The sequence below is a fragment of the Micromys minutus genome (assembly GCF_963924665.1).
Source record: "Micromys minutus genome assembly, chromosome: 3".
NCBI lineage: Eukaryota > Metazoa > Chordata > Mammalia > Rodentia > Muridae > Micromys > Micromys minutus.
The window spans coordinates 83,939,193-84,011,281 of NC_137972.1; the positions used below are offsets into that span (position 1 = coordinate 83,939,193).

The window sequence follows — 72,089 nt, forward strand, 5'->3', positions numbered from 1 at the left end:
TGATGGCAACATTGATCCTTGACTACAGAGCAAACAACCTGAATATAACCAATATATGCTAACCACAGACCTAAGTTTTGGGTTCTTTTCAATTAATTAAAAAACCATGGTGGTACATACCTGAGTCTCAACTGAGGTAGGAGGAACTGGTTGCCATTTTAAGGTCAGCCTGGTCTACTGGTCTCTCTGTCAAAAGAAAGAAAATGCATCCTTCTATACCTACTTTATTAAGATTTCAAGTAAGAAGTGAACTTGGAGTTATTGCTGGATCGGGATGTACATCAGCGGTAGAGCATTTGTCTAGTATGCTCAAAATCCTGGGCTTGATCCCCAAACCATTACTGTTTTGGAGATTTTGCTTTACTTATTAACAAGAATTTGCATTTTGTTCATGTAATCAGAATAAGCACAGCTTGATCATGCTGTGTTACCTGCAGAGAATGCCTAATGTCTCACTTTACACATTTGTTTCTGCGTGAGAATGCTACTCTGGTCTCTGTCTCTGCATGAATTCATTGTTCCCCTTAACAATGGGAAAGATTATGTGTGTGAACTGCTTGAGCCTTGGAGACAGTTCTCCCACTGTTACCACATTTTCTTCAGGAAGCTACATCTCAACTGAGGATCTTTGCTGTGAGAAGGCCTTTGTATCCCAGCCTGTTACAGGCTAGAAAAGCTGTTCTGGGTCTCTGAAACTGTCCTCAGGAGCAGACTAGCCTAGAGGCTTTCAAGTTGAACTTAATGCTTCTTCTGGCTTTGTTCCCTGACACAGCATACACCTGTGGTTCCTTCTCTGAAGGCTCAGAAGTTTGTGGACTCAGAACTCCCCTGCTAAACTCCAAGAGTTAGGGAACTGTACGTCAAGGGGGTATTGTGACAATTCATCAGCCCTTCCAAGCTTCAAATGGTTCTCACAGCCTATATTGCTTTAAGGATGATTTTATTTGGACATAAGAAACCTTTTCTGAGACAACCATCTTACTCTCCAGTTTACAAAGAATATAACAAAACAGTGTTTTGCGTTAGGATTTGAAGTTTTCTCTATGATGAAAACCACATTCATCCAATCTGTGTGGTTTAGATGAGAACAACACCCACAGGCTTGGTCCCCGGTTGGTGGAAATGCTTAGGGAAGACTATCAGAAGGCTCTGGAGGAATGCCACTGAAGGCGGGATCTGAGGCTTTAAAAGCCCACACCAGGCCCAGTTAACTTTCTTTTTGGTTGTTTGGTGTAAGCTCTCAGCTACAGTGCAGTGCCTGCCTGCTATCTTGTTCCCCACTATGATGGTCATACTAACTCTGTAAAACTGTAAGCCCCTAATTAAATGCTTTTTAACGTTTCCCTTGGTCATCACAGCAATAGAAAAGTAACTGGCTTCTTGACTTCAGGGATAATAATCATCAGAAAGAAAGAGAACTTGGTCACAGTTCCTTACTCTAAATGTGATTTCTAAGCCTGGGTTTTTTTGTTTTTTGTTTTTTTTTTTTAAAGTGGAAAGCACAAATTCTTATATTAGAAATAATTCACTCAATATCCAGTCTATAAAGAGATTTTTCATAGCCTCATGATTTCCTTTGTTAACCATAGAGTAAGACAATTTAAGTCTCCCAGAGAGAAAATTCTGCAGCTAGTGGGCGTCCCTCAGAGTAGTGGTTGTGAAAGCTCAGGAGGGAGTCTATAGTCATTGTGGCCAAATCTCAGGAGCTCAAGACTCCCCCGCCCCCAGAATTCCACTCCTTCAGGAGCCAGGCTCAGAGGGTGCTGCTCCAGTATCACATACCCGTTGGCTCTGAGAAAAGTGTGAGTTCATTGAATGAATATGAAGCAGTACTAAAGAAACAGGCCCTCAGTTTATACCTGCGCGTGTGTAATTTCCTATTTGTTAATAACAACTGCTGAAATGTAGATGATGGACTTGGTAACTTCACTCAACTGTGTGAGTGAAACAAGGGAGGAGAGAGTATTACAGACTCAAGCACTGTCAACAGACAGGACGGGAAGTCAGATGCTTAGCACACCGAAGTCAGCCTCTCTCCACCTAATGTGCTGTGCTGGGCACCACCATATCCTCTTAAAGTACGATTAGGAAAGGCTGTGCTAAGAGCTGAAAGCTGGGATCCTTTCTCTGGGAAGGTGATCGAAGGCCCAAAAGATCCCATGGCACTGCCATGACTCACCCTTGCCAGAGAACAGGTTCTTTGTTTTCTCCCAGCTGAGTGGCCGCAAAGAGTGCTCTGAGCTCTGTGCATCTGTGAACAGGCCTATTGCATGTCCCACTTAGGGACCATCTATGTTTACTGCTCTGTGTCTCAGCTTATGGAACTACCTCAGGCCTTTTGCTAACAGTGATACCCCAGGGACTCCCTCTTAAGTGAGATGAATGTGTGCTGTTTCTTTGATGGCGAGGAAGAAGGAGCACATAAGCCCATGTTCTGATCCATGCGTCCTTTATTCCGTTACCGACCACCGTGCCGCATCCAGGCAACAGCACACAAACTGGCAACCAGCGCAATCCAGTTGTACAACGATCTGAGGCTTACAGTACATTTAAGGCTTTTAAATTTAAAAAGGAAAGAAAACTAAAATAAGACCAAATGACCCCAAACCCAATCCCGCAACCAATACAAGTAGTGTAGTGATTTAAGCATCTCGTTTCTGATGTTCACCTGGCACAACTCCAGTGTCAAAACCCAAATAACTTCTAAACTAAGAGATCAGCTCAGGGTAATTTAATTACCTAAATTCTTCAAAGCAGAAACTTGGAATTTTTGTCTTGGAAATGTTATAAAAATTTTAATAGCAAAACATAGGAATAAAAACATATTAACAAAATGTATTCAATCATTTACAATACAAACAAGGAATCTGCAGTCTGTTGTAGCCTGACAAAAGAAATCTATCCGTTAAGAATCTGTGCACAATGTAATTGCAAATATGTACAGGACTTTAAGAAAGCCGACAAGGACTTTACAGAAGGGAAGTCGGCCAGGCTCTATTAGACCAGACAATCAAAATATTAAAACTCTTGGCCAGTAATAAATTTACACTTAAAAAAACCCCAGTTTCCTGTTGTTTAAGAATATTCCAGTTGTATTTAAATGGTAACAGTTGAAGCTGTTAGTAATAGTTCCAGTAAATCATTCTTCATGTGTGTGGGAAAGACTGGTGTGTTAACACAGGTTAATGGAGGATTTCTCACAACAGTTTTCCAGTTACACTACCATAGCTTCACAAATGAATCTCACCCATGGCACCAGGGCTGAAAGCGCCGCAGGTCAAACACCAGCACATGGGTGAGACGGTGATCCTGCACCGGTGGGTAGGGAATCAGAGGTGACAGCGAGGGAGACAGACTTGATCACACTTTAGTCTACGGCCCTGGAAAACAGTCCTCACGGTCAGCTCTCATTCCCACTCCTGCAAGCTCTTGCAGCTGAGAATCCAGCTGCTCAGCCTAGTGGAAGGTGGAGATTAGGTACAAAAGACAGACTGTGTTAGCTCTTTAAGGAGAACACCCAAAGGCTGGCCCTTCTCTGTGGTTATTAGGTATCACTGTTAAATCCAGTCAAAGCGTGTGCAAACAAGGATCCTCGCTTCACAGTAATGAGGTAAGGTTGGCCACCATCTTCAGGAGTTGGGAAGCTCGTGAGATATGAACTGTTTTAGTCGTTCTAGGTACTGTGCATAGAGCTCTATATCATTATGCCCAGCCCCCTCAACCCACAGGGGCTCCACAGCACGGGGACAGCGCTCATACATCGCCAAGCCATGGGAGAAATCGATGACCTCATCCTCGGTACCGTGAATGACCAACACAGGAGAGGTGACCTTAGATATCTTGTCAATGCTGTAAGACAGAAGTGGGAGAGGGAGAAAAGGCTCCTTTAGTTACAGTCACAGAAGTGCTGCCCCGACAAGCTCCTCAACATCACAGCTGGACATCACAGAGCTTTGCCATGCCCTCCTAACTAAGAGTGATGTCCAGGTACAAGCGATAAACGCACAGTGACACACTGTAATGACTCAGCTTTCTTCCCATTGTTTTTTTTAATGTTTTCCTTAACATTTTTTTTAAATTTGGAATCATTTAGAATTTATGGCAAAGAAAGCTATCAATTCTCAACTCACTTCCTCTCAGGCTAACAGCAGCCACTACCATATGTATTTGGCAAACCCATAAACCAACTTTAGTATATGCCTATTTGCTAAAACTTCTCAATTCTAACTGGGCTTCATTTGTTTTCCACAAATATCTCTTTCTATTCCACCATCACATTGAAAATACTGTATTGCATTTAGTAATTTTTTAAAAAGTAGAACTAATACCACCAGACTAGCAAAACAGTAACTAATATTTCTAAATTCATATTTTGAGACTTTAAAATACAAACAAGCAAGCACTTGATCTATCTGAATGAACAGCTCTGTGAAGTGGGACTGGATACTCCGCAAATTCTCACGACTCTTTCTTAAGAAGGACATCCAGGCCGAGCAGGTGGCTCAGTGGATTACTCTTGTAGGGGATCCAGGTTCAACTTCCAGTGCCCACATGGTGACTCACCATCAGTAACTCCAGTTCCAAGGGATCTGATGCCCTCTTCTACCTTTTTTGGGTATCAACCACGCATATGGTACACATATATGCAGACAAAACACTTGTACATATAAAATATCTTTTAAAAAACATATTTTTAAACAAGTCCCATTTCATTAAAAAAAAAAAAAAGCCAACAACACCATCAAAAGCTTAATGTGATTTTGCCAAAATCTAATAAAAAATTAGATTTTGCTCCAACTATTTATAAATACGAAATCCACTCTCACAAGATGAATTCTCACGGATCTGTGCTTCAGGTTATGAAAACACATCCCAGGAAGGAGCTGAAAGGGCCGTCAGCATATGTCAGGAGGTGAATGGGTGATGGGGTGATAGTCCTTTAAGCCACAGATACATCTTTTCCCTTCTGTCCTTCTGCCCAAGACCTCCTTGCTGTTGACTCCTTCTTACAGTTGGTCCTCATCAGGGTTGTGGCTGGACACAAATGGGTGCTATTTGTAGGAGTCTTTCTGAAGTGACAGCTAACATTCACCACAGCACAACACACTGCACAGTCCACGTGACGTCTCGTTTCATCCTTATGAAAAAGGACCCATGAGGAATTGCCTCAGAAGAGTTATAAATAACAGGCACCAGGCCAGGGAGATAATAAAGAGGGCTAACATCAGTTACACATTCCAAAGGTCTACAAGTGACTGTTACACCATCTTTATGAACAACTCAAGAAGCTGCCAATTGCTTAAAGGCACCCCAGAAAGACGCCAGAACCCCAGCAGCCACAGGACCTGTGAAGATCTGAGCCTCTGTGGCCATGTGCAGCTTTGCAGACCAGGAATGGTACCAGAAACTTACTCTTCCCCTGGATTTAATTTTCAAGTGCCTTCCTTTATAAGCCTTCAATTATACTCAATTAAAAATGTATTTACTCAACAGTTCTGACAGGCCTGAGACTATATTCAATGCTGCTATTTATGGAACTCTCTAACAGTCTGGCATCTAAGCTGAAAGCCACTGTCCGACCCTGTTTGCAAAGGCAGAGAATAACCAACACCGAAGCATGACCAGGACTCAATCTCTAACTCTTTAGCACAGGAAGGAACCATGAAAGCCAACTTCCCTTTGAGAAAAAACATTCTGCCATTTGACAGCAAGAAACACCATATAAGAAAATGTTGCCAAATCCAATTAATGATGAAAGCCAGTGTAGCCATTAATGGCTTAAAATCTATTCCATCAATAATTTAGGGAGCAGTGGCCCCTTTGTCTTCAACCTTACAAAGCCAGTGACGTCACTGCTTTTAGCCTGATCTGTAAAGAGTACAGTAACTGGATCAACTTTTCAAAGCTTCTGGGAAGGCTAACTAGATGGCTAGCCTTCAATGCCCGGTGAATCGGACAAACAGCACTTGTTGTTGATTTGTTATTAATTAATAAAGTACAATTAGTTACAGGGAATTAGTTTCAATAGCTGCACCTTAAGATATAAGCTAAGCTCATCGTTTTGTTGCCAGGGTAACTCCTGAAACTGCTTCCCACAAACATGCAAAACATGTCTTCAAACAAACTGCCTCTCATTACCAATTCAGCACAAATAACGCCACATTTGCCAAGCATGTCAACCCTACTTAGCATTCGCAGCCACGCCACCAAAAATGCAGTGTCCTGTTCCCAGGAAGTGGAGTTTCAGTAAAGCCTAGCACAAGCTACAAAGCAGCTAAGATACTAACAAAGGTCTCTTCCTGTGAAACGAGACACTGGAACTGTGTTCCAGTCATGCAGCCAAATGCTGTATTTTCTTCTCCAGTGAGAGCAAAACAGTGACAATTAATAGGTCAACCAAAATCTCAGACGATGCATTACTCCTGATGCTTTCCTGGAAAGTGCAAAGCTAGTTGGCTGGCTCTGCAATGCTCTGTGGGGTAAATACTTAAAAAAAAAAATACCTCTCACATTATCACTTAAAAATCAAAAACCAAAACAATTAGCCAAGAAGGAACTTGCAACATAAACACTTGACTCACAGCTCCTGTATCTACTGGTTCTCCCTTCCATTAGGAGGAGCTACAGAACAGCAGGGGTCAGTCAGCTAGCAGGAGGGCCTTAGGATGGCCAACACTCAGTTTTATGCTTCTCCCAGGGCAGGGTATCTCTGCGGGGACAAGTCTAAAAGTATGAGATCAGGAAGAAAAGGTGGCTGTTCCAATCATCCCCAGGGTTACCTTTCTATTCTTTTTACAAAGACTACAGGGTTACCTTAAGAGATTTCTTATGTGTGCTTGTTTTTAGTTCAGGGTCTATACCAGGGCTAATTGTTTCTTGACACCTCTTGTGTATAGCTTCAGTAATTGAGCAATACAGGCCCCTCTGAATAAATAAATACCAAATTGGAAGTTCCTTCTGGACATGCTGCACGTTACAGCTGAAGCAATTAGTCCTAGGTACTGGCACACTCAAGCAATTAGTCCTAGGTACTGGCCTTACCCACCATCTGGAGACTTCGTCATGCATAGCCAGCCATCTACAGTGATGCCCACGGGTCTGACAAGAGGGGTGTGCAACCAATATTTAGAAACTGATAGGGATGTGGACTCTGAACACTGGTCAACTTCTCACCTGTCCAATTGTAAGCTCACCTGGGAAAAGCATCAAAGCAGTATGTTTTCCTGGTATCCGGAAAAGCAACACGCAAACCCGACATCAGAGGGGAATGGAGAATGACGGCTGCACACTCATACCGCGAGGCCAGGTCAACAGTGGGGACAGTGCCAATGCTCTGTCCATAGAGGATAATGTTCTCTGGACTCACACCATACCTGGAGAAAGCAGAGGTTACACAACATTGGTAACAAGTGTGTGTAGGGAGCACAACAGTACTTTAAGCCCACAAAACTCTCACATGCATTAGTTTAAGACTGCTGCCATCCATCCTGCAGAGTTTAGCTTAAAATGAACCTGAGCTTTATAAAACCAGACAAAGGCTTTTCAAAATTAAATGACTACAAGTCTGACTTGCCCAACATATGTAAAACTATATCTGTAAAAATCTGTAAAAAGTGATTTTGCTCCTGGCTACTCACCTAAACAGATGCATTATTTCTTCAGTTAAGGTTTTTACTTGGTACTTACATGTCCTACTATTTCTTTTCATAATCATTTTTGCAAAGACAAAGTTTGGCAAACAACATTTCAAGTAAAGTTTTAATGATATGAGAAACACTGCTATTTATCATAGAACAGTTCAGTAAAAGATAACTAATTTAAAAGCAATCACATCTTTTTTAGCCTCTTCTTGGGGCTAAATATTTCCAAGATTTTCAACTCAGCAGTGGTCTCTTGATCTGCCTCTGTAAAGGTTCTGGTTGGGTGAATACCATATGTAGAACATGACTACACTTCCCAGCCTCCTGGCAGCTCCAGCCAAGAGCAAATGTGTGCTTTCCTTTTTTCCCCTCCCTTCATCTTGGTGAAAGAGATGTCAGGTGAAGGTGTGAAAGAATGCTACACTCTCCTATGAGGTAGAATAAATCAGGAGGCAGACCGAAAATACATCCCTTTATTAGCCTTCAAAAAGTATCAATGGACAGAGAGCTCAGTGAATAAAAATATTATTGCTAAGGCTGGAAGCCTAAGTTCTATCCCTAGAACTCACACAATGAAAGGTGAGAATCTATTCCTTTTTCTGACTTATACGTGCTCAACACGGCACAGACAGAGACAGACAAGCAACAGCACATAAAGACACTCTACAGTAAAGCAGTGGATCATTGTTTTATATCCCAAAGACTGAGGAAAATTAGATGGACAACTTCAAGGTATAGTGTGCCGTTTAATTTTCCCTGTCATCTTGGCTGAGCCAGGAATCCTCTAAAAAAAACCCTAGCATCTCTGAACATGTGCAAGTTCTGCAGAGGCTCTAGCTGAAGAGGGCACCATTCCATGGGTTAAGTCTTGGAAGAACAAAATTCCAGGTGAAAGAGTATCCTCATCCATCTCTCTTCTCCATTCTGACTGCAGAGCCCAACGCCTCCCGCTCTTGCTGCCATGCCTTGACCACAAGCCAGCATAGCCTACCCTTCCTCAAGGTCTCAAGTTGTTTTGCTACTTTTGTCACAGCAATGAGAAATGGACCACAGATGGCAAGATGTTAGACATCTAACAAGATTGTCCTGTTACAGTATCCATCTTGTTGGTCATTAAGCTGGACATTTGCCAGCTTATGATCCTCTGAAACTAGGATTTAGACAGTAGTCATATGGGGCTGGGAACTGTACCCAGGTCCTCTGGAACAGCAGCCAGTGTTTGGAAACACTGAGGCATCTCTCCAGCCTCTAAAGAGGTCACAATTTAACAAAACAGGAAGCCAACAAGTAGTAAGTATAGAAAAGCTAGTATCAGAATGTTCAATGCAAGCAGCCTACAAAAATAAGGCAGTGTTCCTTTCAAATTTAAATATAAGGAAAGGGACCTTGTGAGCGGTGATAATTAATTACTGTGTACTTTCGGGTTTTGGTAAAATTCAATGACTTCCTCCCTTTTCACACCTCATTCAGTCTACAGAATGGAATTCACAGTGCTTCTTTTGGGAAACAAAGACTCAGAGCCCTTTCTGTCTGAGGACAGGGAAATCAAGTTGCAGCTCCAGAAAAAGGACTTGTTTTGTTTTGTTGCAGGGAGACTCACAGAAGAACAGGGAAGGACTTCAGGGTAAACTGAGGCAACTGCTACACCTAGTACCACAGAGTCAACAGAGGAACCGGGAAGTGTGCATGTGTGGAGAGGAGAGGTCCAAAAAACAAACATAAGAAGCAAACCTAGGCATCAGGATGAGATGTTAGTATATCCAAAGGTTAGGCCACTTGGCATCTGCTGAGAAGTTATCTGGCACCATGAGTTTGAGAATGAGAAGGAAGAAAATGTCTGGTAAACCAACATTAAAGTTGTAATAGGGGAGAGGGGTGGACTGGTAATAGGTTGTACAAGTTCCCAGGACTCGAAGGAGCCAACAACTGAGAAACCCACTCTGTGAAGACCTAGGGTCTCACTGCAGCTGTGAGAGGGTGCTGAGTCAGCTGTTGGTTCCACATCTCTGTGAAAATGTTCTCCTGGGATGGGTTTCACACTATCTACATTTGTTTTTCCCTCTGGGTGTTCCTTCCACTTCCTTGCTCATGTCTCTTTCCTCTCAGGGATCCTACTGCCTCTATTCTCAGTCTTTTCTAGGATCTCTTCATAATTAATTCCATGTAGAACTCTCCAGTGTCGGCTTCCAACAGTAGCAGATGTGTTACAGCTGTGCAGCATCGATAAGCCTGACTTTTGGCCCCTCTTTCTGCTGCTATTTTCTTCTGAGCTTTCAGCACCTCACACTCAGCACCTCCCCAGGGGCTCTTCAGACCCATTTCCTCATCTTAGTATTTCTATTTCTCTCCAATCCCATACTTTGGATCCAGAATGAGTTTCTTACTTCTGTCTCCCCTTTCTGCTGCACACCCTCTTAAGTCACTAAGCCCAGCCCAGCCTGTCTCTGAGATGTTTTCTAAACTGACTGCCTTTATGAGCAGCGGAGCTGCTGCTCTGCTGGTGGGTACACATGGTGGTATCTTGTGGGCAACTAACCAGGAGTGTCCCGTTAAGACAAGTGTACTTCTAAGCACAGATGTACTTTCAAGGTAATGAGCATTTCTGTGGCAAGAATCCGGGGTCTGTTCACAGAGGTTATTCTGGAGATCTTACTGGCGTTGTCTCCATCATCCCCAGGGCACTTAGACTGCTGACTTCTAATCTGTCCCATTCTTTCTGTTTCTGTGAATCATTTCACGAGTATGGGGAAGCAGGCGTCCTAGTTTCAAGTCCCCTGCTTCACTGACTCATGCTAATGATATACTCTGCTAGCTTGCCAGCTTCCACCCTGGCCTTGCCCTCTGCCCAGGGCAGAAGTCAGTCATCACTTGTACCTGACAAGTGACTGTGTCAGACCTCTGTCCTTCTCCCAGTTCTATCTACTTGAACCTTCACACTGCTCATTCCAGCCTATGTCTCGTGTTCTTGTACACAATGTACCTGTGTGGAAATGAAGCACGGCAAAGCACCTTTGATCATGTTGCTTTCCAACCAAGCCCTTCTGCAAATCCCTGCGTTCAAGAATTCCCAAAGAGGAACCCACAACTGACCCAGATAACTATTCCAACATTTTCTCTCCAAGTGGTCCTTCTGCCATGAATTGCTGGCTTTCTTGTTGATAATAAACACCCTCTCCCTGAAAACCTTCACTGCTCTTCATCACTGTAAACCACTGGGCCCTGCAGACCCCTCCAAACTCCTCCCAGTTCCACCTGCAGTTTCGTTTTCCCGAGTGCTCAGGTGAGGGGCACGTGATGAGCCATTCTGCTGCAAGCCCTGCACAACCTTAAGCAGAGTCAGGGACGCCCATGACCAGGGATCAGTTGGAGTCATTTGCAGCTTTGAACTAAAAGTGATGATAACCAAAGGTGCTCTCGCTTGCGCGCTCTCCCTCCCTCCCCTCACTCACACACACACACACACACACACACACAAGGGAGTGAGGGTCGGCAATGAGACACTGCCTACCTTTTTTGTTTTAGGTAAGAGTATCTTTGGCCTGGAACTTGCCAAGTAGACCAAGCTCCAAGCTGTCTGGCTAGTAAGACCCAGGATTCTGCCTATCACACTATCTGTCCCCTACACTTTGGGATTGTATGTGTACACCAACATGCCTGTTTTCTTTTCACGTGGGGTCTAAAGATCAAACTCAAGTCCTACAAAGAAAGCCATTTCTTCATACCAAAGACTATTTTCCTAAAACTAAATTCCATGCATACTTAATATTCCTATGGCATAAGACTCACTCAAGAGTCTGACATCTCCTTGGACATGTTGGACAGGAGCAGAATCTCTGATTTACAAAGTGGACAGGAAAAATGAAAGTCACATTAATACCCAGTAAGCATATGAACTTTGATCTTACAGGTAAGTCCTAAGGTCTTCTTGAAATAATGCTCAAAGTCTCAGAGTCAAATGAGGAAGCCATGGCCTTGGGTACCACTCTCTGTAATCAACAGCTTAATGTGTAGACGCATCCTTGCACGTCACCCTCTCAGCCACTCCCAATGCCCACTGTAGTTTTGTAACCCAAGCTACACGAAGTCCAGGAGTGGTCTGGAGCCAGAGGCACCAACATGCTGGCCGGAAGACCTACTCCAGAGGCTAAGTGTCAAGTCCCTGTCCCATGGGAATTATTTCCTATAAGGTTAAAGTCATTTGTTTCTGTTTCAGTATAAGGCTTTCTTCTCTCAGTGCAGCAGAGCACAAGCCCAGTCTCCCTGAGACACCCCATCCTGTGAGAGTTAATGGGCCTTGACTTTGTCCTTTGTCAAAAGCTTCCTCGTTTATCTTCAGAAGTGTGCTTGGCACAGTTCTGCTGACTTTGAAGTCAACATTTTAAATATTTCACAGCTAGAATTCCTAGGGGAAATTTCTTAAGTCACGGGATGGAGATAAATAGACAAGGTAGCAGGGATGTTAATTGAAGAATGGGGTCTGGGAGCAAGGAGAAGCCTGTGTCTACTGTGGGCCAAAACTGCAGAACAGAACAGCCAAAGGAAGCAGGTGCGCACACAGGCCAGACACAGCTAGGGTGGGTCCTCTCCCTGGGGCTTTCTTGTGCAGAAAGCTTAACCAACACAAGCTTTATATTTTAAGGAAGAAGAAGAGGAGAAAAAACACCCACCACATAAAGCATGCTGATTTCCCCTTTCTCACAGAGCACTTCTGTATGTCTGGAGAAGTTTTTCAACAACAGACTAGCCAAAGCCTTGCACACTGGCTTCCCCAGGTGTTTATTGTAGTGATGATGAACAGAGAAACACATAGCTCATGGTAACACTTTAGAAAGTAAAAGATTTACAAGTTACTGCCATGAGCTATGTTTCTTTTCTTTCTAACTTTTAGTTAATTTAGTTGAAAGAGGCATTTACTTTTTGTAAACTGTCCCTGCTGGAATCTTTAAGAATGTGAGCAGAGCCAGGAATGGTAGGGCACACCTCTGATCCCAGCACTTGGGAGGCAGAAGCAGGCAGATCTCTGTGAGTTCAAGGGCATCCTGGTCTACAAATTGAATTCCAAGACAGCCAGGAGGTTACTCAGAAAAAGTGTCTAGAAAAACAAACCAAACAAACAAAAGGGAATGTGAGCACAGCCATGTTCCCTCCATACTGGTTATAAAATCAGACAGACCACATAAACTGTGAAAAGTAGCCTTGCTGGATCCATGTTAAAGTCACAAACTATGTGCTCTTGAGCCACATGTCTTTGGGGAAATAAAAGTAAACAGATTTCAAACTGAGAACAGATAAAAACCCAGGTACCAATGAAGGCAAAAATGAACAGTACAGCTGGTAGGCTTAGTCCAACACAGGGTAGAGAGGATGGGCACCGGCAGTTGGGGAAGCTCCAGGAAGAAGACAGAAGCCAAGGAGGTGAGGCAGGGTTCAAATGACCCCTCCCCGCAAGGTTGGTGGCCCCAGATGGAGAAGGCAACTCACACAGGGACCTAGGGGTGTAGAAAGGTGCAGCAGGGGAGGATTTGGCCAAGACCCAGAACATGGAGCTTGGTTGTAAGCTGTGGTCTGGAGAAGGCCATGGGTAGAAGACAGCTGCCTACATCGAAGTGTACATGACAGAAAGAACAAGGAAGGTTTAAAAAAAAAAAAAAAGGAAGTGTTCAAATTACACTAGAGGAAACGGCTCTTTAAAAAATGGCTAAATTGAGGAGTTGTAAGATCAGCTAGATCTAGTCAGAATTTCGTTTGCTTCAGGAGGAAGTTCCATTTGGGAATATACTGAATTTCAGGAAACTATGGAATACCCTAGCTGGGCACATAAAAGTCAACCTGTTGCATGACATCATCTTCCAAGTGATAAACTACTATAATCTCCATGAGTTCAACTGTCAGTGAGGCTGCTTCAAACCACCTAAGCCCCTACCTATACCCTCCCACCCCCCACTCTGTAACTAAGCCTAATAAACTCATTGGTTACTCAGAGTGAACTCTAGTAGGATCATAACCTGGTTTGTCCTGGAAACTCAGAAGGGTAGGTATTATTTAGTCCCAGCCCACACAAGGAATTTTAGTGATACAACTTCTCAGGATTAGCTAGTTATAAGGAACAGTCTTCTCCTTATATACTGTCTGATGTATATGCTAGAAAGACCATCCTTGAATGCAAAGTTGTCCTTATCCTATCTTCTGCTACAATGTAGAAGATGGCTGGCTGGAAAGGCAGACTGGCCCATGTGTATGTGAACACAAATTCACACCCTGTGTATCAGAAGATGTCTACAGAACCCTTGTTCTGTAGCCTCTCATAAAAAACAAAAATCAAAACAAAACAGCAACAACAACAGTGTAATACTTGTATATAGCCTATGCATACCCCCACACTTTAAACCATACCTGTACTGTTTATAATAACTATATTGTTTATGGTATAATGACAAGGGGAAAAAGCCTAGATGTTCAGTACAAGTATAGGCACAGGAGGACCAACTACAGTAACAGTGCTCAATGGGGGCTGGAGGAAGCAGTCCTGAGAAGCAGGAGGCCACATGCATGCATGCATATTACTCTGTCCACATGCATGCATATTACTCTGCCCACATGCATGCATATTACTCTGCCCACATGCATGCATGCATATTACTCTGTCCACATGCATATTACTCTGTCCACATGCATGCATACATATTATTCTGTCCATATGCATGCATACATATTAGTCTGCCCACATGCATGCATACATATTACTCTGCCACATGCATACATATTACTCTGCCCACATGCATGCATACATATTATTCTGTCCACATACATGCATGCATATTACTCTGTTCACATGCATGTACCCATATTACTGTGCTTATATGGACTTAGTATGTTACTCAACAAATATCAAATTCAAGCTTTGCTTCTGGAAACTTTCTAGAATCTAATTCTCTATCTCTCTCCCAGTGTTCCAATTTGTAGTTGGTGGAGTCCATCCATAGAGAACTCATGGGTAAGGAATGTTTTGTTCACAGTATTGCTAATGGCAGAGACTCTGGGAAGAATCAAGTGGCCCAGATTCCATCTGCAATGACAAAATGAAATGCACAGGACACAGAAGCCTCTAAAGAATATAACTTACAGGAAGGCTGGCACTGATGTACTTGCTTATCAATTCAGCTGTTCTCAGTGCTTATCTAAACACCATTAGGCCGTGCACCTTCCTTTCATAAAGCACTACCCCTGTTACAAAGAGTCTGAGCTTAGACGCTTGCAATTTCTTTCTAAATAGAGACTAAGGGGAGGGTTCTGTGACAACTCAATTTTTCTGACATTCAAAACTGTTCCCTACTCCAACTCTCTGTCAAAGCAAAAATAAATAAAGCCTGACATGACTTAATTTTAATATTTTAAAAACCATCTTTCAGAGGAAAAACTACAGTTCTAGAGAATATAGAATTAACTCTCATTGGATCTGTTACAATTAAAATAGAATTACTTACTTGAATTCATCTAAATATAATTGAGCATGAAATTATCCCAATGATAATCAGACTCTTGGCATTCTGTAATTATCTGACATGCTGGAAAAGCCAAAAAGAAAAAAAGAAAAGAAAAAACCACCACTTCCCCCACAGCTGCACAGACACCTTAAGCAGGTGAGAGCACTGCTGTCGTAGGTCCTCAGAGGCCTATGAAACCGGCTTATGCAAAATCCTAGCATGGGCACTTGACAAGAGACTGGTGGTTAAGTGTTACTTTGTCCACAGTAAACACAGTTAGACACAAATCCCACCTCTTAGAATCCCTAATGAATGTTAAGTTACAGAATTCATGAAAGCTCTCCCATGGGAAGACAAGTTTTAAAAACAAACAAAACACAACTTACTTCTCAGAACTAGGACATCTAAGTACTTGATCTGACTATGCAGTCTCAGAGCAGCTGTGGGAGACTTCAATGTCCAGAAGCTTTCCTGCATGGCACTGCCTTCACAAGATGGGACACTACATGTTCCGTCACACTAGGAGAAGAGACAGAGGCTACCTATGACTTACTCACTGGAGAGTATGATATCTGGGATGGCCAATGAGGACTGGGTCCATCTAGGTTAACGATGACTTCTCAGGGTAAAACACATGACTCAAGAATGGTTTATCCAGGTCTCAGGTGTCTACACTATTGTCTCAATCATGTCCTGGACTAAGGCAGGACACCTTTGTCACCACACAGCCTCCCTGGCAATTACTAAGAGGAAAGCCAAGTAAAGATCCAAGTCAAACTGCTTCTTAATGCCACTGCTTGAGGACCCGAACCCAGTCTTGTACTTTGACCACGACAGCTCCTGATGAAGCCGGTGAACATACCCTGGTGAGCAGTAGGTACATGTGGTCATGACTATGGTGGGATGTGCAGAACAGAGCAGGAGATACACATTTGGGAACTAGTAAGCCTAGGATCGTATCCTAGGACTCCACTGCAACACAACAGGACGACTCCACCACCCAGCTTCTCTGGCCACAAAGAGGTGTGAGTCTGGCCTTCTGGACGGCTGTGAGGGACAAATGAGGTGAGAGAATAGATGGGCAGGGCAGGCAACCAGATTCTTAGACTAACTCTTACACACCCAGAAGTAAACTAAGCTCTAAATTCTCTTTGTCACATTCCTATCTCCCTCCCATGTGCCTTCTATACTGCTGTCCTGTTTCCAATCTCAGGCCTTGCCTAGCTAGGATTTACTGTGGCCCCAGTTACCACAGGTCATTACCCAGGCTGAGGCTTAGCACACTTGCCCTGCTGTCCTGCCCTACTCTTCTCATCCTGATTATGCTCCAAACACCTGCAATTGCACCTCTGTGCAGACCTGACCAACTGGCCTCTCCTCGGTGTTATTTTCAGCTCCATTCCTCCTGAGTCAAATTTCCAAGTATGTTCCTTGTTCTTTGTCGCCTTGTGTTCTCCACTCTTCCTTCTGCTTCCAGAATCTTCCACTTCCTTCTTTCTTAAAAGCATACAATATATCCACATCATCAATTATAGAAATAAATCAAACCACAGGATAGCTTAGCAAGGTCCTTAGAGACTGCAGATGAAAGACTGTGTTTTACAGATAAGGAACACTAGCTCTAAGCAAGGGTACTGAGTTAACTGTGATTACCAAGACAGCTGTCTAAGTGAATCTGAGGTGGAACTAAGCCAGGGAAGAACCACAGATCCTGTGAATTACAACCTCCCTGGCAGGTGTAATAACTGAGCTGGTACCAACACAGCTTTGACAGGTCAACAACTGTTTTTATTCCACAACCACCACTGAGATGTTGAGGTGTGCTTTCCAACCCTGCTCTGGATTCTAGTTTCTAGTGTGCCAGTCTTCTCTACCAGAGGTGGTGGATGATTGCAACACTGTTCATTAGCACAAGCAGTCTATACCCAGGTGACAGTGCTGGATCCAACAGTAGAACCAGTCCATCCACTAGCAGAGTATTAGCTTTTATGGGGAGGAGAGGAGCTAGGAAGGGTCTTAGTGATATACAGGGGCAATGCTACACAACAATGCCAGAGTTCTTAGTGCCATGGGACCAGCTACCGAAAAAAAAAAAAAAAAAAAAAAAAGAAGGAAAAGGGGGAAAAAAGTTATCATGGTAAGCACCTAGAAGCTCAGCAATAAACACAGAGACAAGAGGATCATCTTTAATCTAAGGCCAGCTTAGCAAGATTCATGTCAACTAGGATAAACCAAGGATATACCCTATGTCTCAAACAAATTTTGTTGTTGTTGCTTTATTTTTTGGAAGCAAGGGTTCTCAGTGTAGTCCTGTCTTTCCTGGGACTCACTCTGTAGACCAGGCTAACTTTGAACTCAAGAGATCCACTTGCCTCTGCCTCCTAAGTGGAGGGATTAAAGGTGTGTGCTACTATATTTCTCCTCAAAAATGTTTTAAAAAGTGATAAATAATAAATTGTAAGGGCTGAGCATGCTTACACACACTTGTAATCCTAGCATTCAGAAAGTAGAGACAGGAGAATTGTTCTGAATGCAAGGCCAGCTTGGTTTACATTTTAAGACTGTCTTAAAAAACAAAATCAGATTACAATATATACACAACTTTTAAGAAGAAAACAGTGTGGCCATTCCTCTCAAATCTAACCAACACATCTTGTCTCATTATTCTAGATTCTACAATGGAAGACAAGTCCTTACCACAAAAGTAAAGATAGCAAACAGTGACTAAAACAGAAATGCAGCAAAAACTGTCTTTTTCTATTGTAAACCCAAGGGCACTAAAGTTTACTGGTACTATTTTTAAAAAAGAGAGAAAGGAGGGAAGGAAGGAAGGAAGGAAGGAAGGAAGGAAGGAAGGAAGGAAGGAAGGAAGGAAGGAAGGAGGGAGGGAGGGAGGGAGGGAGGGAGGGAGGGAGGAGGGAGGGGGGGAGGGAGGGAGGGAGGAGGGAGGGGGGAGGGAGGGAGGGAGGGAGGGAGGAAGGAAGGAAGGAAGGAAGGGAGGAAGGAAGGAAGGAAGGAAGGAAGGAAGGAAGGAAGAAAGGAAGGAAGGACTGACTTTATAACTTGTGATCCTTGTAATCTTTGGCTAGGGAAAACAAGGCAGGAAGATCACTGCAGCCCAGACTGGGCAAAACAGCAAGACTGTTTCAAAACCAAGAGAAAGAGAAGATTATAAAATATGTTCTTCTACCAATCTGGAAGACGGTTCCTCTCCTTGGATACTTAGAGGAGGAGACATAAAAGGCTCAGGGAAGTTGGGTGGTGATTCTACATACTGCTGCCCGAGTATCACTTTACCTTCTTTGCCAGGAAGGCATCAATCACCTCTCCTTGAGAATGTACATGTCCACCATGCCTATTCTTGGGAGATGAAAGGACTCCCTGTGCACTGAGGACAGAAGCATTCCTTTCAATGGTGTACTTCATTTGAATGAAACAGTAACAGAACTCCAACTTCTATATTTGAACACTCAAGGGCAGCTGTTACAGGGCTGGCTGCATTCTAATGTACCATCTCTACCGCCTGTCAAGGACTCTAGGAGTCTGTGTGCCAGATTCAATCTCTACACCCTGCAAATAGCAGATGAAACTCTGTGACTCTGAGGCTTAACTCACAGACCCTCCATTTCCTCTTCCTAGTCAGCCTCAAATGAAGTCTTGAAGTAACTTCAATGTTCTAGTTTAATTAAAATACTATGCCGTGTATAAACTTAATGAAGCAAATCCTACATTCTTACTTATCATAAACAGGAGGCTTTCCAGGCCACTAAGAACATTGAGTACCATGATCAATAATTCAAAATTTCCAAGTAACCACATTCCATTCCACACACTTCACCATAACCACTTATAACATCTTATAATGCACTCTTTGGGAGTAAATGCAAACCACCCAGAATCGTAGCGGGCTCTGGGGTGCTGCGGCAAGCAAGACAAGCATGGGGCATTGCATGCAAGAATGCAACACTCATCACCTGTCCTTGATTTGTTTTCAAGACAAGGTCTCACTACGTATGTAGCTCTGGCTGTCCTGAAACTTCCTATGTAGACCAGGCTAGCCTGAAGCTCAGAGACTCTCTACCTCCCTAGTGTTGGAAGTGAAGATGTATACCACTATGCTGACTAAATTCACAACCTTTTAGGCAACAGGACTGCTCCTGTGTCTGACATTGTTCTGTCGCAGTAATGATGGCTCTTCTTTGGCAGGACATTACCTACGTCCTGTTTACAGTTGTTTCAGAAATGGTGATGCCTCTACAAGCTACATGCTAACTCTGCTCAGACAGCTCCACGTGCAAACCCACATCCTACCCTGAAATGAAACTGTTCTGCCACTGTAACATCTGGATGCATTTATCACCCACATTCAGTTGCCTGGGAGGTGGGTAGGAGATGGCTCCCCACTCTGACAGTGCAGGAGATGACAGTGCAGACCAGCATAAATGGGTTTCGTGGATTATGAGAATAGGGGACACTCAGGCCAGTACCCCAGATGGAGAGGTTAAACAAAGGCAGGGGGTGAAGGTAGATAGCATAGTAGAGTTACGACAGAGAGACAAGAGCTCCTGGTCATTCCCTCTACTTTGAGCACAAAATTTACTGTCTCAGAGCAAGATGTATCTGTAACTACCATGTATCTGCTCTCGGGGAATTGGTAGCTTCCCCTGCTGGGTTCTTTCTTCTAAATCCACCTGACTTAAAATCCTGGTGAAATCCCCTCCAAGATGCCTGTGGGCATTTAAACATATTAAACTTTTAAATCTATCCTCAGCCTAGGAATGTTCTCCCATCATTATTTCTGACACACTGCTCCCCTTCACTAATTGACCAGGTTTTTAACTCCCATAAAAGCTATGCATTAGAAAGAATGTTCATGATATGGTCTTACAGATAGAAGTGGAGGGGGTGTCATGGAAATCGAAATAAAATCTACAAAGCAAGAACAAATGCTTTCCATAATATTTACTTATTTGCATGTTTATCTTGAAATAAGCATATTTTCTACAATGTATTAGAATTCCTCAGATTGAAAAAAAAGGAGGAAACATGGCTAAAGTATTTAGGAAAATTTATACTCCAGCACACGGTAAAGTTCATGAGCAAAGTAATGAATGGATGGATGGCAAGCATCTAGTTGTCCACCCTGGCCCCACTCCACCAGAACACTCAGAAACCTGACAGAAAGGCAGTTCCGACCCTCTATGAGAACTGTGTCACAAGTTAGGGAGACTGCCCCTAGAGGTCATAGGTCCAGAGAGCTGATCACAAGCACTAGGACAAAAGGCTGGCCAATTTGTCTCCCGGGGCTACCACTGAGGGGGCCTCAACCCAGGCTGGATGTACTTTGGGAAATCTGTGCTTTTTAGATAATTCCCCTTGATTACCTAGGAGATAAGGTTCTATCTTCTAAAATCAGTCTCAGTTTTCTTCACACCTTGGAAGGCCCTTGAACTTGCACAAGTAGCTTCACTGACTTAGATGTACCATTCAAGTGATGTCCAGGACCCTGTGCTCACAAGTCACTAACCCTAAATAATGGCCTAGGCACTAACTAGATCAGGACTGGATCCTGCCCATGCCTGCTCTTCTCAGCTACAATAGCTTGGCACTGCTCCTCTACTAGCTCAACCTGTACCAGGTCAGACCAAGTGGAACAGGCCAATGCCCAGGTACCACTACTACCTTTGGCTCAGGCCTCATGTGAACAGTCTGATTCTGCAAGAATCTCTGCACAGTAGGCCACTAGTATCTGTATGAAAGGAAGATATGTGCTCATGCAAGCAAAGTGTTACAGCAGTTGCTTGATCTTGCTGTCATTAGCAAATGTCATTAGCAAATGCCCAGCACACAGCAGAATCCATTCTATAAACCTGGTCTCTGGTCCTGGCAACTGGCATTGTCAGCTCCAGTATACAGACCAGGACACTCAACTCCCACCAGTCAGGTAAACAGTTGAGTCCAAGTCTAGTGCCTGCTTCCAAAACACCAAGCCTCTGTTCAGAGTGACAGGTCTCCACAAAAGAGCAGTAAAGGCTGTGGTGAGCAGCCTTGCTACACAGTGCTAGGTAATATGAAGTTAGGAATGCAAGCAGCCAAGGACATAAGGAAGTCAGCTGGGCCTCTGCCACAGCAGCACTCACGATGCTAAGGACGAAGTGCAAATCTTAGGAGACAGACGCAGACACAGAACAATTTAGTCAAAGCGTGTCCTGTGTAAGCAGCACGGTCACTAGGCTTCACGGATGACAGGAACACTCAGTGACAGCCACTCTCCTCTCACCCAGCATTCCCAGTTACTGCAAGGAAACTATTCTCAGAACCTGACCGTGCTCTAACTTTAAAAGAATGCAATGCTATGACAGCAATGGCTGGCTGAAGGACCAAGAGTGGCTCTAGAAATGTGGACTGTTCACAGCCGAGGGCTGGCAGGGCACAGAGAATGCACTTTATCACATGTGCAGTGGAGCTCGGAGGTGCCACCTGCCAAACAGATACATAGTTTGAATTTCTCAAGATCTCAAGTAGCCAGATAATTTCACACACCCACAGCTGCCCCAATCTCTGTGTAAATGCCCTGCACACCAGACCACACTCAGTGACTCAGAGTTCTGCTGTAGAAAGAAGAACTTCATGGAGGCAAGTCTCTTAAGAACTCATCATGCCCAATAGGGTGTTCATAAGTGAGCTAATAGATTTTCTTTCTACACTTCCAGCTTGACAGTTCTTTCTCTGCAAGACTGGAACAGAGCTACCTGCGAGCTCAGACTGAACTTACTTCAACTCCTAGCACCAGACAACTGTGGGGACATTGGAGCAGACTATATGAAATAAACCCCTCAGACATGTGCAAGAATCTATAAAATGCTGAAAGGGACTGAGGTCAAGAATCACAGTAAACAACAGAGCACCCTTTCTCACTGCAATGTGAATGCCCAGCACAAGAGTGAATAATTAGTTAACCAAGAATAGGAGAAATCCTTGGTATTTTAGGGAAATGCAGGATTTAAAAAACAAAACAAACAAACAAAAAAACCTTCTCTGGACAATCATGAATCAAAAGAAATCACAATGACAGCCAACATGCAAAATGGTAAGAGCACCAACTACTGAGGCAAAGTAACTTACCAAGATCCCCCTGACCATCCACATAACCAAAGTCACAGCAACACCGAACCAAACATGAAAGTCAGTACACAGAAGACTTTGGGGAGGATCCCAGCAACACCTGCCTGCAGCAGCCCAGCATCCTCAGGACATCAGAGAGTACATTAGGTCATCTCTATTAAAGGGTCTGCAATAGCTGAGAATTTAAAATATTCTGAATTATAAAAGGAACAAGTCTTGATGAGTTCAGTGGTATTCATCTTTAAATGGCTGCCATTTTGGAGCCCAGTACCCAGTTTTCTCTTGACACTTATAGACACTAGTATCTCTGAATGAAACTACGCCACCTTTCCCTGAGATTCTTGGATAAGTTGACTGGTTATTCTGCAAGGTTCCAGAGCAGAAGAACATAAGAATGGAGATTACATAACTAGTACAGAGCGGAAAACACTGGGTACAGACTGATGATGCAACTCATAATCAACACTTCCAGGCTAAAGGGTTTTACTTTGTTCCCATCCAGTTGAACTCACCATAAGGATCACTGAGAGATGAAAGCTCTACCTTCAAGAAAAGAGGCATAAGGCTGAGGAGGAAGTGGTGAAGAATAGGGAAACCAAGAGAACACCCCCAAGGCACTGTCATGTAGAAACACCCGTCAACCCAACAAACTTCAGGTCATTACAGACACACTTCTGGCTCCATTTTATTCTGTTTTCCCCCTTCCTGTCATTTATTTCCATGTATAATAGACCCCACTCGAGACAAGATATTGTGTTAGCAATCAATAAAAAACTACATAGTGAATACCAAGTTTCCTAGTGATAATCCATTGTCACTGATAAATGATTATGCCATCCATTTTTTACTTAGGATGAAAAGGAATCACATAAAGGTATTTTAGACCGATGTTATCACAAACTGTTGTTAATTTTTGAAGTTTAAAAGGACACACACCAGCTCGGAAGATCTGAGAGCTACATACAGCTGGACTGCAGCTCTCTCAGAAAGATCCAGTGCTCTTACCCATAAGTGTCTGCCCCCAGCACAGTCTTCTGGAACTAGACTCCTAGACTAGTCTAGTGCTCCTAGACTTTGAAACTCTACCCTTCAGCTCAACAGAAAGCCCAAATTACTCAAATATTTATCGGACTGGGCAAACCACATTCTAACAGCTGGCTACTGCTGCTGGGCACGGTTGACTTGGGTGGTCTGTCTGACTGTAGGAAAGGCTTTTCACCTCCCCTGCCTTTGATCATGCTTCGGAATCCAGGCCATGAAGGTCAGCTTTCCTGTTGTCTGCCTTCCTCCATGGTCAGCCAGGGTGCCATGTCTTTAGGATCCTGTTAGGAAGCAGACACATACAGGATGCCTGACTGGTGATGACGTAGCTCCTAACAGTACACACAAGAACCCGCATCTGAAGCTTACATTCTCCAAAAGTATCTATTTCACATTTCAAACATATGCTGCTGTGGTGGGAAATACAAAGGCTCATGCCATCCAGGGAAGGACCAGAGTAGACACCTCACTGGTTCTAGGTACAGCAATAGCTGAATTATCTGTGCACACTATGCACAAGGGAGCTTGTCCAATCTCAGAAAGCTGTGATCTGGGGGCTAGATGAGAAGAAAAAGTCAATAATGCAGTATGGGGAAAAAGAAAAAAAATAGCATGGAGAAAAATTATTTGAAGACTGAAAACATAGCTGTGCTGTTATGTTCCTATTAAGAGTATAGGTGATATATATACTATTCGAGGAAGATAAAGAAGTGACCTCACTGGAATAGTCCTAAAGCTCAGAAATCTCATCTATAAAAGACAGTCTTTCTCTTCCTTTCACTGTTACAGTCATTTGTGTATCATGTATGAATGTGTGTGTGTGAGTGTGTGTGTGTGTGTGTGTGTGTGTGTGTGTGTGTGTGTGTGTGTGTGTCTGAAGTTAAAGGACAACTTGTGGGACTTGGTTTTCTCCTTCCACCATATGGGCTCTGGACACTAAACTCAGGTCATCTGTCTGAGCAGCTAGCACTGTCAGCCACTGAGCCATATCAGCAGGCCCAAGATAAAGACATTTTCCTACACCTTTATGCCAATGGGAATGGTATTTGTTGAGTTTTGTAATGCAATTCAAATGACAAAAAGCCAAAAGAAGCCAGGCCAGATAGCTTTCTGCCAAGCATGATGACCTGAGTTCAAACCCTGGAATCCAGCAAGTTATCCTTTGACATCCACACATGTGCGCTCTCTCTCTCACTCCCCCACCCCCCCACCCCCCCCTCTCTCTCTCTCTCACACACACACACACACACACACACACACACACACACACACACACACACGTAAATTTTTTTTTAATACAAAGGAAACCCAAGAGAAGTCACTGGGTAATACTGGAAAGGATGTAAATGTTTATAATTAGATATGGTGAAAGTAAAAGCTGAATGGAAGCCAAGCAAGAGGTAGGGTGCAGGAGGATGTGTACTAGCATGTCTGGTCTTCAAGAACATATTTAATATCAGTATTTCAAAAATATTCAAAGCTGCTCTTAAAAACTTAGACACTGAGCTAGGGACCTGATCTAGTCAGAGTTCACACAGGGAAAACAGTTGGGATGGTCTTACCACAGGAGTGAGGTGCAATGACACTGCTGAACACACAGTCCCCAGGCTCCCACACCTGAGCTGCAGAACCGGCAGAACTAGTCTGCTACAGGCAGAACTAGTCTGCTACAGCCGTCCCAGACCTGGAGCAGCTGAGCTTCTAGGAACCCTAGGAGTCCTGCTAGGTGTAATGTTCACTGCCTGGAAAGAAGTATGCCAGGTGCCAAATAAGGCTTTCAGGGTCCCATGTGACCCAGGGTGGCCTGGGACTCACTATGTAGCTAAGGCTGTCCTTGAATTCCTTGAATAGCCTTTCTCCTAAGTGCTGGGATCACATATGTGTGCCACCGTGACTAGAATACATAGTACTACAAACTGAACCCAGGGCTTTGTTTTGTGCACAGTCCGCAAGCACTCCATCATCTGAGCTATAACCTTATCTCCAAATGAAAAAAATAAAAGTGCTAAAATTAATACGTGTAAGACACATGTGCTTGAAATTGACTACAGTAAGGATAAAAGGCCTCAGAATATACAGCTTTGAATCTCCCAACACACAGCTCACACAGTAAATGATCACTAGCCTCTGGATGAGAGTACACGTTCAATTATAAAGAGAAAAGGGGGACCTTAAGGAACATTTATAAGAAGCTACAACATCATCCTTAAAAGTCAAGACAAAACTTGAGACTTTTAAGACAGATTGCCCCTGTCTTCAGCACTCAATGAATGAAACCTCCCTGACGTTGTCTGCAGTTCTGCTTGACCCACACTGGGTTGGGAGGCAGGAGAGAAGAGCAGGATGGGAACCACACAGGAGATGAATGACCACCTCTACCTTTTGCCTATGGTAAACCTACTGCATTTTAAAACAAATACAAACATAACAGAGAGCTAGATGGGGTCATGCAAAGTGTCAGCAACTGAGAATTCAATCAACCAGATTCTGTGTTGGAGTGTGACTCAATCCTGGTGTACCTGCTAACATGAGCAAGGACACCAGCACCATGAAATGAAAAGTACCTCTGGACTTGGCATCAGAACTTTCTGAGAGGAATTAAGTCCTAGGTCAATATGAGTATATCCTAGATGTCTAGATTTTATACTTGCCCCTTTCTTCCCACCAATAAAGGAGTTAATAAGTTTGCAAATTTTAAACGGCAATCAATTATTGCAATAAAAATCAGAAAGGTAGTAATTTCTACATCTGGCTTTCCAGGAACTGGCAGGGGCCCTGTTTTTGCTTCCTGCTTTCCTGCTTTGCTGTGGAGTCAAAATGTCTTCTTGGCCCATTGGCATTAGGAATTTACTAGATCATTTCCATCCTCATGTGTGACTGTCACAATGGTACTCTCAATAATGCAAGGGCCAAAATCTTAAAACCTGTTGACAAGTACAGAACTTTACAGGGTACAGTCTGTTTGACCACAAGTCACCACGCCTCCAAATCTCTGGCTAATTTAGGACTCAACTTTAATGGGACCACAGGGGGCTCCATCCTGCCCAGCTGTCTGCAGGCTCTCCATTGCTTTAGGAGCAAACGAGGCCATCACTGTCTAAACTCTCAGACCAATGTACCAACTGCTAACAAGCTACGAATTACACCTCCAACTGGGTCACAGGACTTGTCTTACTTGTTCCTGTGATCTCCAAACAAGCCCACTGGGAGCCAAGTCCTCAGGTCAGTAAGTCATTCCAGAACTGCCCCGTGCTGGTCTTCTAAGCAACTGCTGCTGAAGACAAACATTCTACATCACGAGTTTACACAACTCCAGGAAGGAAGGGACTTGCAACGCTAATTTAAGCTCCATGAGGAAAATCAAACTGAAGTTTTAAATATTTCAACCCCCTCTCCAAAGAGATGGCAATTTAATAAGAAAAGCTGGTCCCTATTTAAATGGTATCGTTCCAGCAGTGGCTCTGTTACTGTTTTGAAGCCTGAGCTGCATTGGAGCATTTCAAAATAAACAAGTTAACTGAGTTAATCATTAATCATAACCAAGGGCAGGGATATCAGTAAGTGAGGTAGAACACTCAACTGCTCTAAATGGAGGGAAGGGTTCAACATGGAAGACACTACTTGGAAGTAACTACCAAGAGATTCACTGAGGCAGGTCACAGGAATGTTTAAACGTCAGGGGAAATAATGACAGCTCACACTCACTCAGCCCCTGGCTCGGCTAACCCACTGCCAGCTGGCTTCCTTCTGCTAACTCCCCCAAGTACGCAGCACCCCTCTTGTTCCCACAGAACTGTTCTCAAGATCAAAGGTCCAAGGAGCACTTTGAAGACTGCTACTCCCTTAGAAATACCAGGTTGCTATCTTTCCTATCTCTGAGGACTATCTATACACTGAACTTACTCATTTCTCTTCAGTTAAAAAAAAAAAACAAAAACACTTACCAAACTTTGCCAACACTGAGGAAAAGAACTACTCCTTAAAAAAAAATTTTTTTTTATAGAAGCACAAGGCTCAAAAACTACTCGGGAACCCAAGCAACCACTCACCAGGGAAGCTGCTTCCTTCTTCAGGTGATTTCCAGAGTCAGAAAGTAAATACTCTGTCTTCAGAATAGTTTCACAACCAACAGCTCTGAATTCCTAGGGAGTAGTGGGAGTATGTATGAAGGTATTCAAAGTCATTGTTTCAATGCAAATTAAATATTGTGTATGTGCAATATAAGCCCCTAGCTGGGATTTAGCCCTACATCTGTAATACACCAGGTACTCAATTTGTTCAAAGACTGAAATCTCTAAACATTTTATTGTTGTGTTCCAATCTTACAACTCAGAAAAAGAAATCTACGAATACTGGCCTTCGAACTTTGAATGACAGCAAGAGACGAAGCCTGTGCGTGACTTCAAACAAGCTACAACCGATGCACACCCAACGGCAAAGGGAAATGAAGTGGGCAGTGAGGATGGTAACCAGCACACACAACTCTAAATTCTGACCTTGCCGTTTACACTTAGGTTTGAGTGTCCCCCAGAACAAACTGGCTTGCTGTTTAATTTAGTGTGATATAAATCAAGTCATACATTTTTCTGTAGCCTTCAGTTTCTGTACCTGTGAAATGGGTCAGCTAAAATCCCTGTTTCATAGATGCAGTATGCTGAAAATATGTAATAGGTAAAATGGTTATTTTAAGCACAAAATAGTCAGCCCTTTGATAAATGCTGCCTCAGCAGAATGGGCACAAAACTATTATTACAACAAACAGAAGCACTGAGGCCCAAAGACAGGAGCTGACAGCTGCGTATTTCGGTTGTCACCCAAAAGTCACTGCTCCCTAGGGTTCTGACCAACTCTGTTACTGATCCGCCAACAATCTTTACATGACTAATGTAGAGAAGGAAAAAAAAAATCAGCCAATAACCTACAGCCTTCCCTCTAACTACGTGGTACTGCATGTACCAGCAAGCCCCTGTAGTCCATCACGCATGAAGCCCAGTCTCCAGCTGTCATATGTGCCTCCTGCATGTGAGGAAGGTGGGGTGCCACACCTGCTCTACCACCAGACCAGATGAGATCCTGCCAGCAATCAGACAGCCAGCGTTTCGATGCCTTTACATTCTTCCTTTGAAAAAGAACAGCCTACACAAAATACTAAGAACAGCCTGGTGCAGTGTGAGTGGAGAGGGAAGCTGTATGGCAGGACGTTAATAACTGCTCCAAGAAGAATACCATCATCTGGTTTATTCCCAAATTTCCTTACTCTGCTTATATTTTATTTTTTTCCAAATAAAGTGGCTTTCCATAAACAATATGATGTGGGAAAAGAGAGCATCAAACTATCAGAGACCAGAGGGGATAAAGTGACAGTCACATAGTTAGCGAGACTGCATTCCTGTCATTGTCAGCTGACAGTATTTGTAATAACCACAACCATTATCACATAAAACAAAATGAGAAGGCTATACACATACATATTAAGGATGGTAGTTAATTTCCTGATAGTAGCTACTTGCACCAGCACACACACACACACACACACACACACACACACACACACACACACACACACACACCCTGTCCCCTCTAAGCATCTCTCCTTTTGGAATGCACGTGAGAGGTAGGGTATTGATTTTTTGAAAGCTTCATCTTTCATCAGGACTGGTTTAAGAAACTGAACTGCAGGCTATAAAGAAGACCTCAATTTTCCGAGATCCTTGTACCTCCCAGAGCTGGGTTATACTTCCACACGCAACCCTGGAGGACTTCAGTGAAAGCTAAAACTGTACCAGCCATCTGACTGGCACTTTTGTGGCCAGAATTAAGGAGATCAAGATCTACAATCTTTAATCTGAAAAAAGCAAAGGGCCTGAAACACAAACCCAGTGCTTCGGACTCAGTCTAGCCCATCCACAAATGCCATCAGAACAGGTAGGGCCAGCTCTGCAGGAAGAATGTGCTGGGCACCTCAGTCTAAGAACAATTAGCTATGACTGTGTCTTTTCCCAAGGAGGTCGCATTCCCAGGAGTGCTACTCTGAGGACGAGGGAGGGGACAAGACCCAGCAGAGGCAAAATCAGAGTGATAAGAGAGTGGGGACAGGGAAGTCTGTTGTGCTGTCAAGGCACAGGTAAGGATGGCATGGGACCAAGTGCCAGAGGATTCTAGAGAAGAGCCATGCCTTTGGGATGGGACCAAGTGCCTTTCAGAAATAAACAGATGAGCAGAAGTCTCACAGTCTACAAAAAAGCTAAGACAGAAGAGAAAACTCCAACTCCTCAAAGATTAAGATTTCAATTGCTTGGGATGTTAATTAACTTTGCAGTTCTTTGTTAAATGTAAAGTTAAGATGATAACTCAAAAATAAGAATGGACTTAAGAAGTTTGCCAAAGTCTCCAAGAAACACTTGTCCCACTTTTGGTTCAGAGGAGATAGAGGAGACAGACAGGCAGCCAGCAAATTAAAATGGTTATCCTCTGCCATCTTTAATCCTGTGAAAGTAATTACAGGTCTCTGGCATTTCACTCATCAAAAAGATCAAGAGCACACCAGGTCAGTGGGCAGGCTTTTCAAAACTGATCCAGTGGAAGCCGGGAAGCACACCGTCATGGAGACTGCTGTCAGAACTGCAGTGCACAATACAAGTCAGGACACAAAACTTCTATGGGCTTTGGGGAGGGCCGAATGGTACAAGGGAAACTAGGGATGACTACCCCGAGAGACAAGCCATGCAGACATAACCCCAAGACGTTCTCTCACAAAGAAAAAGAGACCAGCCACGAGTGCTCCGTCCTTCAGCACCCAGGCCTGTGACAATACTAACTAGAGACCCTGGAAGGAGAAAAGAGACTGAAGAAAGCTCTTGCAGGGTTGTCCTGGTAAGGACGGTAACAAAAACAGAACAATCTTACGCAAAAGTTTTAACTCTTAACTTTTAAAATTTACATTCATTCAGTCTCGTTCTGTGTGCTTGGGGGGAAGGGGCAGACATCTTGGCATTTTATAGAAATCAGTTCTCTCTGTCCACAACGTGGGTTCCAGTACTCATATCTAAGTTCTCAACCTTGGTGTGACATGCACTCTCACCCACTGAGCCATCTTGCTGGCCCAAAAGTGACAACTCTTTCATGTGCTGTCTTAGTTAAGAATTTCTATTGATAAAATGAAATACCACAGCAATTTGGGGAGGAAAGGGTTTATTTGGTTTACACTTCCATATTACTGTCCAAAGGAAGTCAGGACAGAAATTCAAGCAGGGAAGAATCCTGGAAGCATGAGCTCCTGCAGAGGCCGTGAAGAAGTATTGAGAGGTGATACTTACTGGCTTGCCTCTCCCCTTGTCTTGCTCAGGCTGTTTTCTTATAGAATCCAGAACCACCCACAGGTTTGGCACCACCCACAATGGGCTGGGCGCTCCTCCAATCTCTAGTGAAGAAAATACCCTACAGCGAGATCATATGGACAAATTTTCTCAATTGAGGTTCCTTCTTTCAGATACCTCTAGCTGGTGTCAAGTTCATGTAAAACTAGCCAACACATTACCACGTTCTATGGATTCCTTTCTCAATCCTCTTGCCTTTAGCCCTCTTAACCCTGAGCCTATCATTCGTGTGCTGGGCACCTCACACTCAGCGTGACAGCACACTTCTCAGGAACAAGGCCAGCTCCCACACCAGCCATGCGTGCAGCTGTTTGCACACTTACTTGTCTACGTGAGATAGGGTCTTCCCATGTAGCCTAGGCTGGCCTTGAACTTGTGATTCCCCAGCCTCTGCCTCCGTGTGCTGGGACTATCAGGATGCCAGCAAGAGCTAGGGTTATAGGAATGTATCCCATCTGGCTCCTGCTCTCGTTTGTGACATTCCAAGTCTCCACTTGGCATCAGCAAATGTAGTTGGTTTTATCTTTAAATACACTCAAACTTTGAGCACACTACTTCATCCCCTGTCATCTAAAACACTCCAAATTCTTACTGGTCTTTCCTATCTAGTGGCGTGCCAGCCTCCCCCTTCCACACACACCCCAACTGTATCAAGAGTACTGAGGACCTAGCATCTAAATCAGATCATAACACATCCCTACCTAAACCCCTTCCACAACTTCCATGTCCTACAGTAGTCCCCTAGTTACTGAGTCTTCATCCACTATGCTCCTTGGTACCCTTGACTTTCTTGCCCCAAACATCTCGACTTCCTTGGTACTCTGCATCTGCCAGGCACATTCCGACCCTCGGATACCACTCTCGCCCGCTACTTCATCTTGAGATGAAGCAAATCCTACCACCCTTTATAATTAACTGTAGCCACTGCTGCGCTCTCAAGTCTTCCCAGCAGCCAGTCATCTGCTTTTCTGCAGCACCTTCTGTGTTCTACTACGTGATCATCGTTATCATGAGCAGCGTTTGTCATCAGCACTTGTGAACAGAAACATCACCAGGCCAGCATCTGTTCTGTCAGAATGTCAGGCTCATAGAAAGTACTTCACATCTGTCAGTAAGCAGATCAAACAGGATGTAAGGTGAGTCACAGGAAGATGGATGTTTGAGAACTCAAAATCCTTGTAGCAATTCAGTCCGGGTGACTTCAGAGGACAAGATGTAACCATAGACATAAGCTGTGCGAAGGTCCAGTTCAGACAGAATCGTGTGGAAGGGATCACAAGGCAGGCTATTGAACAGTGCCTAGATATCGTAATATTCAAACTGTACAGGCTGACACAGGATGTGGGGTGACAAAGTGTAGGATCAAAACATATGAACTACAGCCTAGACCAAGGCCAAAAAGAGCTTAAAAATTAAGAGAACTATTGATTGTATAATAGCTGAGTATGGTAGTTTACACTCAGAAGCTGAGGAATGCTAAGTTCCAGGTCAGCTTAGGCTACAGAGACTGTCTTAAAACAACAAAACAGGATACATTTACTTCAAAACAAACTTCAAAAGTTTTTACACCACATTGACACGCTTCTCCACCCCAGGTGAAGAACTGCGGTAAATGTCAGGGAAAGGGTGATAGCTAAAACTTAGTCATCATGCAGGCTTCTCCACTACCTACTTCGCAAACTTACACGGCCCAGTGTCCCTAAGATTTAGATCACACAACCTCACATCAGCCCTGCAATCACCAACACATCTGTTTAACTCCTCAACAAACAACATGCCAGAATGTTCTACTGCTAGTGAGAGAAGCACTAGCAAGCCAAGCGAACTATGTAGATTCAGGTCTGACTCAGGAACGAATAGAGACCTGCAGAGAAGAGCAAAGGAAGATGGAACAGATAGGGGTCAGGGCTATAATGGGGAAGAGGTGGTAGATCAGGAAAATGGCCAAGTGCTCAGGTATGTGATGAAGGAGGGAAATGGCTGAAGGGCTCTCCAGGCTCTTTTGGTAGACCATGTTTAAAGAACACTGAGACTAGGTGCACCATGAAAAGCCCAGTGAGTGCCACCTGAGAAGGTGAACTCTCAGATCTACAGACCAATGACAGCTTGAACTCTTACCCCTCTGTAGCCTTATTTTTAGCTCAGTAAGTTCCTAATCTAGTACAAAAACTAATGTCTTCCATTAACTCCAAGTTGACATGTTCGTTTTTAACTTACTTCATCTAGACTAATTATAATATAAAATATGCACAGAAACAAATTAGCATGTGAATAGTCTTTTCCTAACAGGTATATAAAAATTAAAACAAGAGAGGCTGGGAGAGCTCCCACAGTACACAGAGGGCTTGCTGCAAGCTCTATTACCCAAATTCAATCCCCAGAACCCACATGAAGGTGGAAGCAAGAACTCCCTTGACATCCACCCACACACTATGTACTAGTATGTACTAACATACACATACTCATAAACATACACATCTACACATCATCACCAGTCATCATAAACGTATCTTGTTCTGGTATCCCATGACTGTAAATATCCCTTTACAGCCAGTATTGCTGATTCTCTCTGCAGAGTTTGGTTGCACCTAGGACATTCACTAAAGTCACCTGGGGCAAAGCTGGAACTCCCTTCTGAGTTCTAACCCTCACACCACAGCAGCAGCCAGCAGTCACAGTATCCATCTGCAAACACATTCTCTGGTGAACATATTCAGAATAGGGCTGCTTTCCACTCTTCCCCAAAGCAACTGTCAGGTGAAGCAGCACACAGGGGTTCTTTGTGTCCCTTTCTCTTTGAAGATGTGAGCAGTCCTATGCTGAACTGCAGTGGTTCTCACAGCTGCTCAGTGTGTAACTGACACTCAGCTAACTGTCGCCTGAGCCCTGAACTTGAGCAATCCAGACTTCCTGGAAACAGGCTTCCAGTTTCACCACGGTGCCACGGCCCTTTAGCTCCACAGTGAATCAATATCACGGAACTTATCAATGAGCTCTGTTACATAGCCCTGAAAACACTCCCTGAATAGGAAGTGCAAGGCATTATGGGAACATCCATATTTTAAAAGGAAACATGATTCAGGTCCCTTGGCCAACTTCAGGATATGGGCAAGTGACTGCTTATGGTTGTCCTCTTAGCAAAGAACAGCTGGACGGTTCCGAATGGCCAGAGAAGTCAAGACCTGTCCTTCCCCCACAGAGCCTCCTTCCCCCAGAGCCTCCTTCCCCCAGAGCCTCCTTCCCCCAGAGCCTCCTTCCCCCAGAGCCTTGCCTCCTGCTGCATCTGAGAGGGCTCCCTTGTGGCTGCAGCAATACAAAGGACAGCCTGCAAAGTGACTGCAGGTATTGGATTACAGGTAAGGCTTTTGCTCCTGCAAAGAACTTCTTTGGGAAGTATATAATCACCAAAGTAGGAACACAGCACTACTGCACACTGCTCTCCAAAGCAGCAAATCCTGAGAACTTCTCTTTTCTCGGCTCTAAATGTACCCCCACAGAGTGAGAGTCCACTTGGACATCTCCCTACATACAGTCGGAGGGTGGGTTAGCAACCGATGGGATTGGTCTCCAGAGTTCTTTCGACAATCCTCTGTGTGGAGGCGCTGTGTCAGGACCTGGCACAGGTATTATCCTTTACACCGCATTGTCAGTTACACTATTCAGCAGAAGCTGGAGAAGGCCACAGCATCCTAATGGCGCCAAGTAACTTGTAAGTGGCACAGCCAAGTCCTAAATCCAAGTCTGTTAGACTAAAGTCTGTTCCCTTAATCTCCAAACACTATCTGAAAGCTCAGGCTGGCAGGATCGTGCTTCTCTGGGCTTATCCTTCTAACAACCTTGCCTATGTGATTCCGACATGAGCTGGAAACCAGTTCCAGCTGTAAATATCCTAAATGAAGAAATAAACCACTGAACCATCTCATGCTGGAGATCTTTAGCCTACCTGCACTGTGCAGCCTCTGCCCTCATCCCTTTCCTGCTTTCTCTGCTCTACAGAACAGGCTTCTTCCACCATCCCTCAGTATCATCTGCTGTCTGTAGGGAAGTGTAGGAAAATGACAAGTGTCCAAAGGGAAGAGCCCCATTTTCCTTGGCAGCTCTCTACCATCACTACCAGATTTTTTTATCAGACGCCCCCACACATGAGATCACAAAAGAACAGTGACATCTACTGCCCCACTGACCTGGTTTAAGAAATTAACCAACCATGGAACCTTTCTTCAAGACCAAGATTCTGTGCAATACACCCAGGCCGAATGGAAAGCAGAGCCAACCGGGAACAACAGTAAATGTGGAGCAGTGGATACAGAAACAGAGCAAAGATGACCTACGCATCTGCCACAGCCCTTCTCCAAGACCAATGCTGAAACTTAATTCCCACTGTACCACTCACTGTTCGCAGAAACCTTTAGGAGGTGAGAGGCCAAGATGGCCCCACTCTCCTGAAAGGAATACTGCCTTCTGTCAGAGTGGGTTCATCATTTGCTGAATAGGATCGAGAGTAGCAGGTAAGGGTAGACAGAGAGCAGAAGCAAGCCTTACAAGAAAGGGCATAGGTAAGCAAGCCCAAGATAATCTGATATAAAACAAAACCCCAACAACCCTACCCAACTCTAACCCCTGTGAGGATCAACCTTCTGCCCCTCTAAGGTATTCAAGGAACCTTCTTAGAAGCTAAGGCAGGGCCCTCACCACACCATAGAACATACTAGTGCCTTGATCTTAGACTTTTCAGGGTACGAATGAGGAAGAATACATTTCTCTCCTTTATTAATTAAGTATTGCTGCTACAACAGCACAAAGGGACAGAGAATTAGTGATTCTGAACTAGAACTGACTGCCAAATTCAAAAGTTGTACCTTTTATCTACTGTCTCTATCTTATCAAAATCAAGGAGCCTATTACTTAGAACAGTGTGTCAAAAAAAAAAAAAAAGTCATTTTGTCTCTCCTATGTCTATTTGGGTAGGGACTGGACCAGACATATAGCTTCAGTTAAGAGACTAGCAGAAGCCAGTGAAGATAAGAAAGATGTAACCAAATGACCTGGACAATTTCTAAAGCCAGACTTCAGAGTCTTACCTGGAATTATGACTGCCTAGTAATAATTTGAAAAGTGTGGTGGAGGGTGAAAAGAGGAAGCAGAAGGTAACCAGAGGCCTTAAGGGTAAAGTGGATTTGGAACAGCCAGTCTTAAAGGGCTATGGCAACAGTTCTTCAAGCCTTAAGACAATATTAAATGATGAGTATTTAGGATACTCTCCAAGAATATCCTAAATAAAATGCTGAGAGGAGAGCAGACTCATTACAAAGTTAAACATTACCAAAGAAAACAACATATGTCCTGCAACTGGATATCAGCAGAAGTACAAGGTCCATCAGAACAGAACTAGTCCACAGGTTCCCCTGGGAGGAGGCAAGAACTCAGATTCTGCTCCCTGCAGGGGTGAAGTATAAGCCTAAGCTTCAAGCACAGGGAGAAAGGGAGCAGACAGAGGCAAGGAAGGCTCTGTGCAGACTGACAGACAAACTGCCTTCAAGCTGCTTTGCCTGGACAATTTGCTCAGAAGAGGAGTCACATTCTTCCTAACAGAAGTGTCCCACTGCTGTTACTGTGAGCAGACAGCAGACCCTCTGACAGTTGAGCCTTCCTGTCCACATGATGTACACCTGCAGATTCACCATCCAAGTATCAAAAATCACAAACTGCAGCTCTACTGAACAAGACCTTTGCCTTGTCATTATCCCCTAGATAGTCCAAGCCAACAACTGTTTACATAGCATTTACACTGCATTAGATCTTACAAGTAATCTAGACGATTTAAAGGACGAATGTGGGTTATATGCAAATTCCATGCCATTTGTTTTTTTTTGTTTGTTTGTTTTGTTTTTTTTTTTTTTTTTGTTTGTTTTCTACTTAGGAAGTGAGCGGTGGGTTTTTGTATTCATGGGGTCCTGGAAACAACAGCCCACGGATGCCAGAGAACAAGTAGAATTCCTTTCTATAAATACCACTGTGCTTTCTCCTTGTATCAAACTGTTCACAACAGGTTCTGTCTAGGCTTTTTCCTAAACTGATACACAGTATTCCTTGTAAGAACAAAGAGGTATGCTACCTACTTCACCAAACTCAGAAAAGGAAAGCTTTGTTACTCTTGAGGAAATTATACCAAGACAAGAGTACCAATTTTAAATACTAATCACCTATGTCACCATAGCTTTACTGTCTGTCACATGATTCCTCAAATCACAGAGCCTAGGAATGGCAGATAGTAAAGTTACCAAACAGCATGTGGATTTATGTTCACTTGCTTCAAAATCAGTTGTCACAGAGAGAAACAGACAATGGCTAATAAACAGTTTGCTGACTGAATAAGGTATTGGGTCTTTAAATTGCTTTTTGAACCAAGACACAAAAAAAGCTTTCTTCTCATCTTCCCTCTCTGCATCTGCTTTCTGTTAACAAATGCCTTTCTCCTCCACTGCACTTGACACCTACATCAAACGGAAGGCTCAGAGATGACCACGAACAAACCAAAAAATGAATGCCCCACTGTCCCACTTCTGGAAATCTAGAAGAAAACACTTCAGCTAAAATTCTCTGCCTACTTTATACCCCATTCTTGGGGATTATTTGCTTATTTGGGTTTAATCCCCCTAAGTCACAGTAAAACATATGCAGTCTACAATTCTTGTCAAGATCCGTCTTCTTACAGGACATACACAGAGCCTGGATTCACCTATCCTCACCCTGCCCTGCATACACAGCCACAGCTTCCCAACTCAACAACACCACGGGTCCTCTCCAATGCTTCTGAGCCTGCAGAGGAGATGCACCTCTATCCCTGGTGCCCTCCATCCAGCTTAGCAGCCATTTCTTATGGTCACATGCCAACTTTCTTCTTCCACACTAGGTCACAGTTTCTACTTCCTCTCCAACACTCTCCTCCTCCCACAGAAAATGTTTAAATCCTTAAATCAATAACATTTCCCAAATAACAAATCACCTTTTCTGCCTTTGTACCCTTTTTTGGAGGGACTGGCTGACTTTATACATGCGTGTGGGGCCTACATGCTGGGGAGACTTGCAGCTCTCTGACAATAATAATGTGCAGGAGCTGACAGACATGTAATGGATAAAAACAGAGGACAAATGAAGGATGAGAATAATCATTCTTTTGTTCAACACAGACACCACAATGTCATAGGAACACCAATAAGACAGCCTGAAAGTGGCTGAGACCACAAGCCATTTGAACACCCACTATTGTTGGTGGATGGTTGCAGCCACTCTGCAACTGCATTCATCAATAGAGCACTCCCTCCCTCATGCTATAAATGAGACATATATTTTAAGTCCCAGCGCTAGTTTCTGGGAACTGTCAAACAGCAGCTATGGCAATGCCTTAACAAGCACAAGTAAAAGGGACTGAATGACAAGAGCAACAGTGTTAGTTACTTTTCCTGGCTGTGACAGATACACAAGTTCAGGGTGGATTTACTTTAGCTCAGTTTCAAAATCCTTCGTCTATCCAAGTTCAGCTGGCTCTGCTGCTTTTAGACCTGTGCCAAGGTGACTATTAAGGAAGGAAGGCGTAAGAAAGGAAAGTGGTCCCTACCCACCCACCACCACTCCATGGCAGCCAGAAGAGGAAGAGGCCAGGACAAGACAGAACCTTCAGAAGCACAATGGTGATCAACTCCACCAATCAGGCCCCACTTCAGGTTCTCCACTTGCCAAAGTCCATTTGACTAAGAAACAACAGTGGGTTATTAATCTGGGGGTGGAGTTGGGCCTTTACAATCCCATCACTTCTACCAAAGCTTTACTTCTGAACACTGTACTGGGGAACCAAGCTCAACCCATGAGCCACAAGATGGAGACACTAAGATCTCCTAATCTAATTAGGATCCAGTTAGGATCAATACATGAAGAACATTCTCAAAACATCAACTAGGAGCTCAGGAAGTGCCTGGGATTTGGGACTGCCTAGCATTGGGGTTGACTCAGACAACCTATTTCTCAGGGAATAACCTATGGGCCAAGACAGACACGACTCGGGAGGCAGCAAGCTCTCTCTCTAGTCAGTGCCTGTGCAGTACGGTTAACCAGAAGTCAGAGGAGGGGAAACCACTCCAGAGACCTGATGTTTGGGACAGGGTTTCGGAACCAGCTCAGAGGACCTGTTACAGGGATCTGAAGAAAGTCCTTCAACAGCAAGAACCTCAATACAGCTGGGACAGGTAGAGATGAGTTTATTCCAGACTATGTTACTGAAAGATCACATACAGTAAGACAAGACAGACAGCAATCTAAGCTGAAGGAAGGTGGTTGAGCAATCAGCCTCAGAATCAGGTAGGCCAGATTCACACCTTTTGAGAAATCCAATGTCTACAAATACAGGGAGGGAGAACTCTAAACTACCAGTTAGCAGACCTGCTTGCTGGTGGGTGAGATTGTCCTGCGGTGGGTGAATGAATGCAGCACCCAGAGGTGATGGGAAACACTTCACACCTAGCACTTTTTTTTTTAAGTCAAATAAAACAGAGCACATTCTGTTATGCAAAGTACCCACTGAGGTTGGGATGTTTTGTGAAACGTTCGGTTCAGATAGGCAGCCTCACATGAACATATCTGATGTACAATCATGATCAAGAGGCAGAATGAGCATCTTACTGTAGCTGGTCTAGTGGATTGGGAAAGCACGGAATAAGAGGCTTTGTAGGTATCTTTACAGTCTGATTCTGGGAACCAGGAGTGACAATGTACACCTGTGACGCCAGCACTTGTGAAGCAGAGAGAGGAGGTGATTGCTGGTCTCAGCTGCAAGGTGATTCTGAGTCTCCAAAAGCAGTTTAAAAAACAAACAAACAACAACAAAACTAAACTAAACTAAAAGCAACAACAAAGAACTCATGCTATTTTAGATATGTTCTAGTAAAACATTAAATAAACCACAAGCAAAATTTAAAGATACTACCAGGTAATTCAAACTTTAACTTACCCCAAACAATGCTTTTTATATGCTATGGACTGCACCTCCTATGTGGTAAGACAGATACATACTCAGGGTGAAAATAAAGGTCCACATGGGAGCAATGTTTTGTAGGAATTTTTACAGAACGTCAACTCAAAGTAGGACTTTTGTGTTTCCTGGTAAAAACATCTAGTACTAAAGTTTATTTTTAATACCTACACTATGGCAGATTAAGTAGTTCAAGACTGTGCGACACTTGCTTTTTAAAAAGAACTGGGTATGGTAAATGAGTGTGGGCACAATTGGGTGACAGGCAGCCTAAGACAACTCTCTCCCTCCACCTCTGGATTCCGCAGGTCACCATGAAGTCACCTCTGGTCACCATGTCTGCCCACACAGCAGCCTCCAGTCAGTCGCTCAGCCATCCAGCTGCCCTACTTTTTCAGGTAAGGTCTTATTATGGCCCTGGCCAACGTAGAATTCACCCTGTAGCTCAGGCTAGTCTGAAACGTTCAGCAATTCTCCAGCCTCTACCTCCGGAGAACTGAGGCATATCCCACACCAACACTGCCTGCTTCTGACATGTACTTCTCAAACCCGTTCTTGGGAACAGGTGGCATATGACTACTTGTGGATCCTCAGCCACTCCATCGGGATAAGAATCCAGACTCATCTGCCTATATCATTCTCTGAAAACTATACCCCAGTTTAGGATCCCCTCCAAGACCTCAGGAGAATTTGAGCAAGCAACACAGAGTAAATACCAAGTACTTCTCTGTTATACAGACGTTTCCCAAGAAGCGTAAGGGGTAATTTGTGAACATATGAGCAACACATATGGAAAGCCATTATTACTCATCATGTATGTAGCCCAAATAGACTTTTCATAAAAAACTATACAAAGGTCTCTAAAAAGAAGAGTGCCTACTGTCCTTATTCCGAGAACTTGTTCCTCTAAAGAAAGCCAAGCTCATTACACACAGGACCTCGGGTAAGGTTGCCACCTGTGCTATGGGGATTACATGGGAAGGTCACAAGCACCAAAACATGACAGGTAACTTGACTTTCCCACAAACTAAATGTCTAAATTCTGAGTAAAACTCAAGCTGGTTTTTCCCCCCACCTGGTCTGTCCTCAGAATATAACAATTCAAGCCTGGCATGTGAAAGACCCTGAATAAATACTTTCCAGTTTTATGAACGCTAACTCAAGGTCAACAAGTTCCCTCACGCCTATAAGACATGTAGCACTACTGGTGGGGTTTGGGGAAGGTTCCGATGTCAGTTAACTTCCTGATCTCCAGGTACCACACACTCGGCCAGACCAGGAGGCAAAGTCCTAACCACACCCGACTCGATTCGACCCGGTTATAAGGGCAGTTCAGGCATTGCCCCAGGGACACTTTCTACTTGTAAAGTCTTTTGGAGGTCACTGTCTCTCCCCGGCTACCAAGGGAACTGAAAACCCAAGGTCACTTCTACCAGATGAGCGCGTAGTTCATTCATCACACAACTCAAGCCCAACCAAGTTGGTTTGGCCGGTACCTTAGCACCCCCCACAGCGACCGACCACGTGCGTTTAACTGGAGCCACAAAGACTCCAGGCCGCGCGGGCCAGTAAAAAGCAGGCAGGACCCTTTAAGCTCCATCCCCCGGGGACTGGTGATCCAGAGCGAATGCAACAATCCGGGAGCACAAACCCGCACCCCACCCGTGGCTCGGGGCTCACCGGGTGCGCAGCGCCTGCCACGCGGCGTCGATGTCGGCGTAGAGATTCTTTTCGGAGGGCTTGCCGGAGCTCACACCATAGCCCGAATAGTCGTAAGAGAAGATGTTGCAGTTGATGCGCGAGCCCAGGCCGATGTAGAAGCTACACATCTGGCCCAAGTCCACGGCGTTGCCGTGCGAGAAGAGCAGCGTGTAGCGGCTGGAGGGCGCGCAGCGCACGAACATGCAGCCCAGCCGGTTGTCGCGGGCCGTGCGCGAGAAGAAGACCTCGACGGCGTCCAGTTCGCGCTGCGAGTACTGCCAGTCGGCGCGCTCGCTCAGGTGCAGGCTGCACGCGCCGGGGCCCGCACCCTCCTCGGCCGGAGCGGGCTGCGCCGCCGGAGTGGGCGCGGGGGTCGCAGCGGGCGCGCGCTGCTCGGGCGCCAGCACCGTGTAGGTGGGTTCGGGCGGCAGGAAGGCCAGCTTGGCGGCGATGCGGCTCGGACAAGGAGGGCAGCAAAAGAGCCAGCACAGCTCGCCGAGCGAGAAGCCGTTCATCCTGGGGCCGGGCTCGGGCATCGGGACGGCCTGGCGCCCGCCGCGGGCGGGAGGGAAGCGCAGGGAGCGCAGAGGGAGAGCGCCGAGAGCAGGAGGCCGGCCGAGGAGGCGGAGAGGCCAGGGGCGGGGCCCAGGCGGGCGCGGCGCGGCGAGCGGGGCGGGTCAGCGGCAGCCCCGCAGCCCCGGCGGGGTGCGGACGGCCGGGGCTCGCGTGCGGCACACAAAGCCCGCGGCGGCGGCGGCCATGGCCCGCTCGAGCGCGCCGCCCCGCCCCCGCACGCTGCCGCCACTTCCGGGTTACCGCGCCGCGCGCCCCCACAGGCGGGCGGGGCTCCCCATCGGAACGGACGCCCTAGTCTCAAGCCCGGCTCCCCCGTCTGGGCGGGGCTCCCACCTTTTGGGCGGGAGTTAGCGCATCTGGACGGGGCTACTCGTTAGAACAAACTCTCGGGTCCTCAGCGAGGCTCTGGCGTCTGGGGCGGGGCTTAGCACGATTGGGGCGGGTCCCTGAAGACATCAGGGCGGTTGGGACTATCCTGGATTGAAAAGGTAGGTGTGCGGGTACCTTAGTGTTCGGTTCTCCAAAACCAACTTTCCGTTCTTGGTAGGGTTATTGGGAATCTATGTAAAAGATAATTATTGAGAAAGAGAATTGAATACATTAAAAATGCCTTGCTTTCCTCTAATCAATGCTATTTTTTTTTTTCTCTTTTGGTTGTTTGAAACAGCCTACACTGGCTTAGAACTCAGATGCTTCTTGCCTCTACACCAGTTGCTGAGATTCAAGACATTTTGAACAACCCCTACCATAAATGCTCTGGTCCATCTCGTACATGTTCCCGCCTCTCTTGGTTTTACAATAAATGGTGTCAACCTGGTCCTTTCTCACACACCCCTCCCCTTACATCACCAGTGGTGCCAACTGTATAATCCATACTCTATGTCTTTCCTTTATGATGTTAGTTTCTCTAGAATTGTTTTGACACCAGACTTTTAATCATGAAAGACATGTCACACTGATTTTAATCCGCTGTTGTCTTGGCTATAGGCTTTAATGTGATTTTCCAAATATATTTCTCAGGGCCTTTGAAACCATGTGAAACCTGGTGTCCATTTGGCAGAGCTTCTTCTCTGGACTTTGGCACCAGGTTTCCCTTCCAGGGAGAGGAGAGCATCCCAGGCTACAGCAATGAATGAAACCAGAGCCCCAGTGGGCAGTCACCACTACAGACCTCATAGATGTCCCAAGAAGGATTACAAAATTTTGAGCATCCTTTTTTTCACTCAAGATTTTATTCCCCATCCATTTCACCCTCCTACTATACCACATCCCATACCTCCTCCCAGTAAGCCCCACCCCCACCCGTCTCCACGAGAAAGTCCCCACCCCACCAAACCTTTAAACACTGGGGTCGCCAGTCTCTTGAGGGTTCAGTGCATCTTCTCTGACTAAACCCAGACCCCAGAGTTCCCTGCTGTATATGTGTTGGGGCCCTCATATCAGCTGGTGTATGCTGCCTGGTTAGTGGTCCAGTGTCTGAGAGATCTCAGGGGTCCAGGTTAATTGAGACTGCTGGTCCTCTTACAGGGTTACCACCCTCCTCCTGCTTTTGCCTAATCCAACCACAGAGGTCAGCAGCTTCTGTTTGTTGGTTGGGTGCAAATACCTGCACCTGACTCTTTGAGCTGCTTGTTGGGTCTTTTCGGATGGCAGTCATGATAGGTCCCTTTCTGTGAGCGCTCAATAGCCTCAGTAATGGTGTCAGTTCTTGGGACCTCCCCTTGAGCTGGATTCCCTTTGTGGCCTTTTCCTGGACCTTCTTTTCCTCAGGCTCTTCTCCATTTCCATCTCTGCAGATTTTACAGACAGGAACAATTATGGGTCAGAATTTTGACTGTGGGATAGCAACCCCATCCCCCAATGCCCTGTCTTTCTGCTGGAGGTGGGCTCTACAAGTTCCCTCTCCCCACTGTAGAACATTATTATATCTAGGGTCCCCCGCCCCTTTGAGTCTTAGAGTCTCTTACCTCACCGGTCTCTGGTTCATTCTGGAGGGTCTTTCCAACATCCTATCTCCTGAGGTCGCCTGTTTCCATTCTTTCTGTTGAGCATCTTTATATTATATAAATTAATTTACCAGTACCACCTTCAATAGTAACATTGTAGACTAAGTTTTAAAAGGCCATATCTTCACTAAATTCCCAAAAGCCTGCACACAATGCCTCTTAAAGTCTGGTTTAAAGTTAGATGGGCAAAACTGTTCTTCCTTTAGCCAGGCTTTAGTTCTGGCTTTGAGTTCCATTTTTTCCCAAAGACTTTGGAAATTGTTTCATGTTAATATTTTGCTGCTCATATCTTGTATTAAGTCAATGCGTGTGGTGTTTTTCATGCCATACTTACTGAGCCAGTTACCAGAATGGCAAAAGAATAAATTATCTCTGCCATAGTCAAGACACTCTAAGAAGCTGAACAACAGTTTTGCATATGAATTAAACAAAGCATCAACTCAAAACTGGTAACCAGGATCAGGAATTCAAGGTCATTTCCGACTTCCTAGTGAGCTGAGGCCAGACTGGGCAATGAGACTGTGACTCAAATAAATAAGCAAACAAGTCAGGTATGTGTGAAGATTTAGGTGGTAGCCGTATAATAGTAATAATTATGATTATGTGTATCTTTTGGGGGGCATAAGCGTGGAGATGAGAGGACAACTTATAGGAGTTGGTTCTCTCTTTCCATCATGAGTGTTTGGGAGATCAAACTTGGATCATCAAACTTGTTTACCATCTTGTAGCCTGAAACAGATGCCAATACATTTCACTCTAATCTAATGCACAGTGAAAAGGGGGAACTCTGAGAACTGAACTGAAATGATAGTGTCCACTCTCCTCTTGGTCAGTCTTCCTCCAGCACTGTTTCTCCCACCTGACAGAATGCACTAGTGTGCAGCTCATGAAAGGGCAGCTAACAATTCCCAAGTCCACATCTTTGTGCTGCCAATAGGAACAATAGCAATTATATTCATATGTTCTGGTGGCAGGCCTGTTGAGAAGCCTAAAGTTGGCTTATTTAGTTTATACTCTGTATCCTTCTGCTAAGGATTTGTGCAATATAATTTACCTGAGGTCCTGTGTATAATGAGCTTGGATTTCCTTAGAGGAACCAGTTAGCCCTTGGAGTTAGAAAGATGACTGGCTCAGCCATTACATACCTCTCTTACAGAGGACCTGAGTCCAGTTTCCTCCACATATGTAATCAATTAAAAATTAAGATAAAATAAATTTTAAGAAAGAAAAAAGAAAAGAAAACCTGGGCTGAAGAAATGGCTCAGCGGTTAAGAGCACCTACTGGTCTTCCAGAAGTCTGAGTTCAATTCCCAGCATCCACATGGTGCTCACAACCATCTGTAATGGAATCCAATGCCCACTTCTGGTGTGTCTGAAGACAGGGATAGTGTACTTACATAAAACAAATCTTTAAGAAAGAGAGAGAGAGAGAGAGAGAGAGAGAGAGAGAAAGAAAGGAAGAAAAAAAGAAATCTGATTAAGACCCCTAGATTGTATCACTCAAGTTTGAACCCAGGACCTTCCATACACTAGTCTCAGTGGCAGAATCACTAAGCCACATCCCCAGCCCATAGCCAAACTGAGCATCCCTTTCTTGTTTTACTTGAGCAGTAGGCTTTGTTTCTCAATCTACAGCAACCAAGAGATTAAATTTCACGCTAAAAGACTGTGATGTTAAAGGAAACCCATCAGAAATGACCACTCAAATACAGTTTTTAGAGCCAATCATATGTCTTTATTTCACTGGCTGGGACTACCCTTAGGTATTTGGGGACCCAAGTGTAGCTTTGACCATTTAGAGCAAAAGGCTTTTAAAAGTAAAAATTGCTCATAAATCTTACTTCACAGCTACGGGGGGGGGGGGGAAGCTTTTTGCACAAGCAAGCAGTTTAATAGGAACTAAGTTAGCTGAGAAATCTTAACCTTGGGTTCCTGGGATAGAGTAGCGTAATTTGCCATAGGATTCTCCACCACCAAAATCAAGTTGAACCTGAAATGGCCTTAGCAAGAGTATAAGATGGCAGAACCTCTGCATTCTTCATCCAGTCTGTCTCCTCATGTTCTGTGGGCGTGAGTCAAATTGTTGATTTGCCTTTTTCTAGGAGGACATAGTTGGTCCTAAGGACCAGTAGCTTAATGAGTTTATACTCTGTTTGATGAAGTTGATTATGCAGTTGAGAATGCAGAGTTCTGTTCTTAGCCTGATCAGAATATGACTCAATGGTGCCAGTAATATTTAGAGTATGATGTTCAGCGATGAGAACAAGGCAAACAGACTGATACTGTCGAGAACAAGCAAAAGAAACTTGTTCTAAGTACTACCACTTCATTTTCAGACTCCATTTAATCATAGAGAGAAATTGAATTCAAAGTCCCATGTGGTTTGATGTCTATATGCAGTTGAGGGCAGGCACAAGATAAGGCAAGGCCTATGATTGGGCTGTGAAAAAGGAGGTGGGCTGAGAATTTTAGAAGGAACAGAGAGTATAAAGAGGAGAAGGAAAGAACATGGAGAAAGAGAAGAATGACCCGGATTCATGTGGCTTTAAATAGCCACAGGTAGCTATGAACATCTTATAACGGATAGAAAATTATAAGAAAATTTGTCTTATCTAGGTGGGCAGTTAATATCAATTGGCTATGAGTTTATTGTGTGGACGTTTTGTGGGGTGAGAATTTAATGACATAAGTCTGACTGATAAATTACAAGCCTCTAGAGTTTTGATTTTATCAAGTTACTGGGAACCATAAGGGGCAGATGCTGGGAATGTGAGCGGAGCCTGCAACAAGAGGGCTGTGAGAAAGATGGAGGTCATTGCATGGGGCTGGCATGGCAGCGACCCCACCATGGGAACTAGATGAGCAGTTACTGCTGGAGTTAGCCATGGCCGCAAGATGGCCACTGGGGCCAGAGAGGAGCCAGAGCTAGCGTGATGATGGTGCCTTTCTACATTTTTTTAATATTTGACACAACAGGTGGCGCCCAACCTGGTATGGATTTCTTTTTTTAATATTTACCACAACAGTCCCAGGCTCTAAGAGAAGCCGGGGACTTCCCTACAGCTGAACAGCTTCTGTAGTAAACAGTTGTCTGAGTCCAGCCAGCTCATGGACAACTTGTTAGGGGACAGTTGTTTAAGTCCAGCCATCTCAAGAGCAAGTTCTCCATCTTGCTGGCAGGGTCAAACAAGTTCATGTTCCCAGGCCTAGGAGCAAATACCTATCCCAGTTCTCCAAATGTCTTCTTAATTGTCTATTAACTGGTAAAAAATTATATATATATAGAAAGTGCTATTATCTAAACCAAGGTGGGTAAGTTTTAAAATAGAACCAATTGCCTGCTATGTCGTAATAGACCATATGCAACTTGCCTACTCCAGTATTTTCTTATCATTAGAAAAATCTCTTTCAGAGTTCAGGAGGAGACAGTTGAATTAAGGACCTTGAAGCCTTGGATACAGCCCAGTCTCCAATGGGTACTCCTTTGCCTAGCCTGTAATATCAAAACACAATTGGATAACACTGCAGTGCCCCCACTACACCATGTTCCCATCCTTTACAAAGGTTGTACAACCTTTTGGGGACATGGTTCAGATGGCCAAACTGGCCACCTCCCTAAGCACTCAAAAAATAAAGCTTTCATTTGTTAATCTTCTGTCCCTGAAGTGAGTTTTCTCAGCTTCCATACCCAATCCAGGAGATAGCAAGGATCTGATCTGTCTCCTTTTTTTCTTAGAAATTTTCTATGAACATGTCAAGATTTTCTCTAATTACCACTGATTGGATGTCATAGAAACAGCAACTTTCTCCTAAGGCTCTGAAAGTTTTCCCTGTCTGGAAAACAGAATGTCCAACATCCTTCAGTCCATCAGATAATCCTCAGAGCCTGCCTCTGAAAGGAAGTCAACTTAGCTGTCCAGACTGGAAACAGAATTTTCCAAATGGATCTGATTCTGGGTTCCCTGAAGTTTTGGTTTCTGACAGTCAAGGCTAAGGTGACTATGACAGTTGCACTGGCAATTTCTGCCCCTCCTATGATCAAAACAAAAATTGAGAGCAAAGTTTGTTAAGAGAGTTAGGGCAAATATGAACTCTCCCCAATTCTCTATTATGAACATAAACATGAGAGATAACATAAACCACTATGCATGTAGTGGGTGTGAGGCTTTCCAGTGAGTTGGAAGTGGCACATTTTAGTCAAACTGTTAGCACAAGCAAGCCAAGTAATTTGAGGACATGATGCAGGCACATTGCCCTGGGCAGGATGACTCACCATGTGCATGTATAAAACTGTAATCCCTGAAGGCCTTTTTCTAGCCAGTCTTCTCTACAACCTGATTTCCTGATCCCTGTCTTTCTCCTAGAACCATATTGTTCTACCCCTGAAAGGAGATATAAGAGAACAAAGATCCATCTGAAAAATAGTTTCCTATCCTTGCCTTTCCTAAACTTCCATGTCCAGGTTTGAGGCTGATGTGTGTATCACGGGTTAGTAAACTCTGGTCACTCTTGTCTTTAAGGGGTCTGAGTGACCACCTCTCTGTTGTCATCCTCACTGGCCTTTTGTCAAGAGATGGCACCAGTTACTTTGATAGCAGTTAGGGTGGTAAGGATGACTAGATAGGTTCCAGGGTCCAAGGAGGGATCCTCTTTATTTCAACCAGTTCCTGGCTGGAATTGGTGGGTAGGTTCAGATATAGGAGATGACAGAAATTCCTTCAATGGCCTGGTGAGCTTTCTGCAAAGTCTGCAATAACTTCTTGAGAAAGGAATGGTTAGACATTTCTGCCTAGAGAATTTTCTCAGAGTTTGAGGAGAATGGACGATTCTGATGGTTTGAATAAGAATGGCCCCCCATAGGCTCATATATGGCCTTCATGGAGGAAGTATGTCACTGTGGGTGGGCTTTGAGGTTTCTAACACTCAAGCCAGGCCCAGTGGCTTACTGTCTTCCTGCTGCTGCTGCCTGTGGCTCTGGACATAGAACTTTCAAATTCTCCAGCACCATATCTGCTTGGATGCCACCGTGTTCTCTGCCATGATGATAGTGGACTGAACCTCTGAAAATGTCAGCCAGCCCCAATTAAATGCTTCCTTTTATAAGAGTTGCTATGTTTGTGGTGTGTCTTCTCACTAATAGATCACTGACCAAGATAGAGGTGCTCACCCAAACACAGTTTCAAAAGAAGGAACCCCTTCCTGGTAAGGAGTACATTGGGAAGAGCAAAGGAAAGAGTTTGACCCAATTTTTCACAAGTTCCCAAGATCAAGTTGGTCATAATTTCCTTAAAGGGTTCTATTCATCCTTTCTCTCTGACCTGAGCTCTGTGGCCTACATGCACAGTGTATTTATCTGATTGATACTTAAATACCTTTGTCAAAGTTTGATACACTTTAGCCATGAAGGCCAGGCCATTGTTGTACCCCAAAGTTAGGGGCAGCTCAAACCTAGGAATTTTTTTTCTGAAGAAGTTTCTTAGTAACTATTGACGAAGTTTATTTTTGAGTGGACTAGGCCTCCACCCATCCCACGAAGGTGTCTACAAATACCAGCAAATATTTATAGCCAAACCATTAAGCCACATTTTACTAAAGTCCAACAACCCATGTTCCCCAAGCCTATTTCTTCGAGTCCTGTGGAAATCTTCATTCCCCCTTTGGGGTTTACCTGAGCCCAGGTAGCACATCTAAAAGTGGTGCCATTAATCAGGCTTCCCAAATTTGGAGTTATCTGAGGATCTCGGCAGTTCTGTGGCCCCTCTGGCTTGGTGAAGATCTGTAACCCATAGACTTCCCTAGACTCCCAGGAAGAATGGGTCTACATCTGGCAGCCTTTACCATCCATGTTTATCCTGTTTGGCCAGTTGTTGTTTCTCCCAGTCAAACACCACCCTCCACCCCCAACTACACCTCAGTATACTCCAGGTGGTCCAATAAATTAGACTCCAGCAGAACTTTCAAGACTTGGAAAGGCTCCATTGGTTCTAGGGCCATTTCTCTGGTTGCCAGCGCAGCCTCTCTTTTGCTCTGGCTTCTGAGGAATCACCTTTTGGTGTCCTTTGCAATGGACAGTGCCCCCCCTTTGAGTATCCAGATGCTTCCAATAGAACCAAGATTTCTATTTTTGATTTCTTTTCCTGCAGAAGTTAGCAATCCTCTTTCCCTATATTGAGCCCATGGGATATTGTGAAAGAATGTAGCCTATCAGTGTAAACAATGGTAGCCTGTCTTTCCTCCAGCATAGTGCTTAACTCAAAAGTTAAAAGCTCAGGAGCCAAGGCTCCCCTGCTTAAAGATTGTGCCCAGGTAGTCTTATCATGGATCATTACTACTGCCCCAACATACCTGATCTCATCTTGGATGAAACTGCTCCCATCTGTGATTCATCTGGTGTCACTCATGGGATGTCAGCAGATCAGGCCTGATGGACTGGACCAGTTTATTCAGCTCAGACAGTCATGCAGGGACCCCCCCCCCCAAAGTCATCATCTGGCAGGGTTGAGAGGGCTTATGTCTTGTGGAGCCAAATGTAGGGTTGATCCCTCTGATGGTTTGCATATGCTTGACCCAGGAGAGTGGCACTATTAGAAAGTGTGGCCCTGTTAGAGTAGGTATGGCCTTGTTGTAATCCTGTAAAACTAAGAGAGCAGACAGAGATTTATTTTTTCCCTGTGAGTGACAAGGGCTAGCTAAAAGGATCCAGGTCCTCAATAAGTCGGCACAGGACATCAGCCAAGGAGAAAGAGGCATGTGGCTGGGCAGCCACCAGCATTGGCACAGCAATAGGAGTATCCAATAACCAAGGTGCATCCCCGGTTGCTACTGAAAGGAGGGTGCCACAGCAAGGGTAGACAACCGTATGGACCGTGAGCCCGTAGGAAATCAGGAATCCATGTGCAGCCACACCACAGAGGCATTGATGGCTGCCATCTAGGACGGCCCTCCCACTCCTCACAGCTTCCATCTGTTTCTCCAAACAACAGAAAAAGTAGTCATACAGAGACATGTAATAAAGACAACCGGGATGGCGCCATTCATTCATACACCTGAAAAGACAGGGGAGCCCAGTGACATCTCACAGATCCGGAACACAGAATCTACAGACCTAACCAGATGTCACCTCATACAGATGGAACTTACCTCCAAGATGTTCAGAGCAGATGACTTTTGACTTATCTTTTTTATTGGGGGGGGGGTGTCACCTCTGGAGCACTCAGCAGAGACAGTTACAGAGGACTTTTCCAGTTCCCTGGAACCCTTTAGAATGCTCACCCGCTGGGAGTCCTCTCCAGCTTGTTTACTCTTCCCCACTCCTGGCAGTCTCAAGTCCTGTATCAGAGTCCAGTTTCGGGGGATCTCACTAGGGCTTCCAAAATGTTAAAAGGAATCCACCAGAGATGATCAATCAGCACAGTTTAAAGCCAATCGCAAGTATTTATTCCAACTGGCTGGGGCTATACTTAGGGACTTAGGAACCCAGTGTAGCACCAAAAATTTAGACCAAAAGGCTTTTAAGTGCAAAACCCACATCATGGTATCTTGCTCTGCAGCTGCAGGGGGAGGATTTGTACAAGCAGACAAGTTAAAAGAAATAATTAGGGTATGTTGACTTTAGGTTTCTAGAAAATGGGGTAATTTTCCATGGGATTCTCTGTCAAGGAGGATAAAGTCTACTCAAACCTAAAATGGTTTCAATAAGGTACAAGATGGAGGAACCTCTGGACTATCTTACCTTGTCACACGGTGGTTGAGAGAGATAAAGTTTAACTCCCCTACCCCTGCTATTTACTCTCTCTCTCTCTCTCTCTCTCTCTCTCTCTCTCTCTCTGTGTGTGTGTGTGTGTGTGTGTGTGTGTGTGTGTGTGTGTTCTGCAAGTGGTGTTCACTCTGGACATCAGGAGTTGGCTTTCTTCTTCATTTCTTTCAGGATGAACCTAAGGCTTGGCAGCAAGTGCCCTTCCCTGCTGAGCCATGCTACTGGCCCTACCATTTTCATTCTTATGTTGTTGAATTCACTTCCAACTTTGGCCTTTCTTACACAACAAAACTAGAAAGCTTTGAACTTTATCAGTGATTTTGTGCTTGCTTTGTTTCCTCTGACTGACCGCAGCATTAACTAATCAGAAACAACAGATTTTGCACTGTTCTTAAGTGTTTTTTTTCAATACAAACAAAACGAGCATTGGATCAATCTGTTGTGGAATAGTTAGAACTAAGTTCTACTTTTTCCTCAATAGAAAAAAAAATGTAAGTATAATTAATGATGGGGTAGCTTTTAAGGATGTACCTGTTTACTACATCAAATGGGAAGAAATGAAAAGCTCAACATTTCTCAAATAGGCCACAGGATACTTTGAAATGACTGCCCGGGTTCTATGTTAGGAGTCATTTAAGGGAGGGCCTTCCATTTATTGGAAAGGTTTTGAGGGCAAAGCCTCTTTCCCTGCCACCCTTTTATTCTAAGGCCTTTTCTTCAATGTGTTGTATGAGGTCACTGGAACCGAGGACAGGGAGGAGTGAGATGGGATGGTATAGGAAAGCTCTCTGAGTGACAAAATGCTGGGAAAGCACCTTGGGGGGGGGGTCAACAACAACAAGAAACCCCCAAAGCATAGGGACCGTGTTCTTCCCACAGGTGAGGTCATTCCACAGATGAGTATACCCTCCTAGTGCCCTTTCTGAGGAGTCTTCTTCACAAGGGGCTCAGTGCCTCTAAAATAGATCACAGGATTTGGAGTTGCTTATCTACTTGAAGATGGGGCTTCCATTCCCCCACTTTTCCCCTGTGACATCAGAAGGGCCAAGTATCATGTCCTAATCACATCATGGGAACTCAAAGCACATCTGTCAATTGATTGGAATTAAATTTCTGGTGATTTCTAGTCACCGGAGAAAGCAGACTTGGATCCTGCTGGCCATAATTGGTGATAGGCAGATAGGAATATTTTAAGGGGTTTTATATGTCTTTTGTCTCATATAGAAGAACAGTTTGTATCTTTGTCCATTGGATATAGTTTTATTTTGTAGAGGGTTTGTGGATTGAGAATTTAATATATAAACCTGTAAAAAAAAAAAAAAAAAAAAAAAAAAAAAAAGCTATCGGTCCTTAGAGCCATGTTTGTGCTGTGCAGTGGGGTAAAGAAACGCTGGGGAACCAGGACTGGCAGAGTGAACCCCCTGGGAAGTAAATCTCATGGAGAGTGTAGCTCGTGGACCGAGTGACAGAGTCCAGGCATTCAGCTCCATATTAAAACAGCACCCATGGAGTAAGACCTCAGGGGCTGATAACGAGATAAGCTATCTTTTTAATAATTACTGCAACAGATAGTAATTTAGAGCAAAAACTTGGGAGGGATAACCTGCGTCTGCAGAGCTTACCAATATTATTTCATAATAGAATATATACTCAGTTTTAAGGTCTTCCCTCCACACAGAATTTTAGATAGTAGCACATTAAAAGAACTGATGAGTAGTGTTGTTACAGGGGATTTACACTAATAAATATTAGATGCATACTTATGCCTGATGGTGGTGGCACATGCCTCATACCCCGGCACTAGGGAGGAAAAGGTAGGTAGATGGATCAGCCTGTCTACAGAGTGAATTCCAGGACGGCGGGACTAAACAGAGAAGCCCTGTCTTAAAAGAGAAAAAGAGAAAGAGACAGACAGACAGACAGACAGATAGATAGAGAGATAGAGAGATAGAGAGAGAGATAGAGAGAGAGAGAGAGAGAGATAGAGATAGAGAGAGATAGAAAGAGAGATAGAGATAGAGATAGAGAGAGAGAGAGAGAGAGAGAGAGAGAGAGAGAGAGAGAGAGAGAAGTAATGCTAGAGAGAAAAAATACCACACCAGCAGTGGAAAAAGCATTTCTCGGAGGGAAGTTGGTGTTTGAAACCTGTGAGAACAAGGTAACTTACTCAGCTAATTATATATTTAAATTTTTCAGTACTGATGGATCAAAAGTTTAAAGCAGTGTGTGTGTGTATTTGTGTGGTCTGGCACAGATGCAAGTTTAGATATATGTGTATGGGGAGACCAGAGGACAATGTCCAAGTGTCTTTCTGTATTGGTCTCAACCTTACTTTTTTGAGTCTCTAGTTTACTGGTTGGCTACACTGGTTGGTGAGGTCCTGGAGATCCAAAATCAGGTTCTCATTCTTGAGCATCAAGCCTTTTGTTGATTGCATCATCAGCCCTGATTAAAGCATTTTTATTTACGAAGTCAAAGTCAACTAGGAAAAAAAAATGTAGATAAAAACAACTGATACTTTAATGTTTTATAAGTACATCTTATCTGTGGAGTTGATTTAGCAAACTGTACACAGGTATCCATGATCTCCCAGCAGGCCTTCGCCCTCCTAAGTGGGAGGCCTCCATAAGCCCACTCTATATTACAGCCACAGCCCTCCCAGAATGCACTGCAACCAGTTCTAGGAAAAAGCAGCAGCCTCCTTAGCACCAGTGACTTCGTGGAACCAGAGGACAATTTCTCCTCTATATTTTCCATCCATAGGAGAGAGTACCTTTTTGGTCTGAGGGTCTGTCTCCCCTCTATCTTTCACCTGAAGGACAGGGAATGAGGGACCCCCTTGTCCTGGGATCTGTCCATCCCTTCTGACAATTGTGAAGATTGTACACTGTTTGCCAAATCTTCTGGACTAGAATATATACTAGGTCACAGACACCTACCTGAGTCTCCTCTGCTGCAGGTTGATAACCTGCACCTACCCATCCCTTACATTGTTAGAACACTCTACTTATTCACAGATATCAGCTCTTTTCTGGAATCCAGTAGGTTTTCATTTCCTGGTTCCCTCAGGCAACTTGCAGAATCAGAGGCCAGCCTCTCCTCTCCATCCTCCACCTGGAAAAAACAGAGACAGAAGGATTCCTAGGCAAGTATTATTGTAATCTGGATTATTTGTTGTTTGTTTGTTTGTTGGAATTGGGTCTTTCTACATAGTCCTAGCTATTATTCTAGGACTCACCATGTAGATCAGACTGACTTTGAACTCACAGAGATCCATTTGCCCCTGCCTTTTGAGTGCTAGGATTAAAGTCATGTGCTGCCACACCCAACAACAAGTCCTTAAAAACAAAACCAAAAAAAAAAAAAAAAAAAAACTATACATGTCTGGAGACTTTATATGCACAGAAGTCAAAGACCTTTAAAGGCCAGAAGTGTTAGATCTCCTGGCATTGGAGTTACAAGCTGCTGTGAGCCATCTGACATGAGCGGCAGCCAACAGGGGTGCTGGGAACCTAAGTCCTCTACAATAGCTATCTGGTCTCCAAACTGCTATACCCTGCCTCCAGCCCTTGATATCCTTTTGAGCACAATACTAAGAGCAAAAAACCACAAAGAAAAAAGTGGATGTCTTGGTGGCATGCCTTTTCAATTGATGGTGAAATATCTTCAGATGAAATGATGAGATGCTGAAGATTAACTGCCAAAAGGGAGTCACAGAAGGAGGATGATGGGTGTGGCACAAGACTGCTCATCTGCGAGCTGATAACTGATAACAGTCTGGGAAACGAGTTGATGGGCACAAGGGATTTTATATATACTACGCTATTTTTGTAAATGTTTGAAGGTATTTTTTATAGTAAAAAGTATGTTTGGGGGGCCGGAGAGATGTCTCAGTAGTTAACAGCACTGGCTGCTCTTTCCAGGGGTCTGGAGTTCAGTTCCCAGCACCCACATGGCAGCCCACTGCTGTCTGTAACTCCAGCTCCAGGAGATCTGAAACCATCACGTGACATGAATGCAGGCAAAACCATGCATGTAAAATAAAAAATTAAGCAAATATATTTAAGAAGTATGTTTTTTTAAGTCCAGTATTTTCACAAACCGGGCACATTGCGTGTCATGAACTTACTAAAATGTCAGGGTGAGGAGGCTAGGCAGCCTGCTCAGTGACTAGATCGCTTGCTGCACAATCGTGAAGATCTGAGTTTGGATCCCTGGCACCCATCAAAGGAGCCAGATGGGGTGGTATGTTCTGTAACCTCAGCATGGGGCGGGCAGAGACAGGCAGATGGGGGGGGGGGGGGCTTGCTAGTTAGCCAGCCTAGATGGAACAGTGAGCTCCAAGTAAGAGACCTTGTCTCCAAAATGGTAGAGGGAGATTGAAAAAAAAAAATCCATATCAGTCTTTGGCACTTCACTCACAACACCACACACACACACACACACACACACACACCTCTTTACTCAGTGGGAAGAAAATAGGCTGATGGAAGGCATTTTATTTTCAAAAGTACAAAAAATCCTGGTACTCAGGAGACCGAGGCAGAGGATTCAGAGATGGCCCCAAGTTTGAGGCCAACCTGAGCTGCAGAGTGAATTTTAGCCCCACTTGGGCTCCATAGTGAAGTCATGTTGGTCTTCAGAGAAAGTCCCACGGCAACCAGGGCTGCACAGAGAAACCTTGCCTCAAAAACCAAACCAAACAAACAAACAAAACAAAAGCAAGTAAACAAATAAAAGTATAGAAATGACCCAATACATACCGAAAAAATTTAAAATGATGGGTTTCAAATACATAAAAGTGCACCTGGGGGCTGGTGAGATGGTTCACTGTATGAAGGGGTCTGCTGCCAAGCCCAATAACCAGTGTTTAATCTCCTGGACCCATGTGGTAGAAGGAAAAAATTCAGTTCTGCAAGAAATCTATGACCCCCACGTGCAGGTGCACAGAGGCATACTTCCCCTTCCTACGCACAAAATCTAATAAGCATAATAAAAGCATTTTAATAACTGTATTTCACCCATGATCAATGCACGGCCAATAAGATGAAGTGTGCTCTGCTGGGCATGGTAAGGCAGATGTGATCACACTCGTGTCTTTCTGCCAGATGTGTTCATTGGAATTAGTTCTGGACAGAAATAATATACAATCAAGATGCTTAAAAATATATACCAGGCCTGTAATTCAGTTGTCCAGGGTGAAATATGGTCAAAAGAAACAACTCACAGAGATTTTTCAACACCCAGTGCCTATGACAATGCACTTTGAATGAATGAAAGGCTTCAAACAGCAAATGGAGCAAGAAATCATTCATTCATAAATGGTCTAATGAGAACCAGCCACTAAAGTTGGAATCAAGCCACAAAACCACAGGAAGATATGCTGTTTGGTGAGTGAATAGACTTTCAATCCAGACAGAGAAATACAGTTATACCAGAGTTTGTGACACGGCCAGGCTTCGTATACAGGCCTGTAAGCCCAGGTGGAAGAACTCACGTTCAAAGCCTGCCTGGATTACAGGGTAACACCTTGTCTCAAAAGAATGAGCAGAGAGGCTGGGGATGGATGTGGTTTAGTGGTAGGGGGCTTGCCAAGCATGCAGGAGTCCAGCCCTAGGTCCAATGCCCAGTATTGAAGAAACAAAAGAAAAATGCCAATGGGATTATGGGAGGTTTGGCTTTGTTTGATTGTGCCTGTTTCTGATGTATGTGTGTATTCTATATGTCTTAAAGTTTTCTTAGTTTTATGTTGGGAGCCATGCCCATCCCCCATCAGCTAAGGGTTAGCTGAACTGCCCTCCTCTATGCCTAGACTAGACTTTGGGTTTAGATGGGCCCAGCCACAAGTTGATTCACACCTGTGCTCCTATTGTTTTTACTGCCCCAGGTTACAGACTCACCCCAGGGGGGTGTTGCTTCCATCAGGCAGCCAGGAAACGTGCATACAGCCTTTGTATGTGTGAATTTTAGGAGCTGGATTTCAGAGACAGATGGAGTAAAGCGGTATTTTCTGGTAACACAAGTAATCAAGTCATGTCTTTCTTTCAAATCCTCAGGCCTTCGCCCCACTCAGAGTAGCTGTTGGCAGTGCAGGCGCCCCAAATGGAGGTCCTACACCAGTTTTAGAATAAGAAATAAGTTTATTTCATGTCAAACATATTTCAACAAGAAAGATGTTTCCCGGTCAATTAAGTTTATTTAATATACTTCTGAAATTGGCACCCTAAATCCAGCTGTGAGAAGACTGAGGCAGGGAAATCAAAAGTTCAAAGCCAGCGTGGGCTACAGAGCACGGCCCTGCCTTTCAAACAAATCAGTAATATTCACCTGCCAAGGAGATGGCAAGGCCAAGAAGACAGCTTCTCGGGGTAAGGCCCGTCACCTGCAGTCTGATGAGCTAACCCTGCCATTTTCTCACATACAGGAAATTCAACCTGGCAGTGGGGGGACTGTGTACATCCTCTGTAAAGAGAAGGAGAAGCAAAACCAAACAAAAACAGTCCAAAGAAAAAGTAATTTTCTATTAGCATAAGCACAAAACATAGGTTAACAGGACCTATGTCGTTATTTCTGCGGAGACTATGAATGACTGCAGGGGGGCAGTCAGTGGGCAAAGGGGATTGTCTTGTGGCCAAGCCTGACAATCTGCTTTTCACCTCTGAATTCCATGTGGGAAAAGGGAATGGAGAAAACCAACTCCCCAGAGTTGTTCTCTGACTTCCATGTGTGCACCACGGTATGTGCACACTCACACCCACCCACATAAAATAAATAAAATACAATATAAAATACAATCTTTAAAAATCCTTTAAAATTTGAACATGACAGCCCATACCCGCCCTCAAAGGCCTCTGTCTCTTTGTTTCTCTGTCTCTATTTATCTCTGTATCTGTCTCTTGTGTGTGTGTGTGTGTCATTCTGTCTGTCTGTCATCTGTGTGTTCTATCAGTCACCATTAGTAAAGAAAATCTGGGCAGGGTAGGATCATTCAATTCTCAGAGGATCTGAATAGAACAAAAATATAGAAGAACAAAACCCCTACCACAAGCAACCTCACCCCACAAACCTCTCCTAGCCCCAGACTTTGGCCTTAGACTGGGTTCAGACCTCTGGACTGAATGACGTCACTGGCTATCAGCCAGCAGGTCATGGGATGTCTCAGCTGAGCCCCACAGTCCATTTCTACTCACAGCACATGACATGTTAGTCTGATTCTCTGGAGAACCTGAGCATGCACTTTGGTGTTCTTTACAACTGATCTGCTCCCTCCCAACTTCTTGGGTTCAAAAACTCTAACTGTGGTTATAAGCTGAGAGAACATGGACACAGGGTGGCCCTGCCTGCTGTACTAAGGCTTGTCAGATCAGAATCAACAATGTGCACTGATCAATAACATGGCACTGAGAGATGGCTTGCCATGGGTCCACTACTGTCCTCTTTTTAAACTTGTGAGGTGACATCAGACAGGCATGTACCACAGGTTTATCTGTTTCAAGAAAATTCTTTGCACACGCGCTGTGCGCTCTGTTCGCAAACCATAGTTCCTCCTATATAATGACTCCAGTGGGCTAGTAATGATTACAGAAATGAATACTTTGGAGTAATTACTGTGCTGGTATATGATCTATTAATATAGTGCTGACTTAGTTTGTTTGCCCAACCATCTTTACAAGGTAAGTACTATGATTTTCTTTAATTGTAGATAAAAAAAGAAAAAACTGTCATAGCAACGTCAACTAATTTCTAAGGTTATAAGGTTATAACACCAGTAAATAGAAAAAGTCTAGATTCACCCTTGATCTAACCAACGCCACACTCTACTGATTTTCTCAGTGACTATTCGTCAGCTCAAAGTGAATGTCTATGATTGAATTGGCAAAGACTATTCTGAGAAAAGAGAAAAGACACAGGGTTGCAGAAGTGGCCAGATAGCCCATGGTTCCCTCTGATCCTGAACAGCCTGTTTCCTCACAGGGAAGTTTATTCTAGTCCTTGACCCACTTGAAACTGGGTCTGCCCGTGGCTGTCTTCCTATGTAGCCCCAGGCAGGTATGGAACTCACTATTCAACTGAGCCCAGCTTCTGACCTGAACTCTTCCTGCCTCTATTTCCTGAGTACTGGGACTGCAGGCACGTTACCACGTCCAGTTAATTATCACTAAGGGCACTGTGAGTGCTCTCATTTTTTCCCTATTTGCTGAGGATTGAATCCAGGAACTTGTGCATACTAGGCAAGCATTCTACCACTGAGCTACAGTTCCACGTCTGCCTATGGCTATTCTGATTAATATAGAGCATGGTATAGGTGGTTCTGGGAAACCTATAAGCTTAGGCCTTATGTAATTTCTTCCTGACTCTTTTGTTTTGTTTTCTGCTGCTATAATGTGAAGAAACTCGAGCTATTCTGATGCACAGTGGAGAGACACTTTATGATGGTCACATTCTCCAACTGTCCCAGCTTAGACACCACACACTCAAGGGAAAACACCTGACAACATTGCCATCTTTCACACACATCCACTCCACAGGAAGACCTCCAGCCAAGCCCGTCCACAGAACCATCAGGAACAGTAATATACCATTTTCACTGCCAAGCTTTCCTGCAGTTTCTAGACTAGCCACACCAAGTCCTCGGTAACAGAAGTACTCGGGAAATCTCCTTTTAACCTCGATTCAACGAAAGGCTGGGTTATTGATTATCTTTTCCTGTCTGCCCCTCCCCCGCCCCCACTCACACCTAAGTCCAGTTATGGACGGGGAGTTGTGTGTTCTGGGTGAAACCCTCCCAATTTGGCTGATCCAAACCCTGTGGTAACCATCACATGCAATTAATGATTGACTTTGCATTCTCACTTCTCTTTTTTTTTCATTTTAATACACCTATCTAGATGCTTATCCTCCCTCGTTCTTTCCATCCCCTCTCTTCCTCCCTCCCCCTTCTTCTTACCTCCCTCTCTTCCCCTCTTCCACCCCAGCCTCCCACCATTCCTTCCTCTCTTCTCTGCCCTCCTTCCCCCCCCCCAGGCTACTCACAGGCTCATACTCAGGGAGCTGAAGATGACCTTGAGTCCCTGACCTTCCTGCCTCCACCTCCCTAATGCTGGCATTTGACAAGGACGAGCCACTGTGCCTTGCTTCTTTGTATTCTTTCTCAAATAATTTATGGCACAAGATAGGACATAATTCACTAATGCATGTATATGGGATGTATATAACTATATAACCCTCCAGGGAGAAACGTACGGAATTTACAAAAAAAAGTCATCAGGTTATGATGAAGTCCCAGAGTCTTGTTTTCGGGTAGTAAGACCATCGGTCTCATGGCTCTTGTGTCCTTTGCACAGTGGCCAGAATAGGAGAGACAGTAGGTGCACGTTGAGAGCACAGAATGAATGGGTCAGTAGCTACCTTTCAAGCTGAGTCTGGAAGGAAGGAGGGCCAGGTCTGAGAACAAACAAAAACCAATGCAAAATTCAAAGCTGTTTTAGTTCTGACTTGAGGGAACTGAAGCTGGCGATGTGTCTTGTACTATGTTTAAGGTCACATGTTAGCTGGAGGTGAAAGTAAATAAAAGAGTGTAGCTAAGTTATAAAGGCCTTTGAGGGCTCGCTTTCCACAATAAGGGAGGTTGTCCTCATCCCTTGGAGAAGTTCTATCGCTGCTTCCAGACACTGCCTGGTTCCTTGAGCTAGGCTAGGTGGCATAATCCCAGACACACAGAAGGAAAAAAGTGGAACCGTATCAGCTGCAGCGATGTTTGGTGCTAAGACTACGGGGAATGTTTACTTTTCATTTTCCTTCCTGTACGCTCTCCAGATTTCCTATAATGAGCATTGTTACTTGCAGAATGTTGGAAAATAAAAAAAAAAAAATTAAAAAAAAAAAAAAGCTTTATTTTTGCAATGCCTTCTGTGCCGTACTAAAAGGACTTTGGTTTATTTTGTAGGCGGCAGAGACATTGGATTATTTAGGAAAGAAACAATCCCATCTGGTTTGGGAGCAGTGCCCAGTGCAGTGCGGAGGTGTCTCTCTAGAGCACCTGCCTGTGCCATTCCCCAGAAGCACCAAGAACCACAGGATGATGCTACAAACATTATGGGCAGGCTTCAGTGTACGGTCCACTCATCAACCTCTCTGCTTCTGAGTCTGCTGTTGCTTGGTAACCCTCTCCGTGACACATTTTTTTTTTTTTTTTTTTTTTTTCTGCCAACAGCTCTTCCAAATCTGACATTTCTTTCCCAGCTTTGCTTGTGTTCTCTCTACAGGTGATGGTAGAGAGAACTCACCATAGTTCAGATGCAGTGGGAGGATTTCACTTGTCTTCTTTCTGCTTCCTATTAGGTCCAGTGCCTCAGTTGCTAGGTCCCAACAAATACTTGATATCTTTTCAAAACAAGGAATTTAATTTATGTTGGAAGTAATATGTGAATGAAATATATTCTAGTGCATGCTGGTTGCCTTTGTTATAGGCACAGATCTGAGTTTGGAGGGCTCATATATTCCAGAACATGAATCTCACCAGGGACAAATGTTAGAAATAGAAACAGGGACAGTTTATTAGGGAAGGGAAAGGCACTCCCGAGACTGTTCAGCAGTTTCTTCCCAGACAAAACCTTCCAACTTGGGGAGAAGCTCTTAAAACAGGATGTTTAAAAAGGAACCAGAACATTCCAGCCTGCAGGGAATCTTGTTAAGTTCAAGAAGTAAAAAAGCAAAACAAAACAAAAAAACAAAAGAAACCTCAAAGGCTTCAGGAAGTTCCTAAAACTGACCAGATTCATTAGGCCCCTCCTTCCATAAGTATTTCTAAGCTGTAAGGATTGCTGATGGACATGGTCAGCCAGACCATGATGCTGAAGAACAGGCTTAGAACAACTGATCTGCCTGGAAGAGGCAGAGAGCAGCCAAATTGTCTGAAAGAGATGCTCTTCAGTCTGTCAGCTGATGAGCTCCAGATTTCCAGTGAGCCATCACCATGTCAGGATGGGCTTTTGGTAATATAATGTATCTGTCTTTGGGTCATTTCTGCTTCAGTAAGTAGCCTCTTCCCCATAAGTAATCCCAATAAAACTCACCAAGGAGGATGTTAGCAATTTCTTCACTTCAGTCTTTCCTTGCTTCCCTATCTGGGGTGAGTCGAGGTTTGTTTATATCTTCCCAGGAATAGTGTCTGTCGCATAACAGCTGAGAAAAACAAATGTTCAAAAAAATTGCTGGCCCAGAAGGCTCATGACCTTTATAGGTGCCCATTTTCTGATGTTTGTATATCAAGGATGTTTCTTAGGCATGCTGTTGTTACCTACAGCCCAAGCACTTCCTGTCAGCTAAGGCGGTTTCCAATTCCATGCTCCACAGGAATAATTGCTTATCCCCAAGTGTTAGAAATAGTAGCCCCAAGTCCAAATACTCACTGCTCACAGCCTTTGGTAATAAATCTTTAACAAACTGAAGAAGCCCTGTGACTTAAGACAGCTGAGCTCCATGGGCAAGCTTGGAATCTGGAAACAAAGGGATTGTGACTCCAGATGAGCAAGTGGATGAGCCACCAGTCTGGCCCACTTCGTGCCAGCACAGCGAAGTAACTAACAGGGGCTCAACAAGCCTGTACCACACAGTTCCAAGAGGCTTCCACTCTGCATCTTGGAAAGGTAGGCAGTCAGCAGAGACACGGTGGAGCAGAGCAAAGCATCCAAAGTGCCTAACAAGAGATACAATGTGATCGCCCTTCAGGGAGCCTGCATCTGGGTCAGGCCTGATACAATACTGCCATAACCTGCTCTTTAGGAGGCAGGCATGCAGGAAGTTCTTCAGAGAGTGCTGCTGGCAGCAACATCTGTTACACAGGAGGAAGAAAATGCTCTGGCAGAAGGAGAGGCGGATGGTGAAGGGGCCTGTGGAAAGTCTCAGCTGACCTAATAAGGAACCCAGGAAAGCGGGGAGGTTGGCTAATTCTTCCTGGCCCTACAGGTGGGAGTGATACAGCATCTCATAGAATTAAAACTGACTTTGGGTAAACATGAGAAACTTACAAGCTACAAAGTTGACAGGTTTTCAAAGTGCCACAGGAGGTAAGTGTAGTTTCAGCCTACCTGGGCTAGGACTGACTAAGGGGAAAACATCTGGAAAGGCTGGAGGAAGGAACAATAATGCGAGGGACTGATTGAGACCCTAATCTAGAGAACGCTCAGAGGAAAGTATTAAGTAAGCCTCGGCAGGGCCTCAGGCACTTGGTTATAGAGGAATGAGGAAGCACCATGCAGGCTCCTTCAGACTACACGGAGCCACCTGGCTGTCTCCTTCCGGGACAAGGCTGTAGCAATAATGTGAAAGGTGGATTACAAACTGGAACAAGGACAGATAAGAGGGCACTGCAGCGAGCCAGGAGACACAGAAGACAACAGGGTAAACAAATAGGCACTTACCAGAGAGTAACAGGGTAAGGTTCAGACTCCGACTTGGGAGAAGGGAGTTATGTGCAACCTTGAGCCTCTGGTGCTGGGTCGAAGCCCCCACACAGCATGGGAGGTAGGGACAAGTATTGAGAGGAGTAGTGGTTGAAGTTGTGGGAGTAAAGGGAGGCTCTGGAGACCACAGCAGAGGTCAAGGAAAGCAAAAGAGGAAATGGAGATGAAGGAAGGAAAGGCGCTCAGATAGGAGAATTAGCAGGAGAGGAGGAATGCTTTCTAGTTCGGTGGCCCACATTTGTCACCTGAGCACTCATGAGGCTGAGGCAGGAAAACCAAGCGTTAACGGCAACCCTGAGCTACACTGTGAAAAGTTGCCTAAAAGTCAAAAAAGACTTGCAAGTTGGAGAGGGGCAACATATCAGACATGAAAAGCTGGGACATAAAGACATTGTTTTGAGACAGGATGTCATATATCCCAGGGTACCCTCAACTTTCTATGTAGCTGAAGATAATCTTGAACTTTGGATCCTCCTGCCTCTACTTCCTAAATGTTGGGATTACAGGTAAACCATTTGTGAGACCATTTGTGAAACTTATGCAGTGCTCAGGACTAAACCTAGAGTCTCATGCGGGCAAGCATTCTAGTGCCTGAGTCACACACCCAGCCCAAGACACTTGATTTAAGTGTTACAAGATCTACCACCATCTTACATGTTCAACAGAATGAAAGCCACACCACCAGGGACTGGAGAGTCTAGCAAAGAGTTTGGACTCTGGAATCTGGCAGGCCCACCTGGCCCCCATCACTTAATGGGTTCATCATCTCCACTGAGTATTCTGTGTTTTATTAACTCCTCTGTACACATTTGGATGGTGAGTCAACTTTAAGATTAGAGGTCAAGTAGAGTATATGTTTGGAGAACAAGGCATGTATTACTTGCTCAATAAAAATCCTGATGACTCTCTCTCTCTCTCTGTGTATGTGTGTGTGTGTGTGTGTGTGTGTGTGTGTTGCTAAGGATCACACCCAGGGCTTATGCATGCTTATCAAGTACTATCCACAGAGTGCCACCCCAACCTTTGATTAATATATTTATTTGAGCTTTTTGGTGAGGAATGGGGGCAAAAGTCAGTGATGTATATGCACATTTCAATGTATGTCTCTGCTTACATTTTGCCGAGAAACTGTAAAAAAACAAACAAACAAAAAAAAAAAACTAGCATTAGTCTGGGGGCAGTTATGCTGGTAAGATGGCTGTAGTCATGTCAAACTGATTTTGTGTACAGCAGTCATTATTAGGCCACAAATCTACAGTAATTTTTTTCTAGGTTTTATGAATTCGATCTTCAAAGATTGTTTCCAAATGATGGTATATTCTTGAGTTTTAGATGACCAGTCTGGGTCAAATACTCTTCCATTACGTGAGAACAAGGTCTGGTTTAGAGATATAGATGGTGCTTGTGTTGAAGAGCAAAGAAACGCTGCTACATTTCATTGCTTTGGAAAGGACATTTCTTTTCTGTGATGGAAGACAGACATTTTGGTGGGAAGAGGGGTCCAGTGAGGGGCAACTGAAGATTTGAGAAGCATGTCTGTGGTGCCATGAATAGATTTGGTCCCCATAGGCTCATGTGACCCATGGAAAATGTCTCTATTAGGAGATATGGCCTTGTTGGAAGAAAAGTGTGTCCTGTGAATCCCCTCCTGGAAATGCTTAGGCAAATCCCCTCCTGGCTGCCTTCAGATCAAGGTGTAGAATTCTCAGCTCCTTCTTTAGCACCTGTCTGCCTGGACACTGCCATGCTTTCTGTCATGATGATGATGATGATGATGATGATGATGATGATGATAGATTGAACCAGCCCCAACTAAATATTTGCCTTTAGAAGGGTTGCCTTGGTCATGGTGTCTCTTCACAGCAATAAAGACAGCTAGCTAAGACATCTGCCTATGATAATGAGAAGAGAAGGAGAACAGGACAAGTAAAACTGTGTGAGTGGGGGAGGGGCAATGATCAAAATAGGCATTATGCCTGCAGAGTCAGGTGCAAGCAAGAAAAGAAAAGTGAAGACAGAGTGTAAATTGGCTACACAACTGTGACGAACACTGGTTAGTCTGGAAAGAGGGAAAGTCGATTCTGGCTCATAGTTTTACAAGTTCCGTTTATGATCATTGGCCTTTGTGATGAGGCAGCAAATTTTACCAGGGGTGATGGGAGGCAAACACCTTTAATTCACAGTGGAAGTGGGAGAGGGGGTGAGGAAGCTACAGCCCCACAAGGCTACCTTTCAAGGGTAAGCCTCCAGTGACCAGAAGGACTCTCACTAGAGCTCATCTCTTAAAAGACCCATGGCTTCCTAACAGTGCTACTCTGGGAACCAAGCCTGAGACACATGCCTGTGGAGATATTCAAGATTCAAATCCCAACAGAGCATGTGGTGAGGGTCCTGCCTTTGCTCCTCCTTAGACAGTTGTGTGAGCAATTGTTATTGAAAATTGTGGATAAAAACATGATTGAATAGGCTAAAAAGAAAACCTTAGGCTTCAGATTCTGCCTTGGTGCGTGTAACCATGTATCTGGCCATATTTCAAGTGAGCCCCCAGTCCGGCTATTAGAAGCCACTCATTTAGAAAGGACTTTGGAGGGTTAGTGAGATATTCACTTGGTAAGATGCTTGCCTTGGAAGTACCCATAACTGAACTGGATACTCAGCACCTACGTAAAAGACATAGTGCTGTGTCCTTTCAGTGCCGGCCCCGGGGAGGGGAAGACACATGGATCTCTGGATCACTCTGGCCTTGGCCTAATTGAATCAACAAGCATCCACGATTAGCAAGATCCTAGGGAGAGTCTCGGTCTCAGAAGACACAGTGGAAAACATTGTGAATGATACCTGAATGTTGACCTCTAGCTTTCACACATATGCACACATGTACAAACATACAAAGAATTTTATATGTCATATACAGTAATGGCATATACAAAACCATGCCAGGCTCTGTGAGGGAACTGCAGACCAGGTTATCTTCATTTAAGATTGTTTATCTAATTACAGAGCATAAGACAAGTATTTTGTTCAGTATTAAAGCAGCAGAAGGAAACACCACACGATTAGCCTTAATCTGGGTTCGCATGCAATCCAGAAGCCATTTAAAATAAATCTTAGCACCCATGGTCAAATAATTTTAAAGTCTACAACAAATGTTAGATTATGATTTACAAAGAAAAAGAAAGAAAGAATTACTGGAAAGCTGGGACAAGCACTCAGGTTCTGGTCTCTGGAATGGGACATGGGGTGGCAGAGAGATGTGGCTTCGGTCTGGATTCTTTCCCAGATGTTAGATGAGGAAAATTGTGTATCATAGCCACACGCAGAACTGAGTAGAGTGGATAGGACTGCAAGAGTTGGCTGATGTGCTTTTTGTTGGAATTTCTTTGGGGCTGCTGAGAAGTCAGAATGTCACATTATTACACAGAGAAGATAAAACTGTAAGAATTGGCGATCGGAGTCACACCGGAGCCCTTGCAGAACAGATTCAGACACTTCATCCTCATTCTTATATTTTCTCTTCAACCAGGAGACCAGGAACAGGATGGGACTGTAGCTCAGTTGGTACAGAGCTTGAGTAGCATCTAGGCGACCCTGTGTTGGATTTGTCGTACCCCACAAACTGGGCATGGCACACACATGCACTCCCAGCACTTGGGAATAGAAGGTAAGAGGAGCAGTTCAAAGTAATCTTGTCGTTCTTAGCAATACAGTAAGTTTGAGGTCAGCCCTGACTATTTGCCTCCAAAACCAAACAAAATAAAAAGCAAGAGAACTGGAGATGACTTTGCTTAGCAGATAAGAGGTCAATGGTAGCTCTTCCCTTGACAGCCTGGTGGTGCAAGCTTATCCTCAGACCTTTGAACTTAAGACAATGATATGCCTGTAGTTCAGTGACATAGTGCCTCAGACACCCATCACCTTTGCTTCAGGTGTTCCTCATGCTACTAACCTCCCAAGTGACACGTAATTCTCATATGCTGTCATTATGCAATTGCTTCATGCTTTCCTAACCATCTGGGAAACCCAGTGAATAGAAACGTCTGATGTCCCACATATGTTGAGAGACGTAGATTGTGAGCCCACACACAGTTTGATTAAAGAGCACTGTGAATATGCCAAAGGCTGTAAATGTGGGTACTGTGTGTGATGGTGCACAAGAGGCAGCTTGGTTAATTGATGCTACTTGACAGAGCAAGGCAGCAATTATGGAATGTGCCTGTCTAGTGTGCCCTGAAGCGTGACAAGGACCTTTAATGCAAAGAGACAGGTCAGAAAATGTATATCCTATCCACTTCTGAGACCCCAGGAAATGATAGTAAGCCTCAAATTTTGATAAGCGGGAAAAGTCCTTTGTTTGACATCATCTGCCTACCTGTTTGTGTACCTCTCTAGCTGTCTGTCTATGTGTCCGTCTATCTTTATCATTTTTTTTTTAGCTTTCCAGCCAATTGATAGTGCCAAGAGACACTGAGTCCTCACCCTCCACCAAATCACAGACCCTTCCTAAATCTATCAGGGTATGAAGTGCCTTGAGATTGTCCCTGACTAGAATATAATGAGGTGAGACAAACTCAGGGTTAGCAAGTTGTTTTTTATTTATTTATTTTATTAACTTACTTATTTTATACATATGAGTACACTGTAGCTGTCTTCAGACACACCAGAAGAGGGTATCATATCCCATTACAGATGGTTGTGACCCACCATGTGGTTGCTGGGAATTGAACTCAGGACCTCTGGAAGAGCAGTCAGTGCTCTTAGCCTCTGAGCCATCTCTCCAGCAGAATAACAAGTTTTAAGGGCTTATCACAATAACATCCAAGCTGCTGCAGAGTTGAAACCTATTTTAGTTCTCCATGCTTTCCATTATGTTCAGTTGTACATTAAAGCCACCAGATACCTGAACTCACATAGATTTATTTATTTCAAAACAGCTGTAGGAACATGACTGTCAAAGGGACTGGTGCAAAAGTAGATGTGTTCTTTGCAGCTTGCTTTCACACCGAGTGTCACAGTTGGCATGAAGATGTGTGTCTTCTTTCTTGGGTCTCTCCCAAGGCAACATCAACATTCAACTCTTGAACAACAGCCTGTGTCTTTTCTTACATCTTTCGAGTCCTACTACATTTGCTTTGGAGACATTGCCTCTGAAATGGTCCTGTAGGACCCTCCATTTTAGATACCTACCCTGAGCTCCCTGTCTTCCCAGTCATTCAGCCTGACCCCCTTTCCATGTTCTCAACTTGGTGGTTAACACTGCCCAAATGTCAGAACCAGAAGGGCAGGCATTATCTTCGAACAATGAGAGTGTATCACAAGAGGGCTTGGAGATTTCAAAAGTCCAAGGCTTTCCCATTTAGCTCTGTCTCCTACATGGATATGATGTGAGTGCTCAGCTGTTCCTACCACTATGCCTTTGCTCTATCATTATGGATTCTAACTCTCTGAAACTGTAAACGCGAATTAAATTCTTCCTTTTATAATTTACTTTGGTTATGGTGTCTGTGGTGGTTTGAATAGGTGCTCCTTCCTCCCCAAATAGACTCATGTGTTGGAATGTTGTCCCATGGGGAGTGACACTATTAGTAGGTGTGGTCATGTTGAAGGAAGTATGTCACTGTGGGGTGAACTTAGTGGTTTCCTGCTGTGCTCAGGCTCAGCCCAGTGTGGAAGAGACCCTCTTCCCTGCTGTCTATGGAAGATAGACTGCCTTCAGATCAAGATGTACAACTCTCAGCTCCTTCTCCACACCAGGTATGCCTGCTCGCTGCCATGCTTCCTACCATAACGACAACAGGCTAAGCTTCTGAAGCCAATCCCAGTGAAATGTTTGCCTTCAAAAGTGTTGCCTTGGCCATGTTGTCTCCATTTTTTAAAAATTAAGAATTGTATATATATAATGTACATGAGTACACTGTAGCTTCAGACACACCAAAAGGGGGCATTAGATCACATGGCAGATGGTTGTGAGCTACCATGTGGTTGCTGGGAACTGAACTCAGGACCTCTGGGAGAGCAGTCAGTGCTCTCAACTACTGAGCCATCTCTCCAGCTACCATGGTGTCCTTTTACAGCAACAAAACACTAAGACAGTGTTTTATCACAGCAACAGGAAAGTAACTAAAAAAATAAAATAAAATAAAAAAAAAACCAGCTACAGTTTCCAATGAACTCAATCAGAAACTCTTAATATTTGGAGATGATAGATATAATTTTTTAAAAAATCATTAATAAGTCTCCACGGCTTTAATTTTACTAGTCTTTTCTTTTGGAATGAACGGTCTAGAAAGGAAGCCTTACACATATCCCCTCGATTCCCAGCTTGGCCCTCAAACTCTTGTAAGTAGAACAATAGATCTCTGACCATTCTCATCTCCCAGGCTCTGAGAAAGAGTGTCACTGGTGCTCAACTGAGCACGTACACAGAGAGTCCACCAAGATAAGGCTTATTATCTTCTCTTGTGTAACCTCTTAATATCAAATGTTAAGCAACACATCAGGTGGGTAATGTGAATGGTGTCTGGAACTTTGTCTGGGACTTTCACAATACTGCATGGGGAGAAATGATAGGCAAGAAAAACAAATGCATCCTGAGAGTAGCGAGCAAGATGTATTATGGGCAAAACTCACATTTAATGAATGTTCTCAGAGAGTAAAGGGCTATTCTGAAGACCATCTACTAATGGTAAGATTGGGGAGAATAGGCTTCAAAAGGGTCCTCTCCCTGGCCCTGGATATGAACACCCTTTGTTCTTTTGCATGGGTGGTGAGCTTTGCTAAGAAAAGCTGGACTGTTAGGCAACACCAGCTGCACCCTTGCTTCTTCTCTTGTCATCTTACTCATCCCTTGTTGACACCTCACTTTAATTCTGGCCACGCCTTATGCTGTGTAACACTCTAGCACCATGGATTCATAGAGGCCGAGGCAAGACGAAGCATGCCCAGAGGCTTGGCCCCTCAAAGCCATGCCTAGTTAGGAATTCTCAGAAGAATTCTAGGAGTGCCACTGAAACACGCCAGAGAAGAGCTGACTTTAGAAGCCCGAGAATCCTCTGGGTGGTTCAAACTTTCAGTGGCAAGGACTTCAGGAGACAAGGGTTCAACGTTCAGGATCAAGAAGACCTTTCCGGGAGCCACTCATGACAAAGCTCCCTTTCCCTGGGTCAATGCTGAATCCTCAGTTGATGCTGAAACTAGAATTTGGGGAGTCCCCAGTCATCAAATAGACCATTGTTCTTTTATAGCTTTCCAATTTATTTTTAAAAATATCTTCACATTGGTTTATATGCAGGCGATATATTCTTTGTGATTAAAACAGTGGCTGCTGGGAAGGAGAATATGAATGCGGAAAGATAATTACTGCCTGGTGTTAGAAGCCCTATTCTGAAAGGACATCTCTGACAGCACAATAGAGGGAGTGGTGACTCCTGTGGAAGCAGGAGAAGGTTTTCTATGAAGGAGGTGGGTTTTAAGATCAATCTCATACAATTAGGCCAGTGTATTCACATGGGAGAAATAGCATTTGCTAAAGTACACCCTGTGCATGTGTGCAAATGGTAGGGCATGTTTAAAAATCAGTATCTGTATGACCTTAGAGGTCTTCGCCTTTAGTTCTGGGAGACACTACTGAAGATGAGTAATGGGTGAGTGCAAAGAGGACACAGTTGTTCTAAAGAGTTGTGAAGTGTCACACAATATGGTTGGACTCTGAGGCCACTGAGGGATGTTGTTTACTTGGTATAGTGAGTTGGTGGCAGAGAGCAAAGGTGGGGCAGGTTTTAGTGGGACAATTGAAGATTCAGCTGAGAAGGGTTCAGAGATGTCAGCTGGCTGAGTAGATGGTGACATGGCAGCAGGGACAGGAGATAATCAAGAACTGGATTTGGTCCTGGTGATTT

At 44.2% G+C, this 72,089-nt stretch overlaps 1 protein-coding gene across 1 annotated transcript; it reads right to left on the reverse strand.

Annotated features, from left to right (window-relative positions):
* Positions 1 to 2,486: 2,486 nt before the first annotated feature.
* ABHD17C (abhydrolase domain containing 17C, depalmitoylase) lies at positions 2,487 to 42,144 on the reverse strand. The gene is made up of 3 exons (XM_080913868.1): positions 41,372 to 42,144; positions 7,194 to 7,373; positions 2,487 to 3,849 (listed from the first exon to the last, which is right to left on the reverse strand). Exons 1-3 carry the CDS (start codon positions 41,926 to 41,928, stop codon positions 3,630 to 3,632), a joined length of 957 nt encoding a protein of 318 aa, XP_080769994.1. The 5' UTR covers positions 41,929 to 42,144; the 3' UTR covers positions 2,487 to 3,629.
* Between the last annotated feature and the right edge of the window lie 29,945 nt (positions 42,145 to 72,089).

Bases quoted from the DNA above. Each gene is read 5' to 3' on its own strand.
- ABHD17C (XM_080913868.1), bottom strand. From the start codon at position 41,928: ATGCCCGAGCCCGGCCCCAGGATGAACGGCTTCTCGCTCGGCGAGCTG. The intron at 7,374-41,371 runs GTGAGCCCCGAG...TGCTTTCTCCAG, and splicing joins TGGCAGGCGCTGCGCACCCG to GTATGGTGTGAGTCCAGAGA. The intron at 3,850-7,193 runs GTGAGCTTACAA...TCTGTCTTACAG, and splicing joins TGCTTTGATGCTTTTCCCAG to CATTGACAAGATATCTAAGG.